Source organism: Pteronotus mesoamericanus, unplaced genomic scaffold, assembly GCF_021234165.1.
Source record: "Pteronotus mesoamericanus isolate MK-2021 breed Mesoamerican mustached bat unplaced genomic scaffold, CSHL_Meso_final scaffold_54, whole genome shotgun sequence".
NCBI lineage: Eukaryota > Metazoa > Chordata > Mammalia > Chiroptera > Mormoopidae > Pteronotus > Pteronotus mesoamericanus.
This window is the reverse complement of record NW_026555321.1, coordinates 25,977,713-26,049,801: the sequence shown is the minus strand read 5'-3', so window position 1 is coordinate 26,049,801 and position 72,089 is coordinate 25,977,713. Positions and strand designations below refer to the sequence as shown.

Below are 72,089 nucleotides of genomic sequence, written 5' to 3'. Positions count from 1 at the left end.
AAAGGAGAAACTGAAGGGGGCAATACCTTAATCTGAAGAAAATGATTCTAGACCTCCTTGACATCTCAGACTCTGTGATGAGAGCAGGGGCAAGAGAACGTGGGGAACTGCCTGTGCCCACAAGGGGCACTTTAATTCCTGTCCTGTAGCATCTGCCCTCCTCATTTTCGTGTTCACGGCCTCCTTAAGAAGTCCTTCCCTGAAGCTCCTGGACATTCCCTTTCTGGTCTCCCGAAGTGAATGTGGTGGTTCCTGCACGACATGACACTGTTGTTCTCATTCCCTCCCCGTGAGTGCCCAGTTCTTCCCTTTCCAGCAAGTTCTTATGATCCAGCTTGAAAAGCCCTTTCTCCAAGAAGCCTTCTTTGACTGACTTGTTCATAACTAATTCTGCTCAATTTCGATTGGTTTAGTGCTGCTGTGATCTTGGCAGGGGAGGGCCAAGTCAGGCTGCACATCCCAGGAGTTCTTTCTTCTTCATCACCACACCGCCTTCATCAGACTTTCTCCAGCCAGGTGCGACCTGGTCTCATGCTGTTCTCTCCATCCTCACCTCACCTGACCCTGTGTCCTCTGAGTTACTGGACTGTGCAAATAAGTTAATTAATAGCATGCACTCCACACACTGTGATTATCAGCCGCACCTTGGCCACGTTTTCATTTATAGCTCCTCTAAGGGCCTCCAGATTGTGTTAAGAAATCCTCCTGCCACGCAGCAGTAGGCGGGGACCTTTGACCCACAATAGAGGCCACCTCTGAGTGGGTGGTGCTCTCCAGATGAGGTGGACATTGCATCCCCTTATTTAAGGTGTTGAAATAATGCTTAGGGATGTCTTAAGAAATCTCTGCTATTGTGCACTTTAGGACTCTCACCATTTTATAGTTCCTAACTGATAATCCTCAAGGTTGCTGTAATCACTACAGATATTTTCCCCAACTCCTACCTATTCTTCAAGACTCAGCTCAAGGCCCTGCCTGCTAAGCAAAGTACTTTCCCCTTCAGCCCTGGGTGATGTCGCTATGGGCTGACATTGTGTTATTAAATTCCATTCTTCTGGTGCCCCATCAACTCTCTTTAAAAATTTTTGGATCAAGCAGAAAGTCAAAACAAGGATGGCAAAATAGAAATTAATAAGGAAAAGACTACATGGGAGAAAGTATTTGCAAATCACATACCTGGCAGAGGACTTCTATACAAAATATGGAAAGAACTCTTTAAACTCAATAGTGAGAAAACAATCCAGTAAGAAAATGGGCAAAAGACTTGAATAGACAGTTCACCAATGAAGATATGAGGATAGTAAATAAACAACAATGATGTTCAACAACATTAGCTATTGAAAAATGCAAATTAAATCACAATAACATACCTCAATAGACTTGTTAGAATGGCTAAAATTAAAATCTGGTAATACCAAGTACTGACAAGGATGCGCAGATACTAGATCACACATACATTTTTTGTGGGAACATAAAATGGTAGGGCCACTCTGGAAGTGAGCCTGGCAGTTTTTTAAAATATTAAACATTCATTTCTTTTTATCTACCCCAGAAATAACACTCCTGAGTATTTTTTTCCCAGAGAAATAAAATCTTATATTCACATAAAAACCTATGCATAAATGTTCATAGCTGTTTTATTTGTAATAACTAAAGACTCAAAATATTCAAATGTCTTTCAACAGATGAAAGGTTAAACAAACTGAAGTACATTCATACAATGGATTACTACTCAGCAATTAATGGAACAAACTATTGATATTTACAATAATTCAGACAGATCTTAGGGCATTATGCAAACTGAAAAAAGCCAATCTTAAAAGTTACACACTAATTGATTCCATTTATATGACATTACTTATTTTTTTATTTTTAACAATAAAAAAATTTTATTTTATTTTTTATAATGTTTTTAATTTATGAATCATGTTTATTCTATTACAGTTGTCTCTATTTTTCCCCTTTACCTCCCTCCACCCACCCATCCCACTCCCACCCCCTGCTCCCACAGTCAATTCCCACTCTGTTGTCTATGTCCATGGGTCACTCATACATGTTCTTTGTCTAGTCCCCTCCCCTTATTTCTACTATTGTCCTCTTTCCCCTTCTCCTCTGGTCACTTTCAGTCTGCTCCATGTTTCCATGCTTGTGGTTTATTTTGTTCATTAGTTTATTTTGTTGAATAGAGTTCACTTATAGGTGAGATCATATGGTATTTGTCTTTCATCAACTGGTTTATTTCACTTAGCATAATATTCTCCAGTTCCATCCACGTTGTTGCAAAAGGTAGGAGTTCCATCTCTCTCTCTCTCTCTCTCTTTCTTTTTCTTTCTTTCTTAAATGCAAATTGATTTTATTTATTTTTTTAAATGTCAAAGGTAATTATAAAATATTAAAAAATTTAAAACCATTATAAAGTCTCAGCAATTAAACCAACATGACACCAGCACAGAAATAATCAAGTAGATCAATAAAATAAAGTGAGCATTCTAGAAACACATATATATATCTAACAATGTAATATATGCTTAAGTTGATATCTCAAATCAATGGGTAAAATAAGGCTTATTCAACAAATAAGGTGCATGGACCACTACTACTTGAAATAAAACAAATATAGAGCCTTATTTCACACATTATTCAAGAAATATTCAGGTGAGTTAAAAATCAATATGTAGAATCTAAGGAGTTTTAGGAGAAAATACAAAATAATATTTTTCTTACACTGAAGTAAAATATTCAAACTCAGAGGCTATAAAGTAAAATATTGACAATATGACTATATTAAACATTTAAGACTATACAGTAATATACATATAAAAAAGTTAAAGAACAAGTAATAGAATAGGAAATTATTTGCAACACATCTAAAAAGAGAGTAATGGGTTTTTTTTAGGGAAAAAAATTCTACAAACATTTAATCAATAAATGGATAAAGAATACCAAAAAGTCATTTAAAACTTTTTAAAAATAATAGATATAGGCAAAAAATAAACACAGGTTTAGTTTCAATAAATAGTAAAAGAACAATTAAAATAACATCATTGTCACAGTCAGATTAATGATTATTAAAAATGTTGGTAATATTAAGTATTGGCAACTCTGAAAGGGCCTGGGTATTCATAGAAACTTTTTCTTCGCCTTAAAGCAGTCCCTTGAGCATATTTTGCAGTGCTGGTTTGGTGGAGGTGTATTCTTTTAGCCTTCTTTGGTCTGGGAAACTCCTTATTTTGCCTTCCATTTTAATTGAGAGCCTTGCTGGGTAGAGCAGTCTTGGTTGCAAGCCTTTGCTTTTCATTACTTGGAATATTTCTTGCCATTCCCTTCAGGTTTACAGTGTTTCTGTTGAGAAATCAGCTGCTGGCCATATTGGGGCTCCCTGATATGTTACTACGTCTTTCTCCTTTGTTGTCTTTAGGATTCTCTATTTGTCTTTGATATTTGCCATTTTAATTATGATGTGTCTTGGAGTGGGCCTCCTTGGGTTCCTCTTGAATGGGACCCTCTGTGCTTCCTGGACTTGTGTGACTTTTTCTCTCTTCCAATTAGGGAAGTTTTCCATCATTACTTTTTCAAACAAGTTCTCTATCCCTTCCTCATCCTCTTCTCCTTCTGGTATTCCTATTATATGGATATTATTATGTTTCAGGTTGTCCTGCATTTCCCTAAATGCCTCTTCATTCTTTTTGAGTCTTTTCCCATTTTCTTGCTCTTCCTGGGAGCTTTTTTCTACCTTGTCCTCCAGCTCGCTGATTTGGTCCTCAGCTTCATCGAGCCTGCTTTGGATTCCTTCTACTGTGTTCTTCAATTCAGAAAGTGTTTTCTTCATTTCCTCTTGTCTCTTCTTGATAGTTTCTATGTCCTTTTTCATGCTGATGTAGTTTGCAGTAAGTTCCTCATAGTTTCCCTGTAGTTTTTAGTAATTCTCTCTGAGCTCACTGAGCTTGTTGAGCTTCCATAAAACCGTTGTTTGGAACTCAGTATCTGATAGTTTACTTGCCTCTATTTCATTTAGTTCTCTTTCTGGGGATTCCTCCTTTCCCTTTGAGTGGGGGGTATTTCTTTGTCTTCCCATTATTTGTGAGACTCTTCTCTTCTGCTTCTGCTTCTTAACTTAAGTTGATCTACTTGATTTCCTGACTATGTGGTGTGAACTTCTATGGTAGGAGACCACTGTTTTTACTTTCTGAATCTGCCTCTGATGATGTCAGACGTCGTCCCTGTCTGGCCTTAGGCAGTCTGTTCAAGACTTCCAGGAATCTACTGTTTCTGGCAGTCTCCTTCAGGTGTTAATCTAGTCACTCTACACTCAGCAAGCCACCTTAGCCAGCTCAGGGCGGAGCGGAGTCCCTCCTCGGGGAGGGATTATTGGGTCCTCTCTCGCTGCAGCCTTATGAGGGAGGAGTCTGCACTAGGATCCCACCAGCTACTCTCTCTGTTCTCTCCCCAGAGCCTCCATCTCCCCAGTCTCTCCTTGAGTGTCTCCAGACCTCTCTGTGCCCCCTTTAGCCAGGGATCTACTGTCTGTGGCTTCCACTCTGCACTCAGCAGGTGGCTTAGACAGCACAGGGCGGGGTGGAATCCCACCTGGGGATGGAGCTATTGGGTCTTTTGACGCTGGTGCTACTCAGGGGGAGTGGTCTCTGCCTGAGCCAGATGGCTGCTGCCGCTGGGGGATGAGTCAGCACCGAGATCCGGCCAGCTACTCTCTCAGTTCGCTCTCCAAAGTTTCCTTCGCCAGTGTCTCCTCAGGTGTCTCTAGCCCACTCTGTCTCCACCTTTGCCAGAGACCAGGGTAAGTGGCTGCAAATAAAAATTTTACGTTGGCCCTATAAAAGGCTCTTTGCGTCTCCAGCCGCCTGTCTCTGGCGGAGAGCAACCCTGCCGCTTTTCACAGCTGGCTGTTTTCTGTGTACCTTTTGGGCTCTGGTGCTGTAGGCTAGAGATCCCTGCTTTTGGTTTAGACCTCACTCTTCTCAGGGGGATCCAACTGGTTGATTCAATATCCTTCTGGTGCTGCTGCCCGTGGGCGTCCTGCCCACCTTCTTAGGTCTGTACCGCACTCCTTACCAGTTAGATTGCGCTAAAGCTGATCCTTCTGTGTTTGAGGTTACAGAGCTCCTCTCTCACTATTGTTCAGTTGTTTGTTTCAGGTAATTTCTCCACAGTTTAGTTGTAATTCCAGGTTGTTCCTGGGAAGAGGTCACTGTGACTTCCAGTCACTCCTCCGCCATCTTGATACCATCTCTATATGACGTTATTTAAATGACAACATTAGAGAGATGGAGGACACTTCAGTGTTTGTCAGGGGTTAGGGAAGGGGCAGGAGAATACCAGTAAAGGGGCAAAATAATGAAGGAGTTTCTTTGTGGGTAGAGAACAGTTCTGTATCTTGATTGTAGGGGTGCTTACATGGTTGTATACATGTGATTCAATATCATAGAATTGTACATAGGACATACAAAAAAAGGGCATGCAAAATGGTGCAATCTGAGTAAGAATTGTAGTCAACTGTATTCATTGTGCCAATCAGTTTCCTGGTTTTGAGAATGCTCTATAGTTATAGAAGATGTCACCATTGGAGGAAGCTGAGTGGTCGGTACATGCGACCTCTCTATACTCGTTGCAACTTTTTGTGAGTCTATAATTTTATCAAAATAAAAAGTATTTAAAAAATACTACATATAAAATCTAAGGGATACTATTAAAACAGCTCAGAGGAAATATTTATACCTTTAAATAATTAATATTAGTAAAGAATTACAGACAAATCAATGAATCTGCCTCTGAACTCTATTTTGTTCCTTTGTTCTGGGTGTCTGCACTAGTGTTACTACCACGATATATTTGTTACTTTGACATTGTAGTATATCTTAATATTGTTAAGACAAATTCTTACCCTCCAGTCTTAGACTAAGCTATTCCTGGGCTTTTATTTGTCCATATAAATTTTAGAGCAATTTTATCATGTCCACCCTACCACCACCAAAAAATATCCACCTGGAATTTTGTTTCGTAATACCTTCAATTTGTGGATAAATTTTTGGGGACAAGAAAACTTCAGAATGTTGCATTATCTAATCCAAATGCTTCCCTTTTAATTTAATCACCTTATCCAGGGGAGGGCAAAAGTAGGTTTACAGTTGTTCATAAGAGGACAATACATGTAGGTTATGATTATTACAATAGTTTTATTAACTCTGTGTTTCACGTACTCATAACTATAAAATTGCTTTTGCCAATGCTGTATGTCCTTTAATAGAGGTCTTAAGATTTCTCTATAGGAAATCTCCCTCCTGGTCCATTCCAGCATCTGGAAAACTCAAGGCCAAGAAGGGAACCAAAGGGATGGTCTCACAGCCCTTGCCTAAGTCTCCAGCAACATTAGCTGGTTCCCATCTTTTCTGGGGAACCAAAGGCAGCATCCCTCCCCAGGTGCGGTTTCTATTGTTGATTAATCACCATATATGTTCTTCCTCACTTTTTTTCATTAGTGGAATTCTGTTAGGGACATTGCATGTTATGAGTGAAAGAGAAATTCTGTATCTTTAAAAAAAGTCCCTTTAATATAACAATGAGGGGTAAAAGAGGTAATTTTTAAAATTTTTCTCCATAGAGATCTTGAATGCTTTTGTTCCTGTGAATTCATATACTCTTTATAGATTTATTGCCCTTGCGAACAATTTCTTTTTTTATTATATTTTCTAGTAAGTTATGGCTAGTATAAGACAATGCTACTGGTTTTATAGTTGGCTCTTATATCTTGCAAACTTTCTGAACTCTTATTAGTTCTGACAGATTGTGTGTTCATTCAGATTTTTCCTAGATAGATGATTATATCACCTCAAATAATGAGTTTTAAGTCTTTACTTCCAATCTGCTTGTATTATACTTAACAGTGATAAATCAGAGAAGGCAAAGCTGTTTTTATTAAACACATATTAGGAAATGGGTCTCATTTGCCTAACATTTACTTTATATGAATTTGGATTTGGAAATTTTTCTAAGTTGGCTTCAGGAAGAACAATTTTTAGCACATTTTTATAGTCCATTAAAAGGATTAGACATTCATCTTATATTCCAGAATTTTATGTAGGCACTTATTTATTCTGTAAACCAATTAGAACAAAGCTCATTTAATTTAAAAACTTCATAACCTAATTTATTTTCCACCCCACCCCCACCCCCCCCACGTATGAAAATACACACATACCTTCTGAGAGCTTAATTCTACAATTTTAGCCACAGGTAGAATGACACAGACAAAGAGAGCAGTTCTCCCTCCTAGTGGACATGAATTTTTAAATTAACTTGTATTTAAAATAGACAAACATATAAGCAAACAAATTTTTTAAGAAACTAATAAGCCAGATTCTCTGTCATCTCTACCCTGCAGAGAATAAATAGCTACCATTTGTCTACAGAAATCACCGATAGTCAAATCATCATGCAAAATTCCCCGTCGTTGCTAACACAAAAGAGGTGTAATTTATGGGCTGTAAATGAACCAAAATCAAAACACAGAATTAATTAGGAGAGGGAAAGTGCCAGAGAATATAGCATGGGCGAAGTTGAAGTTCGATTGACACCTAGGGTTCACCTGTAAGAGCCAAGGAAAAAGTGTGCCTTGGGTCAAGCAGCAACTCTCCGTCTCCTGGCACAGTCTTCCTGGTCCTTGCAGGAGGCTCTGTTGTACATCTCAGCAGGAACACCTCACTTGTTAAAAGATCATTTTTCTAAAAAGTGAAATCTATATTTCTATAACCTCATAGAAATATAAAATGAACAGTTAGCGAAGGTTTTTAAATTAACTCATTAATTAATCAGGCAACCAGTTAGATGTTACAACTGGTTCAAATGAAGAATTGATTTACAGAGATGTATGTTCTCCACTGGATAAAACCTATTTGCATTACCATGAGTGGGAATCAACTGTGTGGCTATAAACCAGAAAATTTGCCTTACAATCAGTTCTATAAGTTAACTTCTATCTCTACAAAGTTGGAAAATAGCCTAATCCAAGGTAACTGAAGGCAAAAATAACCTAAGTGGGTGGGATAGAGAGAACATCCACTCATACTTTTTTGCCTGTTTAAAATTTTTCTTACATTTTTCAGAATAAAAATGGTATAAATCCACAAAAGTGAAGAAAGTAAAAGAGCAGTTGAGTGACAGGAAAAATGGAAAAGTGGTTGAATGAGTGTGTGAACTGCCTTAGCAGGGTAGGAAAAGGAAACTCAAGTGTCACAAAGGAGGATGCCAATGAAAAACAACCCAAAGTACCCACAGAACTTTCTGTGGAGCATGGAAGTCAGAAGTGCAGAATGTCCCAGAAAGCAGGGAAGACTGAAAGCAGAAGGATCAATTACATGTATATCTAAAAAGGAACAACTAGGATCTTGTATTTTCACCTCTATTCCATCCAGGAAAGTGATTATGCCTCCCTTACCCCATCAAAAACTATAGGTTTACTCTCTAGGAAATTGTCCCCATGGGCTTCTAGATTTAAGGACATAGGCACAGGCACAGCCCGCTTGGGTTGAGGTGCAACCTAAACAATAGGGCTACAATAGGGGGCTTAAGGAAACAAGGACAGTATCTTCTAGAAAAAATGACTTACTTGATATGCTTGATTCTATTGAAAGCAATTTTAGATTATAATTGAGAATTTGGAAAGAATTAGTTGAAGATATGTATTAAGTTGTGTGGGGGAGGAACACTTTCCTCTACCCTCAAGGTTCTTCTGGCTGATGTAATAATCTAACAGACAAGAGACAGAGCAGCAAGAGAAAATAACCAAAATTAATATATACATATGTACGGGAAACCCGCATACAGGAAAAAGTCAGAGACCCTGCAGGCGCTAGAGGTTCCGCGATAGAAAATACATGAGACATCCTGAGCTGGGATGCAGGTAATGCACCTTGGGGGCTTCAAAGGGTCACCTGCAGGATGATGAGAAGAACAGAAACTTAGTAAATAGTAGTTTAATAGCAGTTTGGCCTCTCCTATAGATAGGTCAAAAGAGGTTCTCTATGATAATCTCTTATAATCTCTTGCTCTTATGGGTAAGGCCACTGGTTCAAGTTCTTCTGGTAGTCGAAGAAGGGGCAGAAGTTCCTCCTGAGTCTGCCGCTAAAGCTGCCTTTAACTCAGAACAATCTACATACCACAGGGGCACATCTCGGGGTGATACATTCTGAACCTCTAAAGTTGAAACATATGAAACTGATAATATTCAATTGTTTTGGACCTACCAAAACCAACAATTTCAAGCATACAAAAAATGAGGCAATTGTTAACTCCAGAAAAAGCAAAAGATTTAAGGACATAGGCACAGGAATGCCTAATCTCCATTCCTGTACAGGAATGGAGATTAAATCACAGTAAATTATTCAGTTCCATTATAACCAATATTTAAATAATCAAAATAATGTAAACACTAAATATTGACCTAACCAAAAATTGGGAGGAAAAAATATATATATTATATACACACACACACACACACACACATACGCATACTCATATATATATACACACACACACACACATATATATGTGTATATATATATACATATATATATCTAGAGAGAGCAAATAAAGACGAGAAAAGGGAAGAAAGAGCTGGTAAAAGCATGATAAATCTAGTGGCCATTAAAAGAAATCACCAGAAAAAGTCTAAAATTGATATAATAAAGAAAAGTGAAATAAGTTTATTTAGAAAAGTAGAGGCAAGTGCTGGTGAAACAGCTAAAAGTGGTTTTTAAAAAAACTAAACAAAGAAACCAGTTGCTTCTGGAATAATCTAACTGGTTTTATTCAATGACTCATGGATCAGGTAACATCTCATCTAGCAACCAGAAGGGCACTCCACGGGGTTGGACAAAATGGAAGGTTTTTATTGGAAGAAGGGTGTTGCAGGGAAGTTATTAACAGAAGAAAATAAACAATTATTTTTAGACCAGAAAATCATCTTTTGCGGGGAAGAGAACAGCAAGGGCTTTATCATACGGGTCACGTCTTCTTACCTTGGGGGACGGACAGGGCCTAGGCAACAATTTACCTTACTGGTGCTTGACCAGGAAATTCCAGATTGGTTGATTAAGATTATATTTCTGAGAGAGGTTGAAACTGCGATTTAATCAGCTAGTAAATGTACACTTGGTATCATGGGTTTTTAGCACAAGTGATGCCTTCTGGGGCCTGTGTTTTTCTCTTTGATACCTTGTAGTACTTGGACTTTTGTAATATCTGAATATACTGTTTTGAGAAAAATGGGAAAATATGGGGGAAAAGTGTAATAAAGGTAAAAGACAAATAAGGAACTGAGGGAAATATTTGTAACAGTTATATGGTAAGCTTAATTTCCTTAATATATAAAAAGCTCTTTATAAATCACTGAAAAAGACTAACAACCCAATTTAAAATGAACAAAGGAGCCCTGATCAGTGTGGCTCAGTTGGTTGGGTGCTGGCTTGTAAAGTGAATGGTCGCAGGTTTGATTCCCTATCAGGGCACATGCCTGGGTGGGGGGCTCAGTGCCTGGTCAGGGCTCGTGTGAAAGGCAACCGAACCCATCAGTCAGTGTTTCTCTCTCACATCGATGTTTCTCTCACTCTCTTCCCCTCTCTCTAAAAATAAATAAATAAAGTCTTTAATAAAAAATAAAATGAACGAACAGTATGAAAAGGCAGCTCAGATAAAAAAGGTTCACAAATATTTGAAAATATGCTCAATTGTACTGTTAATAAAAGAAATCCATTTTAAAACAACAAATACATTTTTACATGCTTATCCGATTGACAAAGATTTTTAAAATTATTTGCTAATACACAGGATTGCCAAGAACATGATGAAGGAAGAACTCTAATATATTGGGACAACCTACTTGACAACCACTTTGGTATTTTCTCATGTGCACAAAAACATATGTACAAGATAGATTAGAATAGCAATGTTTGTAGTTACAAGTAAGAGTAAACAACTCAAATGACCTTCAGCTCAGGTCTGGCTAAATAAATTATGGTACTTATAAGCACTGAGATTCTAGGCAGCAGTCAGGAAAAAATGAGAAAGCTCTCTCTCTATTGATATGGAAAGTTGGCCAAGATAAGGAAAAAGAAAAATATGAATCCAAGTTTGTTATATTTTCGTGTTTGGATAAAAACGTAAGAGGAAGAAAAGATCTTCAGGTTTGACTTTATGTGCAATAAAGAAATTTTTGAAAGATACAAAAAATTTGTGCAAATGGTTTCTTGTTTGGAAGTAGCAGCAGCAGAAATTGAGCATAGGTGAACAAGATTTTTCATTGTATATTTTTTCATACTACTTGAATTTCCAGCTATGTGAATGTGTTACCTATTCAAAAATGCAATAAAGTATGAACAGACAGATAGATAAATAAGAATGAAGGAGATACCTAATATATGCTGATTTGAAAATATTTCCAAGGTACATTAAATGGAAATGTCAGACATTCCTTAGAATGGAAGGAAAGGTCGATGGGAGGAAGTTTCCATTGGGTGGGATTGCCAAAGGCAGTCCAGGGGCTCTTGGAGGAAAAGTAGGGACAGCCCCCTTAAGAAGAGGTGGCCTGGAGTGACTGCTGCCAGCTCCCTCCTCCTGGCTGTTGGTAAGGGGGTGGGAGAAGGTAGGGAGGACAGGGGGTTGCAAATGGGCCCAGAGCAATTTGGGATGAGGGTTTATGACCTTCTGCTGTCTTAGCCTGGCTTCTGAGAGAAGACTCACTATTTACATAAAAACTAAAGCAAGGCCCAGTGCTAGTGCTGCCTGGTAGCTGAAGGAATTTCCAGGCGAAGACAAACCTGCTGGCTCATACCCCGGCCGGAGTAGCACCACACACTTATGCAGGGCCCCGTGGGGGCTCTGGGTCTGGGGTCTCACCTCTGTCAGCACCGGGGACAGACTTGCCTGACATGGGGAGCCTCAGGGGGGTGTCCGGTTGGGAAACACTCAGACTCATGAGCAAGTCTGAGGTGGTCAGTCTGCGCAGTCAAGAAGAGCATAGCCAGGTGCCCCTCACCAGAAGCCCAGCAAGGGCCCAAACACAGTGACATGCTGCAGGTGGCTGCCTCGAGGCTCCCATTGGCACAAGGGCAGCCATGTGGTCGTGGCTATTACTAACACCAGTTCCTGAGGCCTGGCCCTTCCAATACAGGGGGCAGCACCTGCAGAATATGGGGCACTGAGGGGACCACACTGACAGGTACTTTCTCCGGTCCAACATCTTTGGTCACCCTCAGCTTTCTCCTTACACCTGGACCTCATGGGAATTCTGTATTTGCTTGTTTTCTAGCTCCCCCATGTTTTCTTGGGGACTGTTTCACATCCCCAGAATGTGAAAAAGTAGTTTTATGGCTACTCATATGGAAAATAATACAATAATTAATAAATAATAATACAAGAATAAACTCTGTGTTTTGTGTACTCACAACTATACACTACTTTTGCCCCATCCTGCGCAATGTGCAGCTAGGATGGTCCCCGCACTTCGGTGGGTGTCAGAATCACCTGAGAACTGATAAGGCCCAGAGAGAGGCCTAGTTTCCTTCAGAAACTGGCTTCTGTGTTTTTACCAGGTTCACCAGGTGATTCTGATAGGACCACAGTTGAGAACCACTGTCTTAAACTCTCTTCAAACATTATCCAACTTAATTCTCAACACTGCCTTAAGAGATAAATATTATTTTCCTTAATTAGAAAACAAAGGCCTAAAAGGCCAGATAAAAGGGGGTTTGGGTTCAAATCCACCATATTCTTGCTGTCTGGGTGAACTTTGGGAAGGCACCTAACTTCTCCAAACTTCATCTTCATCATCCTTATACTAATGGGACTTCACTGACACCCTCTCCCTTGAAGAGTTGTTAATAGAGTTAAATGAAACAAGCCTGGAAAAGTGCTCAAAGCTCACAACAAAAGGTCACAATTGTTATTCTAATCACGGGTCAAACCACTTATTGGAAACAAAACACTATGTAATAAAAGTTTTCGAAAGGGCACATCTCCATTGATTTTAACACATCAAACAGCATTTGATAAATGGTGGGAGAGTATATGGACCAATATCTTATTGATTAACTCACCAATGTTTTTATTGAATTTGAAGTTTTGAAAAGAAAGATTGCTTGTAGCTCTTAGCTTCACGGGTAGTCAAAGTCCTTCTGCCCTGCCTTCCACAGAGTGTGCAGACAATCGGGGCGTTCTGGTGTGGAAAGCCCTCCCTCCCTCACATGCAGGACGAGTAGCCCTCACCCTTCAAGACATTTGTTTATTCCTCATCTGCCCTGTGCTAAGCACTAGGGATATTGTGGAAAACAGGAAATGGCCCTAATCTCAGGGAGAGAGACAATAAATAAACAGATTTTGCCTAATCTGGGAAATGTCAGACATTCCTTAGGTTTGTTGGAAACAGGTTTGTCAATGTAGGAAACGTCCAACCTTGTAAGAATTTTTATGAGTTTATTTGAGCCAAACTGATGAAAATTGCCAGGAAGCAAAACCTCAATGGATGGAGGAAATGCCCCAGAGAATGGCAATTCTGTATCCTGTTTTATATATTACAATGAAAAGAAAAGACTGTTAAGTGGGTTACCTGAAATCCATTTATGATAGATTAGGGATGCTGGAGAAAAGCAAAACGGGGGAAATTTTTGGGATTGGATGAAAAGTAAAATGATAGACACATACTTCTTTTACACTGGTGGATACAGGATAGTTAAGAGTCAACAATTAACCAATAACAGCCCTGGCTGGTGTGGCTCAGTGGATTGAGTGCTGGCCTGTGAACCAAAGGATAAGCAGTTCAATTCCCAGTCAGCACACAGGCCTGGATTGTGGGACAGGTCCCCAGTAGGCGGCGTACAAAAGGCAACCACACATTGATGTTTCTATCCCTCCCTCCCTCCCTTCCCACCTCTCTAAAAGTAAATAAATAAAAAAAAATAATAATAAAAATTAACCAATAACAATGAGGGGATTTGTGGTCTCTGCTTTGGTGCACTGGTGCAGTATCTGTGCTTTGAGGGGTCCAGAAAAAAAATTACTTTGGCATTCCAAAGGTATGTTATTGTAGTTGCAAAAAGACAATTGAGAGGCTTAATTAAGATAAAGATCAAGTTTTGTCAGGAAATATTCTAGCCCAGGACATGATTGCCTGCCCTAAACTGTTTAGTAAATAAGTTTTCATTTCAGACTATCTTTTTTGCTTACTTTAGGGCTCTGAGTTAATAAGGCCACCACACAGGCTTCCCCGGAGCTTGTCAGGTTTAGCATGTGGCCCCTTTTCATCCTCAGTTTCTATGGGTGGGACTGCCAAGAGCCCTCCAAGAGTCCTTGGAGGAGAGGCAGGGACAGCCCCCTTGGGAAGAAGTGGTCTGGAGTGACCCCTGCCAGCTCCCTACAACAGGGGATCACAAATGGGCTCCTTCCTGGGCCAGAGCAATTCAATCCCTGTGAGAGACAAGGGTTTGTGACCTCTTGCTCTCTGGCCTGCCTTTTGGAAGCAAAAGTGGAGAAGAAGCACGATTTACATAAAAACTAAAGCAAGGCCCTGCGCGGCCTTATAGCTAGAGAAATGCTGAGTCCCTGTCCTCCTGAGTCTTCAGGTGAAACAAACCTGACAGAGTAACTTGTTCTCATAACCAGAACAATTAGTTGGGCCAGATGTGCAAGTCACAAGGAAAGGTAGGAGTGGATTTTTAGGTAACCTGAGTCAGTATCCACCTAATGTCATTTGCCTGCTGAAACACTCCTTTGCAGGCCTGGGCTTGAGAAGCTGCCTGGCTTCTGGGAGGCAGAGAGAAGCCCAGCTGCTGCAGTAAGATGCTCCTGAGGACCGCAGGTAAGTGCCTGGGGGTCCTTAGCTGGCTGGTTTATCTCAGACCCAAGCTTCTTGAGACAGCCCAACCTTCACTTTTTAGTGTGGTTTCCAGAGAGGTTCTTGCAACCTAGAAATATTGGTTAATGACTGATGAGTTTTCTCAGTCTTAAGAGTCACCTAAGGGATTCCACAAAGAGTTAGGCAAATGGGTGCTGAAGTGGAGGCTTCAGAACTTAGTGCAGAGTTAAGGGCCCATGGGACAGAAGCTTTGAAATTGAGGCTCTGCTATCAATTCTAAAATAGGTGGTCCTTGAATGGAGGTGTAGGGGGCAATACTAGCTGAGTTGTTGATTGGCAATTGCCATTTTTCATCCACTGTCCCTCACTTTTTGCCTCCAGAACTCTCCCTTACCCCCACCCCAACTTCTACACACACAGATCTGAGACCAAAGAACATGTTGAAGCTATGTTTTGTTGAGGACAAGTCAAACACTTGCTAGGAGCTCCGTCTACAATCCCATACCATAGCCAGTACTTTGGAATAAATGCACGCTATGTGCCAGGGACTCTGCTAAGAGCTTTATGTTTATCAGCTTTAACTCTTACAATGATCCTGAGGCTCAAAGAGTGAAACTGACATTCAACGAAAGTCAGTGTCCAGGGCCCCCACTGCTAGGTAGTAGTGAAACCTGGACTCAACAGTCGGTGTGGCCAATCCAAAACTTTTAAAAGATTTTAGTTTTCCTCTCCATTTGCTTCCTCTTCTATTTTCATTACTCTCTAATAGTAGTTCTCAAATTGGGGTCTTGGCCCACAAGAATCAGTACCATCTGGGACCTATTAGAAATGTAAAATCTTAGGCCCTACCCCAGACCCATTAAATTAGAAATTCAAGGGTAGTGCCCAACAATCTAGGTTTTAATAAGCCCCCTAGATGAACCTTACACTAGAGTTTGAGAACCACTGTTCTAGAGGTTTCTCTGAAGTTTTTAAGCTCATATTTAAACTTATGTTTCTTACAAACATCTAGCCAATTCCTAATTACAGCCTCTTTAGCACAGTTTACTTCATGTTGATTAGCTAACTTCTTATGTGGGTATAATATGGGATTTTTGTTTGGGTTGATACTAAATCTTTTTTGTATAAATAATCATGAATGAATACATAGAATAAAAACATTTTTATTAAAATACAACTTTTACAGTGAAAAGAAACAGGTATCATTTGTAGAGTTTGAGCTGTGACAATAGTCACATAACCACTATCTCAACTATAAGAATATTCCATCCTACCTCCCCCAAAAATTTTCCTTGTGCCCTTTCTTGTCTCCACCTTCTCTCCCCATACCCTCCAAATCACAGCTCTAATTTATGTCACTGTAGATTAGACTTGGGTTGTTGTTTTTTTTGCTCTGAGTTTCATATAAATGGAACCACGCAGTATGTGATCTTTTGTGTCAAGTTGCTTGCCCTCAGCATGATGTCATTATATTCATCCATGTTGTTATGTGCATCAGGAGATTGTTCCTTTTTACTGTTGGGTGGTATTCTGTTGTGTAAATATACCACAATTTGTTTCTCTATTAACTTGTTGATGGATGTTTGAGGTGTTCCCAGTTTGGGACTATTATATCTGAACATACTTTAGTTTGTTGTTGTTGTTGTTTTTTGTCAAATGGGTAAGTGGTTAGGGCTACACATAATAACATTACACACAGGAAAATAGTTGCAACTAGTTAAGCAGTTATTAAATATTTCAGTGTCTGTTATAGTAAATCTATTTTATTCAGTATTAACTATTACAACTTGTTGGATAATGCTGTAATAATTAGATTTTTCAAACAAAGGCGATAACATCTCCATTGTGACAGAATAGATAACAGAATAATAATTTTAGTAAGACACCTGTTTCTGAACACAGGAACAAAGTTTCTTTCACAGTAAGTTTATTTGTATGAGATATAACTTTTATTTCAAAGCCATCTTTCAAGTTTCTATCTACAACTGGTGATTACTGCAGTTATAAAAATCCATTTCTGTAACTGGGACAAATACATATTTATTTTTAAAGGTTTATTCCTTATAAAAGAAGGATATGATGTCATCATGGCTAAAACTTGCTCCTTGTCCTCCAGCTTTCTGATTCGGTCCTCAGCTTCATCTAGCCTGCTTTGGATTCCTTCTACTGTGTTCTTCAATTCAGAAACTGTATTCTTCATTTCCTCTTGTCTCTTCTTGATAGTTTCTATGTCCCTTTTCATGCTGATATAGTTTGCAGTAAGTTCCTCGTAGTTTCCCTGTAGTTTTTTATAAATCTCTCTGAGCTCACTGAGCTCTTTGAGCTTCCATAAAACCGTTGTTTGGAACTCAGTATCTGATAGTTTGCTTGCCTCTCTGTCATTTAGTTGTCTTTCTGGGGATTCCTCCTTTCCCTTCAAGTGGGGCATATTTCTTTGTCTTCCCATTATTTGTGAGACTCTTCTCTTTTGCTTCTGATTCTTAAGTTGATATGTCTTGATTTCCTGACTTTGTGGTGTGAACCTGAACATACTTTAGTTTTTAAAACTCTCATACTTTAATGAAGTTGGCTGGGTTTAGAATTCTAATTTGAAAGTATTTTCTCTCATCATTGTAAGATATTGTTCCATTGCTGTCTTCAATAATTTGTTAAAAAGTCTGATAACAATCTGATCTTTGTCTTATTTCTTTTTTTAATGTCTGAGTTATTTTATTTTTCACCCATCCCCCACTCTTCTTCTTTTTGGCAACCATCAGCTTGTTCTTTATCTCTGTGGATCTGTCTTTTTTGTTTCTTTAGATTCCACATATAAATAAAATCATATGGTATTTGTCTTTGTCTGACTTATTTCACTTAACATAATACCCTCTAGGTCCATCAATGTTGTCACAAATGACAAGATTTTATTTTTTTTATTGCTGAATAATATCTCATTGTATATATGTATCACCTCTTCTTTATCCATTCATCTGTTGATAGACACCTAGATTGCTTTCATATCTTGGCTATTACGAATAACTCTGCAATGCATATAGACGTGTATATATCTTCTCAAATTAGTGTTTTTGTTTCTTTCAGATAAATTCTCAGAAGTGGAATTGCTGGATTGTATGGCAGCCCTATTTTTAATTTTTTGAGGAAGCACCACACTGTTTTTCATAGTGGCTGTGCTGATTTACAGTTCTACCAACAGTAAATGAGTGTTTTCTTTTCTCTACATTCTCACGGGCACTTATTTGTTGATTTATTGATTATAGCCATTTTGACAGGTGTGAGGTGATATCTCATTGTAGTTTTAATTTGCATTTCCTTGATGATTAGTGAAGGTAATCATCTCTTCATATATCTATTGGCCACCTGTATGTGTCTTCTTTGGAGAAATATTTATTAAGGTCCCCTGTTCATTTTTAAGTTGGATTGGATTTGGGGATTTTTGTTTTGTTTTGTTTTGTTTTGTTTATTTGGTGTTCAGCTGTATGAGTTCCTTATATATCTTGGATATTAACCCCTTACCAGATGTGTCATTGGTGAATACTTTCTCTCATTCAGTGGGTTATCTTTTCATTCTATTGATAGTTTTCTTCTGTGTGAAAAAACTTTTTAGTTTAATAGAGTTCCATTTATTTATTTTTCTTTTGTTTCTTGTGTCCAGGAAAACATATTCAAAAAGATATTGCTGAATAATATTCCGTGTGTGTGTGTGTGTATGTGTGTGTGTGTGTGTGTGTGTGTGTGTATTGATGTCAAAAATTTACTGCCTATTTTTTTTCCCCTAGGAGTCTTATGGTTTCAGGTCTTTGATCCATTTTGAATTTATTTTTGTATATAATGTAAGAAAGTGGTCCGATTTCTTTTTCTTTTTTTTGTTTTTCATGTATCTGTCCAGTTTTCCTAACACCATTTACTGAAGACACTGCCTTTTCTCCACTGTATATCCTGGCCTCCCTTGTTGTAGATTAATTGACCAGATAAGTGAGGTTTTATTTCTGAGCTCTCTATTATATTCCAATGATCTGTATATCTGTTTTATGCCAATGCCATGCTTTTTTGATTATTGTAGCTTTGTAGTATAGTTTTGTATGAGCGCGCATACTACCTCCAATTTTGTTCCTTCTCCAGGTTTCTTTGACTACTCAGGGTCTTTTGTGGTTCCCTATAATTTTAAGATTAGTTCTAAGTCTGAGAAGAAAGCCATTGGTGTTTTAATAGGATTGTATTGAATCTGTATATTGCTTTAGGTAGTAAGGGTATTTTAACAATATTAATATCTCCAATCTATCAGCAAGGTATATTCTTCCATTTATTTATATCTTCTTCAATTTCTTACTTTAATGTCTTATAGTTTTCAGAGAACAACTTTCACCTCTTTAGTTAAATTTATTCTGAGGTATTTTATGGTTTTTGATGCAACTATAAATGAGATTGTTCTGTATTGTTTCTTTATAGGTACTCTACATGACTTATTTTTTCCTCTGGAAGATTTAGAATTTTATTTTTATTTTTATATTCTGGATTTCCACCAGTGTGTTCTGTGTTACATACATTGGGGTACTTTTCTTGGCTCTACATTCCAGTTTACTAATTCTCTTTTCAACTGTGTTTAACTCATCTATTACCTTTTTAATTATAATGACTATACTTTAAAATTTCTCTCTGGTTACTTTTTAATCCAGCTTTAAGAAAATCACTTTATCCTTTTTATGTTTTTAAGGGCTCGTAATTTTCTTTACTCACTTTACACACACTTATTTTATAGTTTGTTTCTGATCATTTTTTTTATCTGAAGTTTTTGGAAGTCTAATTTGCATGTTTTTGCTAATGTTTGCTTTAGGCAGATTATTTTCATGTGTGTTTTATCATTTGCGATTATGAAATCATATTTGCCATGGCTTTATTACAGGGAATTCTGGTTGGTGTTGTTCAAAGGTGTGTCCCTCCAGACAGTTTTTACATCTCCTTCTTTCCAGCAGTCTATAAGGGTTGCAAGCTAAGGACTTTATTCATTTTAATAGTTTGGCTAGCAGAAAGCATATATTCAAACCCCAAACCAGAGTTAGAGCAGGGCAGAACTTTATTTTAACTCATATAGATCCTTGGCCAAATAGATAAACATTCTTGTTGTCTCCGGGCAGCTTTGGCTATTTCACACACTCACTGGAGAAGTAGTCCCTCAAGTGTTGCATTAATGCAAGCATCTCAGTTTCAACTTCCTCCCTTGCACAGGGTGAATAACCCTCCATGCCCATTAAAACCCAAGTCCTTGGCTTATTGCAATTAGCAACCCCATTTTTGCCCCCCAGCCTCCTCCCTTCTCAGGCCAACTTTTCATTACTTTCTTGCAAGAGAGGTCTATAGGGGACTCAGTTGGGGTAGGAGGGGCAGAGTGGGAGGCCCTTGAATCTGAACCTGGAGGGGAAGACCGGCCTTTCCAACCCAGGAGCATGAATGCTCAGCCTACAGCAGCTTCTGCTAGACCTGAAAGGATGAATCCCAAGGCTCCCTTTCTGTCCACTTCTGCTTTCACTCATTTTCTATTTGTGGGGAAGTTGTCGTTTACTCCCCTCTTCCCTTTATCCTATATTGGCCTTCTGACAGCAGCTGGGTCATTTTTTACTGTGTGTCTTCTTGACTCCAGTGTACTTATGGAAAAACAAATGTGCTATTTTACATCCCCCAAACCACGTATAGACAGAACCATTTACTTAAATTTCACAGTACAAGAATATGTATGTTAGAGCCTCAAGGTGTCAATCAAGATTGGCCTCGCTTTTTGATACTCGTGGCTTATCTATCTCCAGCACACACTTCTATTCTTCAGAGTGTAGGAGCCCCTGATCAGGCCCCCTCTCTCGGAACCATGTGGCAGAGCAGTAAATCAACCCATTTTCTGACCCACGGGGACAGCGAGTTTGAAGAACAGCCCTGACCAAGAGTCCTTTCCCAAATGTCAGTTACGCCCCCTGTCTTGGTCAAGGTGAGCTTCAGCTTGCCCCATGGTGTTGAAGCAGAGTCCCACTGCTTCTCTGCCTGCCATCTGGCCTCCCTCCAGGTTCTGCTTGCTTTCAGCAGACTCATTCTTCTAGAACATATTTTTCTTGAATAACCCTGCTGTTTAGAGGTCCTTGGGGAAGCAAGTCAGTGTCAGGCTCCCAAGTCCACCTCTAACTTTTCCAAGTGGAACTTGGCACACTCTGAAGGAAAGAGCTTTGAAGCCGGAGAGGCCTGGGTTTGAATCCCAGCTAAGCCACTTACAAGTCATTATTAGGCATGTGATTTAACCTCCTTGATCTGCTCCCATCTGTAAAATGGAGATGGCTAAATGTAATTCAGAGGTCTTGTGAGACAAAGCAAGATGAAAAATATACACTGACCAGTACTGAGTACAGCAGAGCTCCACAGGTGTGAGTTCTCATCTTCTTGGCTTCATCGTCCTGACAGATTCCAGGTTTGAGGCCTAGGAGCTGGGGGCCTGTAGTGTATGTGGGAGTGGGTACTGTGTCTTTGTTTCCCTCCAGTGCTGAATGGAGTGTTCTGTGTGGGAGCCCAGCCAGCCAAAAATGGGCTGTCCCAAGGCTGTGAGTATGGTAAGGTTCACCAGAATACCCATGCTTGGCCAGGCCAGGACTTTGAGCATGGGGAGTTTCCTGTAGTCCTTCTGAACTTTGTAAGGCAAAGGAATGTCCTTTTGGGCTGTGCTGATCACCTTTGAACCTGTTATCTTCACAGCTGTAAACCTAATCCACTAGGCTATAAAAATGGCTCATTTCAGCACCTTCTCCCTGCAGCCTGCTCCTCGACATCCACCACATAGCCGCGGTAACCAGAGGCCACCACCATGACGAGGGACCAGAATGGAACCTGGGAGATGGAGAGTAATGACAACTTTGAAGGCTACATGAAAGCCCTGGGTAAGGGGCAGCTGGGGGTGGAAGAGGGAGGGCAACTTCAGAAGGGCTCTGGTCTGGCCCTCCAGACAGTGCCAATGTGGAGTCCCACAGACCTGAGAGCAAGACTCGCCCTCACTGACTAGCCGTGTGACATCAGGCAAGTGATACAAATTCTCTGAGGCTCAGATCCCAGGTCTGCAAGTAGGAAATAGTAGTACATGGGATTATGTCTATAATGTCCTTAGCATTGTACCTGGCACACAGAAAAGATACACAGAATGGAGGATACACATGCAAGTGTGCACACACTCGTCTTGTAAGCATGCATATAAGGGTAAAGCCAAACTTGAGAGGATAATGCATTAACTCCTCTGCCTATGACTTCCATCTCTTGATAATCAGTTGGACCCAAAATTATCCTCAAATGACCCTACATTACTCTTTTGTCAGTCTTGTAGTGGGGAAGCAGTGGCTAACAAATCTTTCAGCTAGAGAATATCAAGCCTACAGAAGGCTAGGAAAGGCTTTGGTCATAGAGGCTCAACAATGTAGCACTGCTGATCTAGTTCTGACTTCTGAACTAGACTCCATGCCAGGGGCTCAATCAACGTGTGTCCTGAGTTGACTCTTGTGGGATCTCTTGTGAGGCTGGCAGGGAGAAAATACTGGAAACCAGAGGAACTGGGCCCACAAGCGGGAGCTCACTTTGCGGGGCAGCTGTCGTGGTCCAGGCAGGGAGCAAGGAGCTTTGGCGTCTCTCATGGTTTATCCTGCAACAACCTCCTGATCACTATTCCAGCTTGGCACCCTCCTCCACATAAGGAGCTCCTGGCTGGAACTTACCCACACAAAACATGAGAAAAATGGCTGCAGGTGGCGTCCAAGACCCAGTAATTTGGGTATGGTGATGGGAAGTCTCATCAAGAATGGGTATCATGGGTTTTTCTGTACAGTTAACTTCTAGCTTCATTACCATTTCCACTGTGTCGGTGGATAAGGAGAGCTGTGACGTATTGGACAGTTTATAGAGACTGGAACTTTATTCATGTACTTTAAACATGTTTCTAACACTGGATAGCTTTTTTTTTCCTCCTGACTATGAAAATTTTACCTCAATATATTATGCTTAGAAGAGGAGGGAGGAGGTAAAAATCATAACCCTGTTACACCTGTTTTTAGTGCCCTGCTTGAGGAGTAGAAATTGAATTTTGATTCTATCTGTGAGTAAATAAATGGTCTTGAGCTTAGCTATAAATCTGAACAAGATCATCAGAAGAGGAAACCAAACCAGAGGAGCCAACATAGCTGAAGCTTTCTCTCTGGCCTTCACCTTTCAGGACCATTTTCCATAGCTGCCAAAGAGGGATAATAGCACCAGCCTTGCCTGTTTCTCCGGATGATGTTGGAAGTGGTTGTCGTTTGGAACGATAGGAAGCACTTTAACAAAGGTCTACCTGGGGGCTTCAAAGTTGCAGCAGCATGCAGTTATTTTAGGTATAAAATAGTCTCAGCTTAGTTTTTATCCCTGTGAAGTGGGCCCCTGAAACCCCTTTCATTAGGTTTAAGGTGAGAGGCAAGCTACTCTGTTACCACTCTCCAAAAAATCTTCTTTCTAAAAACAGTCTTCCTCTGGACTCTTCCACACCAGTTCACACCCTCACTGTGGGCGAGGGGCTGCCAACTCGGGAACGTGTAATTTGATAGCTCTGTCATAGGTATCTTTGGTATCAGATACCTACAGTTTCTTAGAACTTGTGTTCTAAATCAAAACCTCCAATTTAGCATGATACTACATTGATTTCACTCTAATGAGGAAACTGTTGGATGATTTTGTACCCGAGCCTGCAGTTTAGAGGAAGTAGGCTGACACTCTCCTGATTAAAGTTAATACCATAGGTGGTTGTACTAGTTAAACCCAAAATGTGGATATTCTTGATGCCTCAGTTTACCCAGCTGCTGATAGCCCATAGTGTCATAAGGCCCCAGGAAATTGCTCCAGCTGGAGTGCATGATGACGCCTACATGGTGGAGAGAGGACCCTAATCCCTCTTACCTGCCCAGGAAGCCACAAGCAGGCATAGAGGCAGGCACTGGCAGGGGCAAAAACAGGTCTCAAGGATCTCAGCAGGAAGCTGCTGAGGTGGGGCCATCCTGTCAACTTCGCCTGCTGAAAGCAGCCCAGCATATCTGTACAATTCCCTCCACATCCACCCTGCAAGGCAGAGGGGGCTTTTCCAGAATTGACAAGTCAATGAAGCTTGCCTTCCTAGCCCTTTTGAGTATGAGACCCTGGCATTTAGGGAGAACACATGAGGAGAGAGCAGCAAATCCCAGAATATGTAAATACCATTAAGTATAACTCCACTTTCTGCTAAAGAACAGTCACTCTCTTAGACTTTAATCCTCAGCACCAGGAAGTTGGCTTTCTCTGTGGGCCTGATTCAGTAGAGAAGGAGAGACTCCCAGTGACTCATTCCACACACCAGCCTCCACACATGACTCAGCTGCCAGCCTCAGCAGAGTGACATGTCATGACAACCTTCGGATTTGCCCCAGATTATCAAAGTCATCAACTGTTCAAAGAGTGAGTGCCAAAGGTCAATGGTACCTCCTTTCCTGCCTTCTTAGACACCTGGTGTTTCTTGAGGCCCTAGATTCTTTATCGACAGCAAGGAACTCAGCTCTCTTTCCCTGAGAAATGTGTCATGTCCTAAGGTCCTCCTTCAGGCTGCATCAGGGTTCCAGGGAGAGGGAGGAGTGGTCTTCAGTTTAAAAGAGAGCCCAACAAGGGCAAATCTAACAATGAGGTTCCAGTGCTATGACAGGAAGCTGGGAGAGAGCCCATTCGCTGCCCAGGAGTGAAGCCAGTACTACAAGGGGAAGTCATCCAACTTCTCTGCCAAAGATTTAGTGGGTGCCCATGGAAGCTGGGGACTGTGCCACCGGAGGCAGAATGAAGCCCAGTCTCTGTTCTCAAGGCATTCAGACTGGTGCAGTCACATTACCGCTCTGCACAAATGGTGTTCCTGTTTTCTATTACAGTGCCATAAATCACCCCCAAAATGTAGTGTCTTGAAACAGTGACAGTCGTTTTATTATCTCATATAGTTTTGGGGGCTGACCAGGTTCACCCAGGCGGTTCTGTCTGGGAGCTCTTGTTCAGCAGTGGTTGGACAGTGGCTGGGGCTGGCAGTTAGTGATGGCTGGCAGCTGAGACTGTCGACATCTACATGTGTTGTCCCTGTGTAGCCTGGGTTTCCACACAGCATGCTGGCTGCGTCCAAAGGGAGAGAGCGCAGGAGCTGAATGACCTTTTATGACCCAGGCTCAGAAATCACATAGCATCTCTTCCGCTGTGTTCCCACAGCAGGAATCACCCATATCCAGGGAAAAGGTACACAGACGATGCCTCTCAATAGAAGGAATGTCCAAATCACATTGAAGGAATGGCATGTACGATGGGAAGTAGTATTACAGCCATTTAATGAAATATAATCTGGTCCAGATGGGACAGTGGGTGATTCTGTCCCTTGGGCTTGAAAGGACTGTCGTAACAACAATAGAACAATGGCAGCTAGAAGTATGCGCAGGGTAGTGGTGGAGGGACTGCAATGCACATATCACTGAAGGCTTCCTGAGTACTTCTGGGCGGGGCTGTGGAGGAAGGAGAGGAGCGCTGCACTCAGAGATGGAGTCAGGCATGGCCACGCGGGCCTGCGCAAGGGTCGGGTCAGTACTGACTGGTGTATGCAGAGGGACAGAAAGAGCTGTGCTACCAGAGGTTGGAGTGAGAGAACGAGATGAAGGAAGAGTCAAGGAAGGTGATAGGGCTGGATTTTGAAGCAGCTTTGCCATCACATGTGGATGCTGTCCTGCAAGGAGAAGAACTGTATGCAGGAGAGAAGCCATGAGCACTCACCCTGACAGCCAGCTGATGAACAGATCAGCAGAGACTCTCAGAGATCCCGAGAGGTGGCAGATGGCCCCAGGAGGTGATGAGAGCAGTTCCCAGGAGGGGATGAGAGATGTCCAGAGCAGGAAATAGACTAGATTTGGTGAGCAGATGAGGAAAAGGCGGGAAGACAGCCTAGAAAATGAAACACCGTTGTGTAACTTTAATCAAGAAGATGGGGACATATAACAGAAGGTGTGTGTTCTAAAAATGCTCAGTTAATGTTAAATTTAGACATCTTTCAAGAAACCTTTATTCCATAAATTATAAATATTAGGTAAAATCCAGTTCTCAATTCACAAAACATGAGGATCACTTCTATGAAAACTGTCTTTGCATTTCAATTAACATGCATAGATTGAAGAGAGCAGTGGCCACACAAAGTTCTTCTGGGTCTCTAGAAAATTCTACCAGGAAGGCATTAATTATAGAGGCTGAAGTCAGGCAACTCTCACCTGACCTACCAGGAAGCCCTCTAAGCATTAACAATATGGTGGTAACCCAGGCAACAAGTTAGACAGGAATGTCCCTTGTGGAGGTACATGCTAGTGGGGAAGAGAGAGTAAATAGTTCAAGAGAATAATTTTCAACCAGAATGCCACGGCACACTGGTGTGCTACAAAGATTTTTAAAACACTCAATACCTGATTATTTAGTCAGAGGCACTGACCTCTTTTCCCTGAGATTGTCAAATAAAAAAATGACAATAGCCAACAAACCAGTAGCTGTCTGGTGTGAATGCCCTACCTTGAACCATAAATAAATATATATATATATATTATACATATTATATATATTAATGCCTTCCTGGTAGAATTTTCTAGAGACCTAGTAGAACTTTGTGTGGCTACTGCTCTCTTAAATCTGTGCATGTTAATTGAAATGCAAAGACAGTTTTCATAGAAGTGATCCTCATGTTTTGTGAGTATATATATGCGCCATATAATAGAGTTGCATCTTATTGGGCATGTTGCATAATAACTTTGCATCTGGTTGCAAATTGGTTGGTTAATTCTTGGTACCAGAAATTGGTTAATTCTTGGTACCAGAAATCCTTGCATATAAGTATAGGCACCTGACTTTTTAAAAAGTCACTTTGGAGCAAAAAGGGTAAGTAATTACTATGTTAATTATTTTTATAAATCAATAAAAATTATGCCTGTGGTCTTTTGGTCAGATTGGCAAAAAATATACTTTTTCATGTGCTGCAGAATTTTAGTAATTAGTTTACATGTGCCATGAGATGAAAAAGGGTGAATCACTGGTTTAAGATGATTTTAGGTAGTGATAAGTGCTTTGAAGAAAATAAGAAGGAATGATTGGGTGGAGAGCGATGGGTGCTCAGAGAAGGCTGTCTGAGGAGGTGACATCAAAGCCAAAGCTTAAATGTTGAGAAGTGTTATTCTGGGCACAGGGGACAGCAAGTGCAAAGGCTCTGGGCATATTTTGGTTTTAGATGCCCATACATCTAAGTGCAGTATTAAAACTGGCACATTGATATAAGATCTAGAGCACAGAGTTATAGTCAAGAATGAAGATGGAAGGAATGCTTTCCATCTTATGAGTGGAAAAATCTGAAGCCCAGAGAAGTGGAGGGGCTTGCCTGGGGTCACCTGTGGCTGGGAAATGGTGGAGTGCAGAGAGGAGCCTAGTCTGTCTGATTCTAACACCCAAGAACACCAAGAACAGGGTTAGGGGAGGAGGGGCTTCATTCTGAACAAAGTTTGTCAGTTTGGGGATACCCAAAGTAAGGACAGGTAGGACCCTTAGAAACATTGCAAGAGAGACATTCTGTGTCTCTGGGTAAAAATGAGTGATGGGGTGAAAAGAAGGGAGGAGAGGGAGGGAGGGAAAGAAGAGAGGAAGAGAGGAAGGGAGGAAGAATGAAAGAAAGAAGGCAATAAGAAAGCATGTCTAATGACCCAAGGTGGAGTTAGTGTCACAAAAAATTTGGATTCCTGCTGTGTTCACAAGTCAATGAGGCCATACACTTTGCCAAAATCTTTACAAAAGACACATGGTACCTGGTTGCACTTTCAAACGAGAAGGTGCCGGGGGTGGAAGAAGCCCAGGTGAAGACAAGTTTGGTCACTTCCTTACATCTATCGGCAGCACCTCCACTGTGACCCCCTCCCAGTGGTGGGTACCGGACTATGGTGAGGAGGTGAAATCGTGCAAGGGGAGCGAGGAGGCCCTCCCAAGATCGCCAGCCTGCTTCTGCTGGCCAGGGAAAGTTTGAAACCTACTTGAAGATGTCCTTGAGGAGTGACAGGAGGAAGCAGGCAGGTGGCCAGGCTGATTCCTCTCTAAGTGTGTTCTCCAGAGGAGGAAATGGCATGGAAAAATGGAGAAGATTGCTCTTCCACGCTGTTTCTCACAATGGCATAGGAGTACCGATGATTTGAAAATTAAGGAGTCTAGGTTTGAAGCCCATCAAAGCTGTACTTGGAATGGGTCTCAGATTTCATATGATGAATACATGTGCATCTCTACTCTTTCACTTACAAAGAGCACCTGCCCTTTTAGCCTACAACTTTAGTTTTTTTCACAAGCACATTACAAAACATTTTAATGTTGAGTAGCATACTCATATTTCAACTTAATGGCTTGCATTGTTCAAAATGCAGTTATGAAAAGTATGCTTTTAATAAAGTCACTTCAGTGTTGTTTTTTTCCTCTGCAGCAGCTACAAGCCATATATATTATTCAGAAATAGCTTGCCTTTGGACCTTTTCCTCTGAGATAGAAATTCATTTCACCTGGCTATAAATCAGGCTCAGAGCTACCTTTAATCCAGAAAAGCAGATAAAGTGCACTTGATAACCCTGGTGTTAAAATATCGTATCAGGAAAATAATTTTCTCTGCAAAGTACAAAGAGAAAGTGTGTTTGTAACCTGTGTGTATGCGCATGTGTGTTCTACAGCTGCAGGTAAACCTTTCCCTTTGATTAGAAATATCACGCATCCACCAACAGAACATTTGGCTCCCTTCCCTGAAGTGGAGCAGAGGTGACATGATTAACTAGCCTTTGTAAACCCTAAAGGAGAGCCAAGAGGCCACGCCATTTTTCAATCTGGAGAAGTAGTGTTTGATCCCATTTGCATAGAGCCCCTAGTAAGATTCCCCTGGCACTGGTCAGAAGGGTCTGCTAGGGATGGCGTCTTCAGGACAAATCAGTTCTCTAAACCATAGGCATTTTGAACTGAGATCTGTTTTTCTAAGCAACCAAGAACAAACAATATTATTTGTTAGGAAAGACTTAGCTGTGAATGACAGACAGAATGGGTTTTTTGACAGACTGTTGAGAGCTCCAGCCTAGGGGAGTAACTCTGAAACCACCATTTAACATCTCTGGGCCTTGCTATCTGCATGCAGGCAGCAAAAATAGACCCATTCTCTGAGGAACACTTCCGTTCTAAATTTCTCTGCAGTTCCCAATTCTTTCTGAGAAGTTTTACATGGAGGGGCCCTCTTCTTTGGTTCATCTGGTTAATACATGACCTGTGGTTTGTTGGTTGGGTGGTTTTTTGCACCGCCTCACTGTGGTTCCAGCAGCAGGATATAGCACAGCATGCCCTCGGCACAGAGGGCCAAAGCAGCAGCTAAAGTTGTTTCTACCCATTGGCCAAAAGACAGAGTGAGGAAGCTGATAAAATGCCCATGTGACAGGCCAGGGCTGTGCGAATGAGAGTGGATCGGCTGCCATTCTGACTGTTCTCCAGAGTCTGGGGCCCTTGGACAGCGTGATCAGCGGATGTATGAACATGACCCAAATATTTCACTCCAGACTGAAAGTCGATCCTGTCACTGTGTTTGACCCAAACAAACAAGGCCAAGGCTTGGAGGCCAATGTGCATCAAATGCCCACAAGCTCCTTGGCGCTGTATAAAGCATTTTGCCATGACTTTACATGAATCCTTGCATTAAATAATTCTACACGTTGAATTGTCTTTTCCCCCCACTTTACTGTGAAAAAAAGCTGAGGTTCAGGAAGGGACCTCACTGGGCTTGTATAGCTGGGAAACCAGGGCCAGGGTTTATACGCGGGTCTGACCCTCCCCTCACTCTTTCATACCTGTGGTTCTAAATCTTTGCTTGCTCAGGATCACCGGGAAGACTTACGAAAACAAGCAGAACCCAACCCCCTATAAGTCCAGGGTGGGCCCAGAACTGACATTTCTAAGAGGTCCCAGATACTGCGATGCGGCCAGCCGAGGGCCCTCACTTTGAGAACCACTGTCCTGGACCATGGTGCCCCTGTTAACCAATGTATAAGTGTTTCTTGAGCACATACATTGTGCTCAGCTCTGGGCCTGATTCTGTGGGAGCACAGAGCTAGGAAACAGCATTTTCCTTGTCTGCTCAGAGGTGAGGCTTTGGAGGAAATGAACCCCAGGAAAAAGTCAGGAGAAAATAGTACGCAGTATTTCCTAGGGAGTAAAACCATATGGTCTGGACAGCAGGTGAGGTGGGAGGCAAGAAAGAGCAGAACAGGCTGGAGAAGGCAAGGCTGGGGCTGGGCCTTATGAGGTTTGGAGAGTGGGGAGCACAGGGGCAGGAATTCAAGGAGCAAACACCCAGGGAGCACCTGGAAAATGCAAAGGACTCTAAGCCAGCCAGCTGGTGAGATCAGGGACCTAGTGATGATGATTATGATGATGTCAGCAGCTACCAATTATGGGGTTGTTACCATAAGCCACCAGCCAGTGGGCAGAGCTCTTTACAAACACTGTCACATTTCATCCTCAAAAATAAAAGCTCATGCAGTTACAAAGCTCCACTACAGCCACTGCTCTCTGCTGCTGCTTCTAGACCTGGACTCAAGTGTCCAGTGACAGGACTAAAGTTAGACACATGGATATCACCTGATGCCCTAGACTGTGCACCTGGCATAGAAGGAGACAAACACTAGTTGGAACATGACATGTAAGCCCTCTGCCTGCCGCAAGCACATGTTTATACTGACTAGAATAGGGAAGACATTCCTCATTTTAGTCCCTTATTAGGGGAGACATAGCAATTTTAAGGAAGGATTCATTTTTAAGTCAGAGATCCTTGACTACTTGGTCCTATCGAGTCTATTCCCTTCCAAACAGGCCAGCAGTTGCCTTGGAAGGAGAAAAATTAAACGAACATTCCCATAATTTCAGGGCCCAGGTGACTGAGACAAGTGCCTCAGAAGGGGTTTCATCAGCAATTTCTGTGTTATGTCCTGTGGAACACCTGGCCAGCTGGGGGTCCCACCGCAGAGCAGCTCTGTGGCCCCAAAAGATGGGGAAAGGCTACAACCTACACTCTGCTGTTGGAGCTACAAAGCATCTTTCCTAGTTTAAAGCCTTCATGAGGTTCTTTAGCACAGAAACAAGCTTCTCTTGGTTTTCATTCCTCATTTCCCAAACTTAGTTGATCACGAATTTTGCTTGTTTGTTTTGGGTTTGTTTGTTGTTTTGTTGTTGTTGTTTTGACCACCAAATGTTGCACGGGTCTGAGCCCCATGGCCAGCACAGGGGGAACACCTGAGTTCTGTGAATGCTGACCAACATGCCTAGAAGTGTTCACAGCAGAGGGAGCCTTTGTCTCACCCATGCCCTGGAGCCTACAGGCTGTGTGGCTTGGCTGTGTCCAGGTACAACTGCATAACCCGTGGAGCTGAAGCTAGTCAAGCTGCCAGAGAATGTACAGGAGTTAGAGTGCGACTGCCCTAACTCAGACTTCTTGGAGAGCCCTGGGCCCTGAAAATGATGGCTGTCTGGTGGGGACAGTGCACTAGTGTGCTGGGGCACGTAAACCGTCCCAAAGAGGGAGGTCTCTCCTAGCTGGATCCAGAAGTCCCCATGGCTCCAGGAGAAACAAAAAGAGAGTCAGAATTACTGGTATCTTGAGATCCCTGGGAAGTGCCAAACGAGGATTCTGACCTGACAAGATAGGCCACCCCAGAGCTTGCGCAGCCCAGTGCTGGCCCCGGGGACAGGCCGTCCTGGGTTCAAGTTCCACCTCCATTGCTTCCTCATTGGATAACCCAGGGCAAGTGACAAAGCTTCTCTGAGCCAATTTCCTCTTCTGTAAAATGGAGCTAATATAATATTTGTCTCATGGGTTTGTTGAAAAATTGACGTAAGAGAGGTTTCTCAAGGGAGCTTCCACCGTGGGGCGCCACTGCTGAGTGGTTCCAGATATGCCTTAATCACCACCCCAAATAGGACCAGAGCTCACACAGCTTGGCCCCCAGGTTCACCTGGTCCAAAACTCATCTCCTGTGTTCCCCCTTAAAACTCGTTCAGCCCTCGGTTTCCCTGGCTCTCACCTTGGTCACCCAGGCTCAAAGCCAGTTTTTTCTTCCCCCACTTGATTGTTCCACAGGTTCCTTCCAATTAGCACACCCCTGTGATTGCTGGTTTAGCCGTGTCATTCAGATAAGTCACTTAACCTCTAGAGGCCTCTATGTCACCACCTAGATGCTTTAATTTGTAATTTTAGATTTTTAATTTAGTAGCTGTTAGATTTTTTTTTAAACCATGGAAGTCTTTCTCCAAACAGCTCCATATGAGGCAATCCAAGATCTAAAACTCCCCAGAGATTCTGGGTCTGAATTAGGGCCCATAAATCTGTATTTTTACATTTTTCCCAGGCAATCCTGATGGACAACCAATTCAGGGACTCATTGGCGAATTCTTAGTCATGGCAGGTCCTCAACCAAAGTAGTGAACAATAGTTGAGCAAGGCACTGGCATTCACGCTCCAGCTCATGCCAACTTGAACCTAATTCATCTTTTCAAATTAGGATACAGGTATGAAATCCTTTTACCTCCTGGGATGACTGATGTTACTTGAAATTATTCTCTAATGATAAAAGCTGACTTTATATAATTTAGGGTCCAAAAGACTAGCCAGGGCCCTTTCCCATGCAGATGTGATTCTGTTGTTGTCCAAGCAGCCAGCTTGGGCTTCTTCTTGGTTCTTTGGGAGAAGGAGAGCGATAGTGACCACAGAGAGATTCAGAAGCAAGTGGATCAGAAAGGAAATGAGGAGAGAGGATGAGGGAAGTGATGCTTAGAGACCATAGAAGGGCAGCAGAAGGGGTAGAGGTACAGCCAGAGGAGATGTTAATTCTCCAAAATGACCTGAGTCCTGAACTGTTGGTAACTGCTAGTCTCTCTCTGACACAACAGTATTTACTCCCCACTAGAGGGCACACAGTGTGAGATGATGGGGCTGGAGGTCTCAGAGAAACAGCGCTCAATAAACCTGAACTGTCCTTACCCTTGAGGTTACCCTTGGGATATAATAGAATCAATCTTACTGTTTTTTGAAATCTTCTAGGTGGATTTTCCAAAAAAGAAAAAAAAATTAAAGACTTAGTTTGGTACCCAAAGCTATCTTGAGAATTTACAGGCATAAAGGGGGTCAATGATAATGGCTAGTGACCAAGAGCTTAATGATGTTCATAGCAAGGAGAGAAATTTAGAAGTTCCAGAATTATCCTAGGTTTATTCCACAAGATAGTGACTTTTTGGCTTGGGTGATGTTTTATGTATAACCAGAGGTTAACAAGGAGGTGAGCTCAGCACTTAGCTTCTTACTGTAAAATGCAAAGCTTAGGAAATGAAACAGTCCATTAAAGGGCATGCTTCCTTTTACTTACTAATTGTCTGTAAGAGAGAAGTAAGATTTCCTTTAAAGTATCCAGACAAAGAAAAGCTGTAGAGAGCATAAATGCAGCAAAATCTCCATAATTGCTGAATCTGGGTGATGAATACAGAGTTCCTTGTACTTTCCTCTCTACTTTTGTTTGTTTGACATAATAAAAATATGAACAAGTGCCCATCTTTTCCTTAAAAACAACAAAACACATCTCTAAGCAAGTGTTTATTGAGTATCTGAAGTATGCTTAATGCTGTACTGGGCGCTGATGAGTAAGGGAGAACAGCCTAGCTAAGTAAGCCCCTATTCTGCTTTAAAAATAGAAGTTTGTATGTATTCTTCCCTGTGGTAGACATTAACAAAATCCATCTTTACCCGTGATCCTGACCAGTTATTTTTAAACAGTCCTTTTTCTTTTTTAAACATGAAGTGTTACCTTCAGCAAACCCTTAAAAGAAAACCTAATATGTCAAATAAATAGAATGGAGCTGCTGTGGCGGAGGGGTGTGCACGCACGCACGCACCCACGTCCATGCACGCACATGTGTACATGAACGCATATTGGAGAGTTGCCCCTCAGGTGTGAGCCCTGCCTGCTACCTCCCCCTACCATCAGGGCTCCTGAGAAGGCATGAGAAACCCTAGGGCCCCCAACGCTTGACTGAGATGCCCATGCTGGTCATATGTAAAGCAACTCCTATTTCCCACTTAAGCAAAGAAATGTGGCCTGCTCCAGTCTGTGTCCCTGGTCTTGATTGCTTGGCTTTGTTAAGGAAATGAATGAGTCTGGCTGAGCACATCAGAACCTCTACAACTCCCTTTGCCAACAGATATTGATTTTGCCACCCGCAAGATCGCAGTACGCCTGACTCAGACGAAGATCATCAATCAAGACGGTGATAACTTCAAGACGAAAACCAACAGCACGTTCCGCAACTATGACTTGGATTTCACTGTTGGAGTGGAGTTTGACGAGTATACCAAGGGCCTGGACAACCGGAATGTTAAGGTACTAACTTTGGGGGGCGTCTTTCACTCATACACTCCGCAGGGCCTGGCTATTTGGTGTCACAAAGAAAAAACAACAGAAACAACCTGGAAAGGGGGACCAAAATGGACTTAGGAATACTGACAATTATTTTACGTAGGAAGAAGCAAACTGGTGTCTGCATTGAGCTTATAAGCGAGGGGCAGATTAAAGGATACTGGCCTCTCCAGGGTCTGACATGGGTGGGCAGGCAAAGAGGAAAAGGCAAGGTGGGGTATCACAGGGAGGACTCAACTGTGTGAGCTGAATGGTGTAGCCTCAGCAGAGGGGCAGCCCTGCTCAGCACCAGCCACACATTTCCACAAAAAACTGACGCCTTGTGTTGGTATTTTTCTTTTCAAGAGATGTTGAGACTTCATGGTTTTTATATGAAATATCTCAATTGTAGGTGCCCCCACTGGTGTTTTTAAATGTAATGCCAAGCAAACAAAGAATTCAGTATACTTTATAAATGAAGACAGGCTTTCTGCATTCCCAGTAACTTACAGAAATCTCGGGCAAGTGTGTGGCTTCTGTGTCAGCATCGCCTTAACTCACAGGATATAATGGAGGAGAGCCCCCCTGCATGAGGCCAAGCTGCCAGTCTCTTGAACAGCTTGGGTACAGGAAGGATCCTGAAAGCCAGCGGACAACACTGAGTGCACATGCGGGGCGTTACCTCACAGCCCAAGAACCGAGTTTGGAAGCAGCAGGCCCTCACCCAGAAGAGTAGTTTGTAAATAGGCAGAGTGGAAGCCGCAGGGAGAAGTGAGGTGGTGGTGGGGAAGGCAGGGGTGACAACACGTCCCCTCTCCTCCAGAGTCACCACGTGGTGTAGCCTAGTGACCAATTGTCGCACTGTCCACACTCACACTCAGTGCACTTGTCTTTGGTTTTCCAGATTCAATTACACCTGGTCAGTCCCCGCCGGTAGAAATGGGGAGAAATCCAATCTGAGCTGAATTTAGGGATTCTCCCACCCCAATTTAGCATCATATAAGAATCCCAAGGGTTACACAGTCCAGGAAAGGGTTTCTGGTTTGTCCTTTAACATGGTTGCCATTGGCCACTAGTGCCCGCGCAGTTTACACAAGGGCCCACAGCTTGAATATTCATAGCCCCCACCCCATCTGTGCCAACGCAGCCGCCGGGACCTCTGCCATGGCTCCCAAGCTGGGGGCGGTGAGGCTGGGTGTCCTGTCCCCAGGTACTCGTGCTCTCCCCTACAGCAGGACCCTCCCCCCGGCTGTCCCATTCGCCAGGAGCCCCTCTTTCCCCAGAGTCCCTCCTCTCTCTTGCTTCCAGGGGCTCTTTCAAAGTCAGAGGTCTCAACTCTTCCTCCAAAACAAGGGACATGAGCCCTGGCACCTCTCCTGGGTTTGGAAGTAAAAGTTGTCGTCATGCTTTTCTACTGACTTCCAAAACCAAGGGAGCAGGACACATTTTATTTCTCAAATTGTCCTGCGGCATTGATAATCTCAGCCATCATGTCAAGGTTGAATTATATTTAGTGCTTCTTGCTAAAGAAAAGTAGGAAATGAAAAGCAGTTTGGAAATGCTTCCATCAGAGCAGACTTGGCGTGAGAGCCTAGGCTTCCAAGCCCTGGAACGGCCCCTTGTGAGTCCCTCCCTAAGAGGTTGATGGATCGACAGGGCTTTTCTGAACTGTGTGGCTAGAAGGCCAATTCATCAGACACCGGAATTCATAGGAAAATTTGCTCAGAATTTTTGCATCACTCTTCTGTCCTAACCTAATCAGTTCATGATGATTTATTTTCCCTGGTCTTTCCGTTTTGGGTTGAAAAATAGGCCTGTTCTCTCTGACTTGTTCTTTTATCACCTTGGATGGTAGAGAACTTGCCCTTCCTGAAATAAATCATGTTCTTTTGGCCCTTTTTGACTCTTAAAGGATTCCGTCTGTTAACACTCTTAACACCCACTTTCTTCTGCCACTCCGCTTTTCACTCTCCTTTTCCTCAGATACCGTCGGCCCCAGGATCAGTTCTTAGCCCTGCAGAAGGAGAACCCCCTTTCCTACCTTATGCTTCTGCTGGGTGCAGCAAAAAGTTAAGGTTCTCTCTCTCTCTCTCTCTCTCTCTTTCTCTCTCCTCCCCCCCCCTCGCTCTCACTCTGGTGGGGGCTAAGTACCCAGGACAGAGTCTACTCAGTTTCCAGCGAAGAGCTGTTCCCAAGACAATCAGCACAGAGCAGTTGCCCTCGGGACTGCCTACTTCCTGTAACTTGACTGGAACCCACAAACTAGAAGGGGGCACCAGGGAGTGGGTGGCACGCTTGAGTGCAGACACAAACTGTGTGTCTGTGTGCACATGTGTATGTACGTGCGTGTGCGCGCATGTGGGCCTTTGTGTAGTACTTCCCACGCCCCTGTTCTCCAGGGTTCCACTTCCCAACTCCTTGGCCACCCTTACGAGCCCCTCTGAAAATCTCCCACTCAGCAGGGTGAAGGAGAGGTGTGGGGGTGGGGGGGGCAGCAGAGGTTCAACAGGGCCCTAAAGGGCCCAGCTCTTTGCCATCCCGAAGCAAAAGCAATAAAACCATGTTGATCATGGAGCTGATTTCTACCTGAGGAGCCCGGGGACCTCCTTCTTCCTTCCTGTGGGTCATACATATTTCTCACTGCCTACCATGACTTGTTTCTAAGTGGATTTAAAGTCCCTTTCAAAAACATACAAGCTACCCAAGACAAAATTGAATTTAAAAGAAGTATGTTCATTCAATAGACTATCATTCCAGTCAAAAAAAAAAAAAAAAAAAGGAATGAAGTACTAATTCATACTATGACATGGATGAACTTGGAAAACATTATGCTAAGTGAGAGATGTTAGACACAAAAGGCCACATGTTGTGTGATTTATATGAAATGTCCAGAATAGTCAAATCCATACAAACAGAAGGTGGTTGCCAGGAGCAGACGGAGGGGAGTGACTGCCAATAGATGTGGGGTGTCTTTTGGGGGCAGTGAAAATGTTCTGGATTTAGATAGTGGTGATGCTTTTACAACCTTGTGAATATACTAAAAATGACTGAGTTATATATTTTAAGAGGATGAATTTTATCATATGTGACTTGTATCTCAATTTAAAATCTGAGTAATTGGGGCAGGGAAAAAGCAGATAAAGATGATAGCAACTAAAACCAATAAAACCAATAATGTCACCCAAGAGCCCAAGAGAAGCAGCCTCCTGCAGGAAGGTCCCCCGCCACAGGGGATGCCAGAGAGGAGGCTTGGCCCTACCTCTGGCAGGGGTAACTCTTAATGGGGGCAAGTACCCTGAGCGGGGGCAGGGCGGGGGGTGTTAAATGTGTCAACAGTGTTCTTCAATACTCAATATAGAGAGCTGTTTTCCTTCAAAAAAAAATACACTTATTTGGGAGTGTTTCAAATTTACAGAAAAGTTTCAAGAATATGACAAGGACCATCCTTACACTCTTTACCAAGAATTCCCTATTATTACCATCTTGCTCCTTTTGCTTTATTTTTGTGCATCCTCTCTCTCTATTACATACATATTTTTTTCTGAACAATCTGTTGTGTTACCCCTAAATAATTCCGTGTGTATTTTCTAAGAATTAGGATATTCTCACAGTGTATTTATCAACTTCCATAAATTTAACATTGATACAGTACCTGCCTCTACTTTACCATAAAAGGCTGTTTTTAATGATGTTAACCATGGACACTATGATAGTGAAATCACAGTGTGGGCCCAACTTCCTTCTTTAACTCACTGCAGGCACATCTTCATCTTCATAGAACGCTCTCCCTCTCCTGGCTCCCCCACTCAGAAGCAATGGTTTTCCTCACTTATATCCACTTGCTCAGCCTCAAGATCTTTTAAGGCAATTGAGCCTCTTCTAAAAGCATCCTCTGATGGAGGGATAAAGAATACTAACTATGGCCTGTTTTATGTAAAAGTAAAGCTGTCATATGTAGGTATTACCATGATTCATAATCAATGTATTTTTGGGTCAGAATAACTTTTAATTTTGCCATCTAGTATGAGTTATTCAAAGAAAATATTAGGACAGGCCCTCACACACCAACATTTTTCTTCTTTGTTTTTATTACAAATTTGTTAGGCCCCAGGTCAGGAGCTATTGCTGAAGTGATGAATCAGACCCCCTTTTCTGCCTCAAAGATCTCCTAGCTTGATGAAAGTAGGGAAGTAGATGGACGATTACCATCCAGTGTCCAAATCTATGGCCATGTGTGCACTCTGGTGGTACCATAGACACTAGGGCAAGGAGGTGGGCTTGACTGAGTCGTTGTCAAGAAGTACCATCAAAAAATACACACGCTCATTTATTCCCCTATGTGGGTTTACTTCAAGATTCCATTTAACAAAATCAAACACAGATGTGTTCAACAAGGCTTATCCAGCATCTCCTATGCACTGGTGACTGCCGAGTCTGGGGCTGCAGAAATGAACAACTGGCATGGCCTCTTCTTTCATGGAGCTTATTGTCTGTTCAGGGAGATAGGCACTAATTCAATAAACATGTATTAGGTGTCCATGATGTGTGAGGCAATATGGGCAGAGGGAATTGGAAGACACAATCCTTTCTCATCTGTTTGGAAGGGGACTCTGGAATTTTCCAGCCAACATCTCCCTCCCAGAAGATCTAGGAGAACAACCTGTGTGTTAAGCTGCTTCAAGACATTCTAAGATGTGAGGCTTTAGAAAGCATGCAGAATTTCATTGTTAAATTAATTTGGGGAATATTAATACATACAGATGGTTAAAAAGAGTTTAAGAGTAAGAACTAAAATTTTCTTCCCACCCTTGCCCCCAGCCTCTTAGTTTGCTTCCCAGGGGCAGTCGCTATAAGAGTTGTTTTACCTCCTTTGGGGGAACCTGCACAAACACATGCATGCGTACACATCCCCCCATGTTTTATGTACACGGCCCTGCTCCTGGCTTTTTAAGCTTAAACTATACACGATGGAGACTGCTCTTCTCCCTAAGCATAGAACTGCCTCCTTCTTTCAGGGGCTGCGTAGCAGGGCTGAACCACGCAATAGCTAACCAGCCACCTGCTGACAGAATTTAGGAGGCTTCCCGTCTTTTGCTTCAATGTGTTGAGGGGTAATATGAGGAGGAAAAAATTGTATATAAAATATATAATATGATCAAGGTCAAGTATTATTTGAGAAACAGCTAGATGTAAACAATCTGTAGAAGAGAGATTTGTCCCAAAAAATAGACTTGATTATGTAAGGACACTACATTTAAAAACACGGTTCAGTTTATCGCCAACTGGGTATATAAGATATAGGAGAAAAGTAAACATCTAGTCCTTCACATAATATTGTTCATAGAAGGGTGACACGGTTTGCACATCCCCAAGGAACAACAGCACCCACACAACACCACGGTTTAGATGGGAGTGACACCATCATTTCAGGATGTACACGTCCAGGCCTAATTCTGGCACAGAAGAGGGTGACGTCACCTGTGGGTAGTACAGATTGTCCCATGCACATCCCAGAAGAGGTAAAAGAAGAGCAGAGGAGGAGTTGGGTGATTTCTGATCTGCAAATACCTGCACAGGGACTTGAGCCTCTTGGGGTTTAGGAGGTTTGTGCCTTCTCCAGCCAGCTGGTCAGCCAGCGCAGGTTCTCCATCTCTGCTGCCACCCCTATGATGCTAACCAGTCAGCATTGCTCCCGGAGGAAACCCAGGACCAGGACCAGGAACAGGTCTACCCTCCTACTTCTGGATGACAAGTCTGGCCCTAGAGCCATCTGTGTGACCCTTGCCAAAGAGGTAGACAATGGGCAGTACTCACAATGGGATTCCTGTAGGGAAAGTTCCCACAAGTAGAATTTCTAGTATATGTAATGTTATATTTTGAACGGTGATATAAGATTAATACTGATTGCATGCCCATGGGGGAGGGTGCCTGCTTCTCTGCAGTGTGGTATCACTCTTTTATCTTTGACTGTAAGATGAATTGTATCTAAAAAACAAACAGCCTTCATTTGCATTTCTCTTATTATGAACGAAGTTGAATATCTTTTCTTATGTTTAAAAGCCATCTGCTAGGATTGTGTTTTTTTTTCCCTTGTAAGATGCTAGTTGGCGTCCTTTGTTGAATTTCCTATTAGGTTAATGATCTTTTTCTTGTTGATTTATAGGAGCCCCTTATATAAGGTAATCAGGTCTTTGTCTGACATGTGTTACAATTATTTTTCCCAGTTTGTTACTCATCTGTTGACTTTGAGGTACTTTTCCCTTCTAGAAATTTTACATTGTTATACAGTCAAATTCATCATCTCCCCCACTCTACACCCCCCACCCCCCCAACCCCCACCTCTCTTTTGGAATGCTGTCTTTACCCTATGATAAAATGGAAAAGTAGAATTCTTTAAAAGAGGACAGAACCAACCACAGTCAGCTGGTTCAGCCAGAATGGCAGGTGTGTGGAAAATGAGGCTGGAAGGACCTTGGCCGAGGCTGAGGGCTCTGCCCAGCGGACGAGCAGGAGCCCAGCAACAGCTGCAGGAATGCAGCAGCAGGTGTAGGTTTCTTCAGTCCCAATCAAGACCATGCAGTTGATTTGCCTGGGAACTTGTCATTGCAGACGCTGATCACCTGGGAAGGCGATGTCCTCGTGTGTGTGCAGAAGGGGGAAAAGGAGAACCGTGGCTGGAGGCAGTGGGTTGAAGGGGACAAGCTATACCTGGTAAGTCCAAGCGACTGCCCAGCTCCCTTCCACTGTGCTCATGCAAACTGCCTGTTCATCTAGCCAGGCAGTTTGACAAGAAAAATGGCTCTGCACCTCTCCCGTGAGCTCTAGCCAACTGCGTACGGTCATATAGTCAGAAAGCCATTCCTATCTGGCTCAGGGGACTCCAGGAAAAAATTTATATGGCTGTTTCTGTGAATGGCTACAATTAAAATGAAAGTTCAAAATGCTGAGTTAGGGAGCTGAGACCCATGGAGAAATGCAGGGGACTTGTTAAAGACCAGCTGGGGAGAAATGTGAGGCACAGAATTAAGATGTCCCAAAAGCAGGGGGACCAGGCCTCCTCACAGTGATGTGAGCCTGGAAAAAGAGGGTTTGGGGTGCAGATGGAATCGATAGGGGGCAGCTGGGCCTGTGAACTACTTGTTGACCACATGAATTGGCCTCTTACCCTAAGGTATGTCTACCTGATCCCAAAATAGTTTAGGTTATTTGGTACTAGAACAGAGCAGGAGGTACCATTGCTAACATCCTTAAACTATATCTATATAGGTAACTTAATTTTTAATTATTCAATCTTCAAGGCTATTTATGGGTCAAACATTCAAATAATGAAAAAAAAATCTTTCATTCCTTCATGCATTCTGTCACTCATTTGTTAAATGAGTGGTTCATTCAATGAATGGCTGTTCATTCGTTCATTCATTCATTCATTCATTCATTCATCTGTGGTGTCAGGCAGGTGTCTGGCTCCAATGTCAGTAATCAGGTCACCATAATGCCCTTCAGAGCCAGCCTTGCCTTACCTGAGATTTTTATTGCAGAGGCAACATCACAACTGATAATAAATGGAAGGCATTTGCCATGTTTTCCATTGACTGTTTTCCCTACCTGCTCTGGTTTGGATGATGAATCTTTTTAATTGTAGTACAATACCCAACAGTCTCTGTGGTTAAGACAATGTATTCATCGTCAACTGCAATGATTTCATGGTGGTCCCTACACTCATGCTTTTCTCTCCTCCCTCAGGGGATCAGGTGGTAGGGACAGAGCCTGGGGCACCCTCTCTCTGGATGAAAAACAGCATCTTGCCTGCACAGGCAGGCCTGGGGGGCCCTTCTGCAGCCCACACTCTTTCATTGCCTGGGCCATCACCAACAAATGTTCTAATCTCCAGAAGCCAGAGAGTCCACTGGGTAGAGGGACATAGCTCACGAGCTGGCATCTTCCTAGGTTCTTGTCATCTGAACACTTCTTCCCACTAGATCCTTCTCTTCTTCTTGGCATTGCTGGCTTTTGCAAATTAGACGATATTGTTTTAATCATGAAAGTAGGAGAAATCTCGCCCAAGAGGGTAATTTCTTTGAATTTTTCATTTTTATAGTCAAGTTCAATTCAAATGTCAAAATAAAATTACTGCTACCTGCAGGGCATGCCAGCTGATTGGATCTGTGAGATGTGTTTTGGCCAGAATAAGTGTCTTCTTTATTATAGCTCCCCCCACCCTCCCCACCCAAATCACTGAGGCCAAGAGGGCCAGGGGTGGGGCAGACGGAGAGCCCCACTTGCTCATCACTCACCACTTTCTGATGTTGCAGGAGCTGAAATGCGGTGACCAGGTGTGCCGTCAGGTGTTCAAAAAGAAGTGATGACCACGATGGGGCCTGCTCCACACTCCTGGTGAAGAGTCCTTTACTGGCCTTGAGAAGCAGCCGTGGGGACCTTCCCACTCCTAAAAGCCCATTAAGGCATCTGGATGGGTGTTAAACAGAATAAATGTGTAACAGTCACAGCCATATTCTTCCTTCTTTGAAACCTGGCACCAAATGAAAAAAACAAAAATCATTTCCATACTTTGAAATCCTGTCTATCTCTCTCCCTTTACTTCTAGAACTGTCAGTTTTATCCACAAATAGAAGAGGTGAGCGCCTGCTGGTGGTTTTCTGTGGGGCTTTGTTGTTATTTATATTTTAGTTTAGTTTGGTTTTTTAGGTTTTTAAAAAAAAAATTATTTATTTTTTAGTGGGAGGGACAGAAAGGGAGAAAGAGAGGGAGAGAAACATTGATGTGTTAGAGAAACATCTATGGGTTGCCTCTCACATGCCCCCAACTGGGGACCTGGCTGCAAGCCAGGCATGTGACCTGACTGGGAATTGAACCAGTGACCTTCCAGTTCACAGGCTGCACTCAATTCACTGAGCTACACCAGCCAAGGCAGTTTGTTAGATTTTTATTAGGTTTTTGGAGGATTGTTTTACCTGGAAATGTTCTCTGGCCAACACAGCATCCCCTACTAATTCTTAAACATTGCCTATTTCAGATTCCTTCCTCTTGATAGCACATTCGTTTCTACAAGATTCTATTTTAAGTTGCATATGCCTTCCAGTTTGTACTTTGTCTGAGCAGCATGGGCAGAGCTACTTCTAAAGGCCTCTGCAGGTCTGCAATACCAGCTGCTCATGTTTGAGACCAGCCCTCTGCCCTTCAGCCCTGGGCAGATTGGCATCTCTGCAGAACAGTCACCAAGAACTGCCAGAAAGCCTGAGTGCAAGTCCTACATCTCCACTTCTGAGCTGGTTGATCTTAGGCACATTGTTTGGCTCTATTCTTGTTTTACTCTTCTATAAAGTGGAGAAGACAAAAATAGCATCTCTTCCACCGTGTCACTGTGAGGCTTAAGCAAGTTAATACATACAAAGTTCTTCGAATGGGACTTGGTAGCTGTGGTCATTATGTGGTTACTCTCCTCACAGTCCCAGGAGCCCGGATGAATGAATGCTAAGTAGTGAAGGCCTTCTGGTAGTTCCAATAACATTATATTCATAACTCTGAGAAGCATTGTATTTTCCTGCTGGATACACAAATGCAATAGTGCACCTGGAAAAGCAGAGTAGTTAACAGGGACGGATATACGAGAGATCACTCATGGCGTCCTGGGAAGGCACTGCAGGTCAAAGACATCTCCTTCATTGCTCTGCAGCAGGCCCTGCAATCCCACCATTAGGCAAACGTCACCCTTGAAAAGTAGGTTTGTCCCAAGAGGGTTAGCATGTTGGATTAGCACACTTTCGTATGATTGGAGTGATCATATTATTCATTGATCCTGAGCATCCTAAATACAATTGGAGGCAGAGAGCATGGCTGTAATCTGGCCATGTGGCCCAGGGCCAGCCTTGGCTCAAGTCCTTGTGGACAAGCGGCCATGACATGGGTCTCCTGGAAGGTTGTGCTCCCCAACAGCCATGCCATGTCCTGCAGCAAGAAAGCCAGGAAAGTGCCTGGCTGGGGCCTCATGCTGCCTGGAGACCTAGGGGAGGTTTAGGGGGGTGGTCTTCCACTGGGCTCTGGGGAAGGAGGGAATCTCCTGAGGAGGTGAAGGCCCATATCCTTTGACAGACTGGGAACCCCGTGAAGTGGCCTTTTTCCCCAGCTTCTCTGGAGCTTCTCCAGGTGCCCCAAGTTCCTCTGCTGATGCCACCCCCTGTCTTCCTCTTGCCTACCACAATCTCAAATGACCCTCTTCTTTGTCTCTTGAGAAAACCCTAGGAATTAAATCATATCTGAAAGTTCATCAGGGACCAGCTATAAAATATTCTGCACATGTAAGGAGTTATACTTAATAGTAATTTTTGATTCTAGGGGTTGCAAATATATTCCAGGGTCTGCCCACCCTCCCCAAGATTTTGTGAAAAGATTCGTGGTCAAATGAACCCTGGAAATGCTGAGAACTATATTCCCTTCTTAGAAATTTGCAGTGAGAATTAGTGTTTTTATAGCTCTGAAAAGATCTGCAGCAAAGCCCAACCTTAAACCCTGGGAACCCCTGTATCCCGCAGCATTTCACATCCACGGAGTGTTTTGAGAACACTGTACTCCTTCCTTCATGTACACAGCTCTTTTTCAATTACAGAGAACAAACAATATAATTTAAATCTCCTATTTCCCACATGGGATTTTCTCAGTATGTTTCTTCCACAAATGGAGAGGAACGATGAATTCGTTTACATATAGTCTCAAAGACTGATAGTGGCTGTAGTCACTCTACTGATCATTCTTTTTCAACCAAGATTCATCTGAACTTGGAAGCAGTCAAATCTGAGGTCCCTATTTCAAAGCCAAGCCAGATATTTGGGGCCAGACCCTGCTTTCCAGTCCTGAGCTTACTGTGGCTGAGATAGGGCGTCACCTGCCTCATACTCCTGTTTCCTCAGCAGATTTCAGAACCGGACTATGATAGGAGTGCTTCCCCCTGGCACTGGCAAGGCAATTGGGAACAAAGTGAAAGGGGTCATCTTTTAAAATCCACTGAGGATTATACTGAAGAAGAGTAGGCCTGGTGGGTAAGACTCTCAGAACCTCAGAGCCCCAGCCTCCAGTGAGTGTCATGAGAGAGGGTGGGGTTAGCTATAAACCAGGGAGCCTGATCTTGATGGTTAAAGAAAACCTGTCCCATGGAAATCCGGGCTCACAATCCCCATTTGCAGAGTGGCTCAGGCATGGACTTGAGCATCAGCCCTTGGTTCGAATCCTGCCCCACCACTCTCCAGCTGTGAGATTGTGCAGCAGCTACTCTCCGCCCTGAGCCTCCATTTCTCCATCTGTAAAAGGAGAATGTGAAACCTGTTCATAGGGTGTAATAAGGATTGAATAAGATCTTAGTACATTCTCTTATAGTAAAGTTTGATATTAGGTAGCGTGATTACTCCAACTTTGCAAATTTTTTTCAGGATCTCTGTTGCTGTGCGGGGCCTTTTGTTGTTCCATATAAATTTTTGAAATATTTGTTCTAGTCCTGTGAAATACATCTTTGGAATCTTGGTGGGAATTACATTGAATCTATAAATTGCTTTGGGTAGTATGGACATTTTAATGTTAATTCTTCCTATCCATGAACATGGTATGTGCTTCCACTTATTTGTATCTTCTTCAATTTCATAGTAATGAAACCAGCATGGTACTGGCATAAAAACAGAAACATAGGTCAATGGGACAGAATAGAGAGCTCAGAAATAAACCCACATATTTATAGTCAATTAAAGTTCAACAGAGGCAGCAAGGACAGACAATGGGCTAAAGATAGTCTATTCAATAAGTGGTGTTGAGAAAATTGGACAGATACATGCAAAAAAATGAGACTAGATCACCTTCCTATGCCACACATAAGAATAAATTCAAAATGGACCAAAGACTTAAATGTGGACCTGAAAACATAAAAATTGCAGAAGAAAACATAGGGAGTAAAATCTCAGACATTGCTCATAGCAATATTCTATCAGTATATCTCCCCAGGAAAGGTAAACAAAACAATAAATAAGTGGGACTATACCAACCTAAAAAGTTTTTGCACAGCAAAGGAAACCATCAACACAATAAAAAGACAACCCACAGAATGGGAGAATACAATTGCAGATACATCTGATAAGGGGTTGATATCCAAAATACACAAAGAACTTACAAAACTCAACACCAAAAAACCAACAACCCAATTTAAAAAGTGGGCAAAGGACCTGAACAGACACTTCTCCAAAGAGGACATATAGACGGCCACTAGATATATGAAAAAACACTCAAGGTCACTAATCATCAGAGAAATGGAAATTAAAACCATAGTGAGATATCTCACACCTGTCAGAATGGTTACTGTCGATAAATCAACAAACAGCAAGTGCTGGCAAGGATGTGGAGAAAGGGGAATGCTTTTGTAATGTTGGTGGGAATGTTGATTGGTGCAGCCACTGTGGAAAGCAGTATGGAGATACCTCAGAAAATTAAAAATGTATCTGCCTTTTGACCCAGTGATTCCACTTCTTGGAATGTATCCAAAGAAACCAAAAACAATAATTCAAAAGAACTTAGACACCCCTATGTTCGTTGCAGTGTTATTTACAATCGCCAAAATACAGAAGCAGCCCAAGTGTCCCATCAATAGATGAGTAGATAAAATAACTATGAGACATTTACACGGAGAATTCTACTCAGCTATAAAAAAGAAAATTTTACCCTTTGCAACAGTATAGATGGACCTGGAAAACATTATGTTAAGTGAAATAAGCCAGTCAGAGAAAGACAAATACCATGATTTCACTCATATGTGGAATCTAAAGAACAAACTGAATGAACAAGGAAAATGCGCACAGACTGATAGATGGAGAGCAGGATGCCAGCTTGGTCAGGGGAGGTGAGGGGGTGGAGAGATTGAGCAAATGGAAAAAGGACTCATGGGCATGGAGAGCAGAGTGGTGATTGCGAGGGGGAGGGGGGAGATATGAGGGCACTAAATGGTAATGGAAAAAATACAAAAAAGATTAAATTTTTAAAAAAGATCTTAGCACATTGAAACAACAGTTGATACCATACGTGTGTGTATGTATCTAATGTGTACATATAGACATACACAGTAGACACACACACACATACAGCAGGTACACGAATAATGTTTCATTATAACATTGTTGAAAAAGTTAAAAATTGATTCCCGGCCAAGGCCACAGCAGGTGTGGAGTTTGCATGTTCTCCCCATGTCTGTGTGGGATTTCTCCAAGGATCCCAATTTCCTCACGCATTCTGAAGATGGGCAGGTTCATCAACAAGTCCGCATTGCCCTCGTCGGAATGTGGGTGCGTGTGGGTGCGAGAGCGCCCTGCCGTGGAGCAGCGTCCTCTCCGGGGTGGGTTCCTGCCGGTGTAGGCTCTGGCCACCCAAGCCCTTGAACTGGAATGAGAGGGCTGGAAAATAATTCTCTTACTTGCTTTTATCCATTTTTCTTAAATGTATTTAGGGCTCACATTTATTTCAATGTTTGACATTAGATGTGCTTTGGGTCTTTACTTAGAAGATGGGTGATGTTTTTTGTAATCAAATACATGCTGTAGGAACTTAACTCTTGTCTATATCAATTAACCTAGAGTAAAATTGGTTTCTTATACATTGTTTTGCTTAAAGTAACAGTTTCCAAGAACCTTTCAATAATGTCAGGACCTGCTGTACAGACACATTCTCCACCCCAATCCCACACATTGATGCATACGTGCCTGGTGAGGTAGGGATCCCCTTCATTACACCGCTCCGCTTTCCAAAAGCTTTACCACTGAGATCCTGTCCTCCAGTCCTCCTCAGATTTGAAGAGCGCCAGGAGGACTAATTAAAAACATAGCTTCCTCCCCCGCTCCCCCTCCAAGATTCTGTCTCTGAGGTCATGGTTAGGGCCCAGAAATCTGTGTTGTCACAAGCTCCCTAGGTGAGGGGCCGGCAGGGGCTTGGCAAGCACAGTGACGAACCCTACCTTGTTCAGTTAAAGCATGATTTGTTTTATTTTATTTTTTAAAGGCATGATACATTTTCAATGTGCATTTACACACACACTCTCTCTCTCTCTTTCTCTCTCAGCCAAAAGCCTCGTCCATTTCCACAGGTGGCCAAAGGTCACGTGAAGAGCCCACACATCTTTCTAATGAGTATCAGAGCCCCTGCCTGTGCGTGCTGAGCCCTGTAAGAGAAGTGATGTCGAACTCTCTCGAGCGGCTCTGTGATGGAAAGTGTTGGGGCCCTGGGATGGCAATGGGTGATGGGGACAGGACACAGTGCTGAAGGCATGAGGCAGAAAAATCAGAAAAATGCAAAGAGGGTTGGGGAAAGTGGGAGTGTCGTGCCTGCCGCGAAGGGAGGGAGGAGGCCAGGCACCGAGCAGGCTGCTGTCTCAGAGGCTGGTAGGCTGTGAAAGCCTTGCTGGGCTTCAGCCGGAGGATCATGGGAGTCCGTGCAGGCTTCTGGGCACAGAGTCATGTGATCCAATACACAGACCAGGGAAAACGATCCAGCCATTGTTGGCAGGACAGATGGAGGTGAGGAAGGGAACTCTCTGGTTCACCTGTTCTGAGGCTGCTGTAACGTGCTCGTGGAAGAATCAGTGAGAGGCCCATGTCACAGCCGGAGAGTGGCCACGGAAAGAAAGGGAAGAACATGAGAGGCGTTTGAAGGAACCCGGCACTAGGCAACGGTTGCATGAAGCTCACAGGGGAGGTGGGACCATAAAGATGCTTGTGAGTTTGGGGAAGAGGGAGAAGAATGATCCGCAACATCGCTTAGCAGTGGAAGGGGAGAGGGCGATATCAAAGAGATTGGGGTTCGGCCTAGCACACAAGGTAACAAAACAATGACTGCCAAGGCCACATGCCCCCTCCCCATCACCCACTGCCACCCTCCAACGGCTAAATGTAACCCCCTTCAAGTTACCTCCTGTGGCTGGGGAGAGAGGGAGGCCTGGGCTGGGGCTGAAGGAGCCGCCAGGCCCCCACAGGCATTTTTGAGGCCAGGAAGCGATGATGTCACCAATGATGAGGGGAGGAGGAGAGGGAAAGGAGATGGAGAGAAAAGAGGAGGAGAAAGGATGGGAAAGGAGGGGAGAAGGAGAAAGGACAGAGTAGGAGAAGAAGAGGGCTGAGGAGGAGGGAAGGATGGGAAAGTCGGGAGAAAGAGGGGAGGAGGGGAGGGAAGGAAAGGGAGGAGAGGCTTAGGACGGGAACCGACTCACTGCGAGGGAACGCAGGGAAAAAGCGGATGTGAGGCAAGGCTGCATAGGGCAAAAGCTCCTCGGACTCAACCAAGGGACTTTCTCTAGTTTTGTATCCACCTCCCCCAAAGCACAGGAAGGTTTATTTACATGTGACTAGTAAAGTCAACACATAGCATGTATGCTTACAGGGGCACAAGAGGCTTGGCCTGGGTCCTTACAGGGTGTTCAAGGAGAGATAACAGGCCCTTTCTTGAGCACTTTTCCTGTCCCAGAGCTCTTTCTAGGACCATGACAGAGGAGCCCATTTTACAGATAAGAAAACTGAGGCTCAGACCCGATCAAACACTCACCCCACCCCATAGCACGTAAGCAGCAGAGGCAGATTGTGAACCCAGGTGAGTCTGTCTCCAGAGCCTGAGACCCTCCTCGAAGGAGGAGGCCCCTGCAGGGACGGGGTGGCGGTCCCCCTTCCTGGGTGCCCAGACCACCTACCCTAGCAGGCTCCAGATCCCTGGCACATTCAGGAGACCACAAGAGCCATTCCCTCCCGCTCATCTGCAATCAGGTTGTGTTTTTCTTAAATCAGCATTCACTGTAAGTCTCCTTCAAGACTAATTCTGCTGCAGACAGGACCTCATTGAAAGTGATTTGTTTGCAGTCTCCCGGCTGGGGGTTAGGTCCTGCCTCTGTGCAGAACCCGACAGAACTGATGGACTGAGCTGGCCTCCCGGAGCCGATCCCTCCACTTGAGCTGGCTCTTTATACTGGTGATTTGTGATTGATTCGAAGGGCAGAGGTGGGGGATATTTAATTTTGGCTCACTGATTACACTTGTTATGGAAATGGATCCAATTAGATGCTGGGGCTTGAGAAAATGAAACAGTAATGAACCAGACAAACTTTTCAAGAACTTTAAGGATTTGCTTATAGATTTTTCTGGGGCTGGCCCTCACTTCCGTTGTTCCTCATGCCTCTGGATTGCTAAGGTCCTGGAATGTGAGGCGGACCAAGGAGAAGGCCTGGAAAAGGTAGGCAAAATCCATCTTTTCTAGAATTAGAAAAAAAATGCATCCATCTAATAAGAGCTCAGTGAGCTCCTTCTGTGGTCAGAGGCTGGAGACACAGAATGTGTCGATTTGCTCTTGCCAGGGCAACAGCCGTGCGGGGCATTTCACATGAGGGAATTCAGTGCGGGGGAATTGCTTACCCAGAAGGTGGAAAAGCTTAGAAGCCTAATAGGAGATGGTGAAGCTGCCCAGAGCTTAGCAACAACTGGAAGCTGCCAATACTGCCCACAAGGCACAGAGGGGTGCAGGGAGGAAAGTGGAGTCATCAGAAGCCACGGCCATGCAGGGCTGGGCCATGGTTATCAGAGGAGATACAGCCTTTGCCCCCCCCCCCCAAATACCCCCAGCACAGAAGAGGGAGGACTGAGCAAACACCCTGGCTTCTCCTCTCTTTCCATTTCCCAACCTCCCATCAATGCTCCCACTGGTAGAAACTAGCCAAAACCTGCTGCCGTGGAGCCTGGGAAATGTAGTTCCCGGCAGTGCCAGCACAACAGAGGAGGGCGGGGTGGGGTGAGCGTCTGGTAGCAGAGGGGCACGCAGGAGAGCGCCTCCGGCCCCTGCCCTCCAGGAGCTCCCAGTCTGATGCAGGCCCCCGCAGGGACGCAAGAGACGAGCACGTCCCCTACTAGCACTACCACCTGAGCAGAGTGGTCAAGAGAGAATTTGATTGGGAGAGGCTACCACTGAAGTGAAGGGAAGGAGGAAGAGGGGAGGGGGACCATTAGGAACTGACCCCTCCTTGGGCCATATAGTAGGCCAGGTGCTTTCTACACATAAAACAGCCTCTTCATCCTCTTCAACCTCAACACAGCCTCACGTGGTAATACCATCCCCGATTCATAGGAGAAAACTGAGGCTTGGCAGGTAGAGAGAGAAAGCGTGCCCGGGGAACAGACGAGACTTGGCAGAGCCCGGGTGCAGACAGCCTCACCGAGCGCTGTCTCTTGTTGGCGTTCTCAGCGCCCGTGGCTGCCCTACCTCAGTCATCCATCCATCTTTGGGCAAACGTGACCTTTTCCAAATGCAGACAAACCTTAATCCCAGTTTTAAAGGACAATGGAGTTAATAATAGAAAGCACTTATTGAACTAGAACAAAAACAGACTATTTAATTACTTTTAACTCCTGTTAAGTATTTACAAGTTCAATGGAAATGTTTTCTTTAATTAAAGTTCATTCCTTTAAGCTTTAAAAAGCAATGAAAACCTCTCTAAAACTTCTCCAGAGCCTCGGTCCTTGGCTAACCACAACCCCGCAGGGTAGTAGTCCCGGGGCAGATGGGCGCAGCTGCCTGTGGCTGTGTGTGCTTAGGTATGTGTGACACCTCTGCTTTGCTGGAGTTTTCACCCTTGCACTTATTTAATGATTTGTGATTTGTGTTAACTGTTGTTCCCATCCTCCTGGATCACAAATCCCACAAGGACAGAGGTGGCTTTAGTTTGGGGCCCGCTCTCTCTAGCATCTGACTCCTGCTGGTGCCTCTTTCTTCCGCCTGTGTGTACCACACACAGTCGGTTAGTAAGTATGTATTGGGTGTGTATTGGTGCCAGTGCCTGTGACAGGTGTCAAACATTTCCCCCATCACCCTACCCACCCAAGGAGCATTTATCGATCATCTACTATGAACTGGTCACAGCAGCCAGTCATTGGGGAGGTAGTTATAAGCAAAGCAGGCATGTTTCTTCTCCTCACAAATGTTTCTTAGCATCACAGCCTGGCAAGGCAGGTATCATTTGCCTCATTCTATAAATGAGACTCAGAAAGAGTGAAAAGGATTCTAAAAGCACGCACCTAAGAAGTGGCAGGGCCAGGACCACAACCTCTTTTCCTTGCCGACACTGCCCCTCCTCCTTGCCAGGTAAGGTGGGAGGCAGAGGGAGAAATCACTAGAGAAATCAAAAGACCTTGTTGCTTTATGTATTTCTCAGAATAAGAGAAGAAAATAAAAGGCCCTGGTAATCCACTAGTCACAGTAAACAAGATTCTGTCTGTAAGGCTCTTCACACAGTGCCTGGCGTCTCACACAATAAACAGTGGCTAAAACAACAGTCCTTAATTACTTTTTTAAAGACCAAAGTAGGACCATTTTTTAAATCAAAATAGGACAGTTTTACCCTGGAGGACTGCCGGCAATGTCTGGAGATATTTTTGATTGTCATTATGGGGGTGGGGTGCTACTGACATCTAATGGGTGAAGGCAGGGATGCTGCCAAGCACCCTGCAACACACAGGACGGCCCCTGCAACCGGGAGTGATCTGGCCCCCAATGTCAGCAGTGCAGAAGCTGAGAAGCTGACGGGGACTTTCTTGTGTCATTAGTTTTTCTCTTATAATATTTTCAGTGGATACAGAGTGATTGACCACATGGCTGATTATCTAGACTACAGAGGAAGACGTGTGTGTGTGTGTGTGTGTGTGTGTGCATGTAACATGAGTATAGGGTTCATCTGCTTTACCCCCAGCTTCCAAGATTTCAGAATAGTTGCAGTTGCCTGTGAGCTTCCTTCACAGGCCGGCTTTGGGGTGTTACCACTGTTTGGCTCATCCCACCCCTCTCTGTCCTGTTGCCTCTCTTGGGAAACGTGGAAAAGTCAGACACAACCTCTCCTTTGCAAGAGTGAGTATTCCAAAGATTTAGTTAATATATTTAAGTCATCATCCTCTCCAAGTTCTTTTTCTTATCATCACAGACCTGGAGGTTCCTTCTTAGCCCCATCATGCCATGTGGGGAATGTTAATACACTTCCAGCAATGGGCACCCTGGGAGCCAGGAAAAAAATAGTGCTGCTCCCCCTAACCAGGGGGAGGTTCTGGAGCCTGCAAAGGCATCAGCTGGGAAGCAGCTATGTTGCTCCACGTCGGGATCCCATGTTTATTGTATGCCAACTGCACTGCGATAAAGCTTTTGTTTGTTTGTTTGTTTGTTTGTTTGTTTGTTTGTTTTAGTCAAGACTCTACAGTGGGACTGGTTAAAACTCTGACTATACAGATAAGGAAGGAGTTCAATAACATTCACAGAGAGAACTGGAGCCAGGAGGGGACTTAGTGGTCATCTGACCCCCTTCCCTTTTAGAAGCCAGAGAAGGAACTTCCTAAGATCAGTTGGTGGTGGAGGAAGCCGGAACTCGAATTCAGGTTTTCCTGACTTCCACTCCAGAACCCTTCCCAGTTATGATGGGGCCTAAGGAAACTAACCACCTAACTGAAAGCCGTGCCCCCTCCCATGGTCTTATTTTCAAATGGGGAGAAATCACCAAGTGCAGCACTGAGTTAAGGATTACTAAGAGTCACCCTTACATTTATGATGCATCTTCCCATTTACATGGCATTTTCATACTTGTTAGCATCTGTAATCTGTGTAAGAAGCAGGAGAAAAGGCAAATATTATTAAAATTCCCTTGGCAGATGAGAAAACCGAAGCATAAAAGGATCACTTGATTTTCCCCACTCACCCGGAGAGCGAAGGCAGAGCAGACATTTAGCCGCTGTCCTCCTAACCAGTGGACAAGGCAAGCATTCCGCAGCTTTCCCCACAACTCTGGGGCTCATGTTTATTGCAGACGCAGGAATTATAAAAGTCAGAAAAAACGCAGGGTACCTAGAAATCTCTGGTGGGGCCCACCTGAGTTTGGGAGACTCCCTTTGAGAAAAGGAGAGAAGGAGAAAAGGAGCCCAGGAAAAGAACAAGGCACCCAGGTGGGCCCTGATGCCACCTCCGACTTTATGGGCCTGGAGGGGGCGCATCACAGTGGCTGGGGAGCCCGTGCCTCTCGCTGGCACCTGGGAAGGGGGCCTCCTTGATTCTGGTTCTACCATCAGAATAAGAAGAAAGAGAAAGAGACCACATCCCCCATCTCCCTGCACCCCTACAGGAGTGAAGGGTAAGCGCCCCCAGCCAACAAGTGGACTGCGCCCTTTGGCCACCTTGAAAACCAGCTTGTCTGACGTCCTGTTCCCAACCTCTTCGTTAGCACCAGACATCAACAGGGAAACTTCTTGGAAGGAATCCCATCTTCAAATGGACAACCAATGTGTTTGCCTTAATGGAGTTGATGTCCAGGCTGGCAACACCTGGGCCAACCTAACCAGATTTGCTCAGATGGCTTCGCTGCCACGTTGCTTTGGGGGAGCTGCCCCAGCCGTTCTGCGCAGGAATGTCCTTCCTCTCTCCCAGTCCCTGGCCTCTCACACCCACACAGGGAGGACCTTGTCATTAGCTGATGATGGGGAGTCTTGGGACAAAGGTCACATAGAGGCAGGAAAGGAAAACATGAAAAAGCAGGCCTGGGGACAGGAAGCAGGGACGGTGGCCGGGAAAGGCCGGTGCCAGAGGGCAGTTGGTTGGTGGCTATGGGCTGGGGGTTGGGAGAGAGTCAAGCACGGAAGTTCTAGGATGTGCACATTGCAGGGTTGTTCCCTAGTGGATTGTTACTTATCAGCCTGATCGTACACAACAAACAACTCAATTGCCCACGGGCCTTCCTCTTGCTCTCCGGGCCTCCGCAGGATTCTAGTCCACAAACAAGCTCTGAGTGAGCAGGAAGAGCAAGGAAAGACCTGCTGCCGAGCCTCTGCCTGTGTGACCCTGAATCAGTTTCTCAACCTCTCTGAGCCCTTTTCTAGCTAGTAGACAGACTAATCCTTGCCCACCTCTCAAGGTTGCCTTGGGTCTTCAGGAAGCTCGAGGACGTCACAGTCCCGCAAAGCCGTCATGCTTCCTGTGTGCAGTGTGCGGTGCACGCTCATTAGGACCTGCAGAGAGGTTGCTCCCACGCCCAGCCCACAGTCTCCCCTTACCACTTTCCGGTTGAGTCTCACGTTTGTTCTGGGACCCACCCAGCTCCAGAGGGAAACCATGTTGTTGGTCAGGGTGCCCCCAGTTGCCTGGTCAGGCTGAAGGGAAAGACTTACATTGCACAGTTGGGGTAAAGACTCTCATGCTTGTGCCCCGCCTCACAAGGAAGTGGGTACTTGTCACTTTTCCTGTCAGTTGTCTTGAGACTCTAAAGAAAAGCATCTTAGGAGGGTGCCCACAGCAAGGATGGCGGAGCTGAGACACAAGGAGAGCCTGCGTTCTTGATGACATCATTGAACCATTTATAGTCCCTCACCTGGAGCCTGCCTTACCTCTGGACTTGCAGAATTGTGAGAGGAAAAAAAAATTGCTACTTTTCAAGCCCATTGGAATTGGAGTTTCTCTAACGTGCAACCCAAAGCAATCCTTCCTGCCCATGGTGGGGGCCCCTTTCTCACACCAGCCATTGAAACCATCACAGGTGCTGCCGCATGTCCATTCATGCGCCAGGAAGAAAGGCAGCCATACGGTGATGGGACAGAGAGAGCTCAAAATCTCCCGGTCCCTCAGGTCCGGCTGTCATGCGGGCCCTCCCTCCTCCCAGCCTGCCTTAGGTTCTGAAATGCTTGCCCCAAATCTGTTTCTTTCGGATCCCGAGTCTTCCCTAGACCAGGACTGATCCATGGAGACCCCCAGACCCTTCCCAACCTTGCCTCCACCCAGATCCCAGGCCGATCAGAGGGACCCTCCGTCATGGCAAGAGGCCCTGCCTAGGTCCTGTGGTCAGTGGCAGCCACCAAAGGGCTTCAAGTAGTATGAGAGATATGTTTTCAAGTTCCATTTTTAGAAAGACCCTACTGGAGGCCATGTGCAGGGTGGATCATACAGCGGGCCCAGCAGCCTGTGTCTCAGGCTCCAGGCCCCAGCATCTGCACAAGGCTGAGGGGTTGATGGATCTTCTCTGGAGGCCCAGCTTTGACACTGAGCCACCCCTTTGAATGGAATAATAAATACACAGTTTTTATTAGCTTTTATTAGCTACCAATTTTGAGTACTTACAAGCGGTAGGTCCCTCCTATGCATTTCTTTATTTAGTGCTGCTTACAATGACTCAATGGAACAGATACCAAAAAGGGAAATCCCTTTTAGAGACAGGGTCCCTGCTGCTGAGAACATTTAAGTAACCTGCCCAGGTTCCCTGAGTTGTGGAGCAGCAGAGCCTGCCCTAAGCCCAGATCTGAAAGCCCCCCTTGCTGTTAAGCAAGTGTTGGTTCCTGACCTATAATACTGTTAGGTAAATTAGGTAGTAGACCAAGGCAGGGAGGAGGGAGACATGTCTCACCCATTGACTCAGCAGTCCTGAGCCGCTTCCAATAAGACTGCCAGGCATTCCCAACACTCCAAGCAGGGATAGTGCAGGAGGAGGGGAGTCCTTGAGACTCTACACTGGGAAAGGGAGCCTCTGTAGCAATTTCACTAAGACAAAGAGCCTTTACTAGCTGAGAAAGAAAGCCTGTAGCTGTACATTATTCCCAAGGTTTAGAAGGGGAAGAAGGAGGGGGAACCTAGAAGCTGAGTAAAGTATATAACCCCTGAACCCCAATAGTCAGCACACTCAGATTAGCTGGGTGCCCACTTGTAACCTCTGCTAAGCGTGTAGGAGAAACTTACTAGCAAGTTTACTAACAACTTTCTTTCCTCCATACGTGGGATATTCAGACTAGCAGCGCACCTGCTTGCCGCTTTTGTAAATAAACTTGCTATCTCATTTCCACTATACATGCTTGTCTCTTGCTTGAATTCATCCCTTGTGAGCAAGGGCAAGAACTGAGGGACAAGCTCGGGGGTTGGCGAGGAGACCTAACTCAGGTCCCTCCCCGGCAACAATGTGACCATTAGCAACACCACCGTTCATAATACAGAAGAGCACAAGTGATGGCCAGCGGGGCTTCCTCAGGAACACTGTGACAGATATGCTTGCATTTATTAAATATTCATTGGGTGCGGAGCCCTCCCTGGGCTCTGGGACCTGAGCTGCCACCCAAGGCATAAGAGGCCTGTCCAAGAGCAGTTCCCAGTGCCCTTCAAAGTCTTGGCTCCCCTTGGCCCTTTCTTCCTGAGCTCAAGGATGTGAAAAAGATGCATGTGTGAACTGCAGGCCTCGTTGAATTGAGGGTTGTGCTGTCTTTCTGGGTGGGCAGCGGGTGGGCATGATGCCAGGAGGGAGGGAAGAATGCCAGAGAAAACCGAGGTTCTCGTGCCTGCTGGAGCTGGGCCCCACGTTGGGTGAGCAAGTTAGGCTGTGAGACCAGATACATGAAAACCAAGAAGAGGAAGGAGAGTTTTCCGGTTCTGTCCCCTTGTTGGCTTTCTGGATGTCAGCAGGAAATGTTGATAAAATTCCAGCCAGACCTCTACCAATAATGTTGTTGAGTCTCTGGAAGCTGAAATTTTGCTCATATTCACTTGTCTTTGATATTTTTGCCCATATACCACCCTGCTTTAAAAAGAGGCCTTTAGCTGATTGCACAATGACATCCTGGCTTGAGCAGTCTTCCCGACCCGCCCTGCCTTCCCCTGCAGTATTTCCTCACATGCAGAGACCAGGCAGGCCGCCCCCAAGCCTGAGAAATCACTGAGAAGGGTGTCTAGCTGAGTCCCCAGCTCCCAACCATGTTTTTCCCCTCCCTCATTTCGATGTTGTTAATTAAGAAAGCAGACTCGGGCTTAGTGTGAGGGAAACTATTATGCTTGCCTTTCAAAAGCCAAGGCACCATAGTAAGAACCAGTTGGCATGGCGGCTGAGTCCAGAGTGTGCTTTCAAAACGGGCAATTTAATTTAAAACAATCACTGCATTTCAAGCTGAATGTCACATTCCCATAATTGCAAAGCCAGCTAATTGGGCAATTAATTGTTTGGCATCTTTTATTTCAGTTCTCTTATTTTACTTAATGTGTGTGCATGCCCGCACAATGCACATACACACAAAATCATTCACAATATGAGCCAAGTACTAATCCTATGGTTACCAGTGACCAAAATGATGAAGAGCTTGGTTTCAATGCTTGACCATTTGGAGGCTGTTCATTCATCAGTGTCATCACTTCCTAATGGTGTTCAACCCAATACACAACCCCTTGAAGCTCCCTCACTCCCCTCCTTGCACACTGAGGATGTTTTGAGGGTCAAGACATTGCCAAGCCCCCTCAGATGTGCACCCACCAGACAGAGGTATATTTCCCTGGTCCAGGGACTCTGACTTGGGGAAGTTGTGACATGGACCTTTGTACATATTTACATTCTGAAATCCCTGGCTTAAGTACAAGGTTCGTTTGTATATCCATCTTTTCTAAATGTTAACCTCAATGAGAACTATAGATGTCATACAGAAATACAGATGTGATCCGAGGTAGAAATTGCCTGGACTGTGTGCAGGTCTGTTATTTGTTCTGTTTAATCCTGGATTCCATGGTCACGTGCTTGGTGCCTGAACTGGAACTCAGCTCTTTGAGTTCACTGTTTTGAAATACAGTATTAGTCGCCATACTTTTTTTTTTTTTTTAATTTTAAACATTGTTTCCAAAACTCTGATCCCATGGGCAATCTTATTTTTCTGGGTTCCTGTGCTAAGCTGACTTTAGAGGGAATGATTCCATCATACCCTGCAACAGACTGCCCCTCCGAAAACAACATAGAGAGCTGGTTCACGTATCTTAATTATTCTTTAAAATCCAAATTGCCATTCTGAATGAAATAGAAGTAACCAAATGTGCCCAGCTTGTGTTTCAGCCCAGGGCAGCAGGCCGACTCTACTGTTGAATGGAGCTGGAACCCAGAGATTAAAACCTGGAAACCAAGAGCCTGACACCCTGCAGGGGAAATGAAAACCCTCCTTCCATCTCAGATGACAGATGCCATTCTGACCTTTCATTGCTGATTGCGAGCCTTTTGAGTGCAAAGCATTTCCTTTTGTACTGATTTCCTGACAACTGTTTAATCATGTTCTATTCATAGAAATAACAGTAGAATTCTCTTGTTTCCCATGTATCATATAAGATAATGCCCCAGGAAATCAAAGTTCTGGAAACAAATAATTGAGTTGTCAGACTCCCGCCAGCAGTGAAATCCTAGTGTGCCGGAGGCTAGCTGTGTGGGTACAGACCAGGGGCCAGGAGGGCTTTTATCTTTCCCAAACATTTCTAAATAAATTTGCCCTCAACCCAAGGTACAAGCAATTAACCACACAATGTAAAGACTTTGAAGAGGCAAACTGACATTTTTTGGTATCTTTTACATACGTTATTTTTATCTGATCCCCACAATAACCTTATCATGTAGGCTCCATTAACTCCTTTTTATGGACAGGGAAACGGAAGCTAGAAAGGAGAAATAACTGCCTAAGGTGGTCTGGCCAATAAGTTGCTGGGCTCTTATTCTTCCATGGCCCCATTTTGCTTTCCAAAATAATTCATTTGTCACAAGACCAGTGTCCCAACAGCTGCCTGCCTGCCTGGCCACCATTAGCTTTAGGTCAACAGGCTGTTGCTGAGATTTTCTAAGGGCTTGGGCTGCAGGCTGTCCCAAGGCCAAGCAAGGGGTGTGACCACTCATTACAAAGCTAACAGAACCTCACTTCATTCCACCTGGTCTACCTCATCCCAGAGCACTTCAGGTACTTTGCAAGTCCCCTGAGCTCAAGGAAGTAAGGTAGGAGGTAGCATAGGAAGAACTCTGAGACTGTGCTGCTGCTGCTGGCCAGCGTCTAGCATCCTGGTTGCCAGGAAATTCCTTTTAACACTTAGGTGGGATGCATAGTAAACCAAGGCAGGGAGGAGGAGGGAGATATGCCTTGCCCACTAACTCCGCAGTCCTGAGCCTGGTCCAATAATATTGCCGGGTGTTCCAGCATCACGAGAAACACCATGATAACATGGAAGGAGGGCAGTCCTTGAAATTCTATGCATTATTTCCTCTATCTGAGAAAGATAGCCTTGAAGCTGTGTACTCATCCCAAGGCCTGGAAGGAGAGAGTGTCTACATTACCCAAAGAAGAGCCCATATGACAACTTTGGTTAACTGCCTGTTCCTGGTCACTATCTGTTTTATGAGGGAGCCCCCTAACGCTTACATAAAGAGCCCGTAAATGACTTTGGGTAGCTGCTCCAACTTTAATTAACTGCCTCCTGTCATGTATCTGTTTTACAACAAGATGAACAAATGGGATCTGGAGCAAGATAAGGATTTGAGCTAACAGACCCCCACACCGACCTAAGTTTGGGTAGTCACGTCCGCCTGGGGAAAGCTGGCACCACTGTGACTGGTTAATCAATACGTAACTTCTTCACCCCCATCCTGCCAACTATGTGAGTTCTCAGAACAAAGGACCTGGTGCTCTTGCTTCCCCGGCTCTGGCTGCCCTGGCCCTTGCTGCCTGCTGCCCTTACCTTGCTTTGCCCCGAACCTATGTCCTTCTCCCTTCGGCAAGGCTCACTCTCTTCTGTGAGAATGTATCACCCGTAAGCCCTGCCTGCACACTAACAGACTTGCTGATGTGTAATCCTTTGCTGCATCAGTGAGGAGAACCGGGTTTCTCCATTAACAGAAGGCAGAAGGTGATGCAGGGTTTTTTGTTTTTTGTTTTTTAAATAAAATCTATACCCATGTGATGTTTTTTAAAAAGTCGACTCAATATCAAAAAGTGTGAAGGAGGGTGGAAAATTAGAAATCCCATCATAAGACATGGGAGCCATTGATAACATTTTGAGAAAATACCTTTATGGGAACTTTTATGAAAAAAAGTACATAATTACAGGTAAGCAGATCAACATCAAAGGGGTTTTCCTTTAAATATTGCTCCATAAACTAATTATTTTTACCCAGAAATAGATAAAATGCAGAACCCAATCTTAATTCTCAACACGGCGTGGTATCCCACGGTATGAATTTCCATCACCTTGGCTTCAACCAAGTTCTGACTAGACAAATCTTTTTGTTTACTATTGTAAACAACAGCAGAACAAATATCCCTGAACATATATCATTTTTTATTTGGGGGGCACTTCTTTGATTTTTCCTTAAGTAGTAATTCCCAGAAGTAAAGAATTAATCAAAATCCAAGGCCTTTTTTTCCTTTTCTTTTTTTTCATTGCTATAAACATCGGGTGAACAGCCAGCTAAATAAAAACATTCTCAAAATGGCCAGAGGGAATTTTCTTTTATTCCTGGGGTATTCTTCTAGGCAGGGTTCTTCATCTATCTAGCCTCTGCCTTCTACATATTGCTTGCTTTCATGCTTGTGATATATTCATTTTTATTTTGCTCGTTATAATATAGGTAGCTCTTTAAAACGCACTCCTCGTGGACTCTGTCCTGCTGTACTCCTAACCTGTTTGTTTTCTCCAAGCTCTAGAGGCTGGAGTAAAGCAGGTCTTTCCAGTTGCTTCACATCCTAAGGGCGCAGTGGGAAGGAGAAGGGTTCATGTATAAGTCATACGAAGCCCGGAGGGCTTTGGCTCTCTCTGCTGGAATATCATTAAAGCCACAGGCAGCTCCCATGTAAGGTGTTAAAACAGTATCCACACTCAGAAAGGAGCCCAAGGAAGGGTGAGTCCTATTTATTGCCAATGAGACTTTTCTAGGGTATTTAGGGACTTCTGCCTGAGGCATTTTTGTTCAGATTTTTAAAAAATTGTTTAAAGAATATCTGCTCATTTTCTCTGTCTAGTGTTACCAGATTTAGCCAAGATAATAACAATAATAAAATATCAGGTTTCCTGGCTAAATTTCAATTTCAGATGAACAACAAATAATTTTTTTAGCATCGGTATCCCCAAATATTATACAGGCATACACGAAAGTATTCATTGTTCCTGGTTCCTAAAGAATCACAGAAACAGGCTTCTTCCTTACAGTGTTGATAAGTCTGGAACATCCAGAACTGCTGTAGCCGCAATGCCCCCCACCCTGAAGATAAACCGCACAGGACACGCATAGAACAGAAGGAATCGAAGGGCAGTCCCAGGCCCCTGATGCCCCCACCTGTGGAATAATTCATACAGACTAACACACTTCCCTATTTCTTAAGCCCGTTTCAGTTAGGATCTTCTGTTGCTTGATTCCAAAAGCATCCTAATTGATGCCGACTACAAAGGCACTACCGACTGTACAGTGTAAATACTGTACAAAATTTATTCACTCACCAGCTTTGAAATGAGGAAAGTCGCGATGATATACTTATTAGGGGGGTCTGCGTTATTTCAAATTTGGTGCATAATTAATACATTTGTACAATACCATTTTAAATTCTCTTAGCTGAAATTTGCAACAACAAAAAAGAAGTACGAATGTTCACAAACTCAGGTGTACATCAGAATTACCTACCTATGGGCTTACTGAAACAGCTCACTGGGTTTCACCACAGAGTTTCTGATTCAGAAGGTACGAGGTGAAGTCTGAGCATTTGTATTCTAACTAGTTCCCAGACACTGCTGGTCAGGATGACACACTCAGAGAACCCCTAGTGTAGTAAAATCAGTCTTGTTGCATCCCAGTCCATCTGGTACATGTGGTCCTTTCCTGCGCGTGGGGTCCTATAAACAATTGTAAGAATAATCCCCATTCGCGAAGCACCCACCAGGTACAGAGCATAGCTTTTGCATTCTTTTCTGTTACTTCTCCCAGGGATTCCTCCAGGCAGGTTTATCAACCTCACAGAGATGAGAAAGTAAGACATGCAAAAGCTGTCACTTTTCTAAAGAAGAAGAACTGGATCTGAATCCAGGCCTATGCAACTATGTGGCATTTTTATAAAATACGTGCCTATCCGAGATAAAATACCAGTCTGGCTGGAACTGGGGACTGAGGCAGCAGGTCAATTTGGAAGTTCCTGTGTATCGCAGCATAAAGGAAAGGGGCTTATCTGCCTGAGGTCAATCACCCTCAGTCCAGGGAGGTGAATGTCTCTTTCTTGGCTTCCAAGCTGCTCAGCATCCTGCTTAGAGAACTCTCAGGAGGCTAAGGTCACAAGATAGGCTATAGTGCTGTACCATTTCCTCCCTACACAGTGGGTGCTGCTGGCCAGTGGGGGCTGAGGGTCATGCAGAGGCCTGTGCAGCCAGCCACACCCCTGAGGATTCTAAGCTTGCCTTGCCCCTGACTGCCACACAAGTTGGGGCTAGCACTTCATTTTCCACAGCAGAGACCATGCACTGCTTCCTGGGGTCTGGCCCCAGACGGGAGGAAATCTGGGAAGGCAGACCCTGTCTGTATCTGGTGAGTTCCAGTGTGTGGATCGCTCCCTGAACAGCAGTCTATTCCCGTATGAAATGTCTTACTCATCATGAGGAGGACAGATGAGGAAGGAGCCAAGTACACCCTGGGCTTCCCACTCAGCAAAGACGTGCCAAAGTGTGTATTCCTCCCACCTCACCAGAAGTAGGCAGCTGAAAAGTTAGATGGGTTTTTTTACTGCTTTTGTAGCTCAGCCTGGTAGAAATCACAAGAAAGCTAGAAATTCAAGATGGGATGCTGCCGAGTGCCATTGTTCATTGGAAGCTGGTGATGAGTCTGCTGCCCTGGAGAAGAGAAGCAGGTCAGCATCGCAGGGTTTTTTTTTTTTAAAGTTTTACGTATTTATTTTTAGAGGGGAAGGGAGGGGGAAAGAGAGGGAGGGAAACATCAATGTGTGGTTGCCTCTCGTGCGCCCCATAATGGGGACCTGGCCCACAACCCAGGCCTGTGCCCTGACTAAGAATCAAACTGGAAACCCTCTGGTTCACTCAATCCACTGAGCCACACCAGCCAGGGCAGCATCTCAGATTTAGAACACACAGGCACCCCATCCTGACAAGTGATCTTCCTCTGAGAAAGAACAGTGTCCCCACCCACCACACAACACTGTGCTGGGTGGGGGTTGTGTGGGTGGGAAGCAGGAACCGCTCTGAATTCACCATCGCTCTCCTCTTGACTCTACACTGACTTCCCAAAGGTCCCGCCCTTTCCACTCACAGGCGGGCCACAAGCCCAAGCCCAGGGCCCCAGTGGATCTATCTCCTTGGACTTTCATATGCAACTGCTTCTTGAGTTCTGCCATTTCTTCATTCCTGTACTAGAATCCTGGAGTGAAGGAGCTGAAGTTGGGGCCCATAGCAACCAACTGGCCCAGAGAAGGAAGTTACTTGTCCGAGGTCACACAGGATGTTAGTGGCCAAGATGTGCAGAAGAAAGACACAGCTGAAGGCTATGTGCTGGGAAAAAGCCAACCAGGAGACACATGTTACCTGGCTTAGGTTTGTGCTTCCCTTTCTTACAGAAGAGAAGCAGAGGGAAGGCAGAAGACATCTGTTAATGAGGGACAAAGGAAAGGGAAATCTTCAAAGAGCTCCATTTCTCTTCTGGGTGTGAGACAATTTTACCTATAACTCCAACTTACCTCTCACTCTTCTTGGGAGTAGATATATATCCCTATTTTACTGATGACAAACTGAGGCCCAGAAAGGTTAAATGACTTGTCCAATGGCACACAGCTCATCTCTAGAACAAGGATATGAAGCCACGTCTTCTGCAAAATGCCCTTAATGTTCATTCCTTCTCTCATCCGCTCAGCCCAGGTTCCCACGAGGTCAAGTCAGGGTTACAGCAGCAGCTGCACAGCAGGTACACCACCTTGGGGATCTCCTCAAGTCAAGTCCTCTCCACATCACTAGATTGTTTTTCCCAGAACACCCCTCTTTATTTAAAGTTGCCAGAATGTCATGTAAGTGAAATTATGTAATTACATGTCTACCTTCTTTTATTTACCATGTTTTTGAGATTCACCCAATTTTGGGAGGTACATTCATCCCTTTTTTTAAATTGTTAAATATCATTATTTTTATGCAATATGGACATAGCATAATTTTCATCCATTCACCAGATGATGGGCAGTTTGTTTGTTTCCAGTTTGGAGCTATTATAAATATAGCTGTTGTGTACATTCACATACAAATCTCTGTGCAAACATATGCTTTTATTTATCTTGGATAAATACTTAAAAGTGGAATTTCTAGGAATTATAGTGTGTGTGTTTAACTTTACAAGAAATGACCACGCTTTTCCAGAGCAGCATTACCATTTTACATTCATACCAGCAGTATATGAAAGTTTTAGTTGTTCCATACCCTCACCAACAGTTGGTATTTTCTTTTTAATTTTAGTCATCTAGTGGGTGTGCGGTGTTATCTCATTGTATTTTTTGACTGATGATGCTGAGCATCTTTTCATGTGAATATTTGCCATCTGTGTATGTTCTAAAGAAATATTTAGTGTCTATTCAAGTCCTTTACCCATTTTTTTTTTATTTAGGTTGCTTGTCTTCTCATTACTGGGTTGCAAGAAACTTTTTTTGTATTCTAGATATTAAATACATGTTTTATAAACATTTTTTATCAGTCTGAGGCTTGCTGTTTCATTTTAACAGTGTCTTTTAAAGACAATGTCCTTTGATGAAGTCCATTTTAATCAATTTTTTCTTTTATGATTCATGCATTTTGTGTTCTACCGAAGAAATCACTGCCTAATCAAAATTGCTAGTTTTATTCTATATTTACTTCTAGGAGTTTTTTAGTTGGTTCTTATATTTAAACTATGATCCATTTCATGCTAATTTTTGTGAATAGTGTCACATACGAGGCAAGGTTCATGTTTTTGGATGAAGACATTTACTTGTCAACCCTTCCGTTCTTGAGGCTCCTGATGCATTTTTTAAAAAAGGAGCTATGCCAAACAGAATTTTAAAGTATTTTCACATATATTAAGTATTTAATAAATTAATGCTCTCAACCCAAAGTTATGAAGGTACAATGATTATAGGTAAAATTCGTTTGCTCAAATTATTTCCAGGTCCCTGAAGACAGACCGGATGCCTGCCCCGCCCCGCCCTCATGCCTACTTCCATCAGCCAACTTCTAGCTCCCTGGGGCCTGAGCTACCACCCCCATGTTCCCTGTATGCCCCAGAGGGACGGGATGGTCTGCAGGGTCTGACAAGGTGGCCCTTAGTACCTAACACAACAGCTACTCTTTGTGGTGGGCCTGTCGCTTTACTCATAAGTGTTACCTTACCCCTACTAGATGGCATATACAAATGGAACATTTGATTCTTGCAACAAATAAAATGTTATCTTCATTGCATAGTTGCAGAAACTGAAGGTTTCTGAAACTTAACCAAGGTCACTGAATGATGAAACAGCAGAGAAGCTGGGACTTGATCCCACATATAGAGACCAGAGTGCTACACCCCAGCCCTGAGCATCTTCCCACAGATCCAGGCGTCACACGTGTGATCCCCCTAATGTGGGTTCCTGAACCCTGCTCATGTGGTCATTGCAGGTGAATGGAATTGCCTTTTGTCATTTTTATGGGATTAAAGTGGAAGGCATATTGCCTCAATAAATGGAGTTTATAAAACAAGACTGTAAGGGTGATTTTTCCTCAGACTTTTTATTTTGAAAAATTTTAAACATACAGAATACTGAAAGAGAAGCAGTGTTATATTATATACCTAGATTGAACAGCTGTTAACATTTTGCCACATTTGATTTACTCTATAAACTTTTTTTCAGACTCTTTGAGAGTAAGTTGCAGACATCAAAACACTTCACTCCTAAATACAATACTTGAGCATGTTATCTCCTAAGAACACGAATGTTCTGCTATAGAATGATAACGCCATTATCACACCTAAGAAAATTAATAATTCCCGGGTGTATAATATCTACTCCACATTTACATCTCCTCAATTATCTCCAAAATGACTTTTATAACGTCTTAAAATCAAGATCCCATCAAGGGTCAATACATTGTATTTGGTTGTTATGTCTCTCTGGCCTCTTTTAATCTACAAAACCCTCATCACTTTTCTTTGATGTTGTTACGACACTGACTTTGTAAAGAGTCCAGGCCAATTTTCTTGTAAAATATTCCACATTGTGGATATGTCTGAATGTTTCCTAGTGATAGCCTTTCATTTATTCTTCTCTCTCCATAGAGAAAACCATTTTTTGTGTTAAGTTTTCTGGCTCCTTTAACAAGCCTCATTTGCTTTCAAACCATTACTGTGTGAATAAGAAATAAGCTGAACCTACACTTCTTAAATTTTTATTTATTTTATTTTTCAATTACAGTTGACATACAATATTATGTTAGTTTCAGGTGTACAGCATAGTGATTAGACATTTATATACTTCATGAAGTGATCACCCCAATAAGTCTAGTTTCCATCTGACGCCATACATAGTTATTACAGTATTATTGACTATATTCCCTATGCTGTACTTTATACCCTCATGCCTATTTTTATAACTGGCAATTATAACTGGTAATTTGTACTTCTTAATATCTTTCACCTCCACTTTAAAAAAAGCTCTGGTTGGCCACACTAGCTGAAAAGTGAGATGCTTACTTTTATAGTATTATAATAACATCAATAACCATAACCTAAAGATTTACCTTCCCTGGCTGCCTACCGGGGGTTAGGGGAAGACGCAAAGAGCTACCAGAGAAGGCCAGCTGTCCATGACACAGGGCTCCGGGAGTTGGTAGGTAGGAGTAGGGAGAGATCCCTGCCTTCTAACCTCCCAGCCAACCAGTGGCTGGCTGAGCCCTGGGGATCAGAGGAATGTGTAGGATTACATGAATTTCTTGGTAAACAAAGATTTTAAAATGTGGAGAGGCAGCATGGTGCCTTAGCAGAGAGCAGAACAGGCATTCAGACATTCTAAAGCCAACCACTCCTAACAGCAGTGTGCACCCTGGACATTTCCTCCCAGTGTTTAATGGGGGATATGCCCTGGTGATCCCTATGGTTACCAAATATGACCTTATGGAAGAGCTCAAGAAAGGATGGGACATATGACAAGATACCCAGCCAACTTGAAGCCCATCCCATTGGCCAAAACTGGAATAAATTGAGAAATAAAGTAAATATTGGGTTATAATCCATAGAAATAATATAAATGTCCATGATTTCATACTGATAAAAATTTTTAATTGTTGAAATAAATGGAGAAGAACAGCTCTTCTTTACAGAATCCTAATAAATAAAATGTAAAAGAAATATAAAAAAATCACCAGTAGGCAAACACCATAGTAATAATTATTACAGGCAAAATCTATCAATGGGTGCTCAAATTAGTGTGAGAAAGTTTGAAGAGAAACCAGATTATTGGCATGGTCTCAAAGTATCTCCTTCCTGATAAATTATATACAGAAAATAGCAATTTTACAGTGGAAAAACCCAACAGACCCCACCTTCAACAAATGATCAGGGTTAACTATCACCAATAATAAGACATATTGACATCATGTACCCCCTGATATATATGCTGAGAAGGTCACATTATTCTATGGTATTCCTGCCAAAAATCCGTAACTTAATCTAATAGCGAGAAACATCCAACAAAACCCAATTGACAGACATTCTACAGTGTAACTGACCGGTATTCTTTCAGAGTGGCAAGGGCACCAAAGACAAGACAAGACTGAGGAAGTGTCACAGATTGGAGGAGGCGAAAGCAATTACATGCAATGTGAACTCCACATTGGCGGAAGGACTGGTAAAATTCAAATTAGGCCTGTAGTTTAATTAATAGTAATGAATAGCATTAATAGTAACATTCATAATATCAATGTTAATTTCATGGTTTTGATCACTATGGCCATGTAAGATGTTAACATTAACATCGAGGGAAGCTGAAAAATTGGCACTCTTTGCAACTTTTCTGTAAGTCAAAATTCTTTTCAAAAGAAAATGGTTCTAAAAATACAGTTGTATATATTTAAATGAAGTAAAAGATCCCCTAGCCACTGTGTTCTGAGGGACCCAAGTAGCAGTGCCCTGCCTTCAACAGTTTCCTCTTCAGCCTGTCAAGGATGTCTGAAATCCCACTATTCATGAGGCATTACTTTCAACTAAGATTTTGTGTTCCTACAGGTCCAAATGTCATGCGACAGATATTTATTGAGACCTTTCTATGTTTAGGCACCTGCTAGGTATTAGCAATAAGTAGCGAAGATCAGCAAGACTTCTGTGCCCCTGGAGCTTATACTCAGCCATTTACATCTTTGTATGAATTTGTTGGTTTGTTCCATTTTCTATAGCAGCCACAAATCAGGATACAAGGAGGATGAATTCGAATAAGTAAAAGATGGGAGGGTAGGCTTCCAGCATAGAGCAGATGCCATTTAGAGAAGGTAGACCTGCACGGAAGCTCCTAGAAAATCTGAGCAGGGCACCGAGACAACAGAATGGGGCACTGGGAGGCAATACAGGCCCCCTCTGAGTATGAGAGCCAACGAAGAATTGAGGGCATGTGAGGTTTGAATTAACCTGAAATAATAATAGCCAACAACTGTATAATACTATGTGGCAGGTACAGGCATTTATTGCACTTCCCTTTATTATGCTTCACAGGTGGTGTATTTTGTTTTGTTTTTTACAAATTGAAGGCAAGAACCTCTATCAGAAAAATGATTACAGCTCAGTGCTGGCTCTTTTACAGGAGTCTGGAGCCGAATCTGCAATATCTCCAAGGATGCCTGTACTATTCTCAAGAATTTATGTGTGATGACTCAGTCAACCCTCACAACAACCATGTGAGGTAAAGTGCTGTTCCTATCCTCTTTTACAAGTGAAGGGACTGAGGCACTGAGAGTTTAAGAAACTTGCTCAAGGCCTCACAGCTGGTATGTGCTGGAACGGGACCACAGACCACGGCAGTTTGGCTCCTGAGTCTGTGCACCTACCGCCCACACCCTAAAACACCTCCCAGAGCTAAGTGAGAACACTTTGGCACAGGGAAGAAAAAGATTACCACAGAGGCAGTACCAATGCCAACTCTGGGTCTGAAGAGGCATAAAAAAAAAAAAAAAAATCCTGAATCTTGTTTTGATGAGTGCCTACTGTGTGTTTAGCACAAGACCCAATATTAGACATGTAAAATCCATACTTCTGAGGTACTATTTCTTTCCCATTATACAGATGAGGAAACTGAGGCTAGAGAGATGATTTTGCCCAAGGTAACATAATTCTAATAATCAGTGAAGCCAGGATTCAGCTGACTTGTGGAAAGTTTTAGACTTGGCTGCCATCAGTCTCACCCTTGGCCTAGCACTAAATAAGGTCTTTGCCTCTCTCCCTACCTCCTTCACCCTCACTAAAGTTAATTATTTAATATGTAATATATATCCTGAGTCTGGCATTTTGCAGCACTGAGTTTTAAACAGTGCACATTTAAATACATTTAATCCAATGAATATTTCAAGGAAATTAATCTCCACAGGGTAGGAGAATGCTCAGGTTTCCCAGCACATCATAATACATCTGAATCAGCTAAGGAAATGATTTGCACGCTCTGCAGTAGGCTGAGAAAGAACCATTCACTTAAAGACTGAGAGCTGACTCCTGGTGCTAACTAGGAAAACCGCTGCAGCTGAGAAGAATTAAGGCACCGCCTAGTGGTTGAAGGTATCTATGCAAGCAGAGAGAAAGGCTAACAACTAGGGGCAGGCAACACACCTGGTTGTTTGGATTTTTTGGAGGGAGTGCCCTGTAAGTAAATGTGTGTTGTGTGATATATATGTATATGTATTTCTACAAGACCCAGTGAATTTACTCCCATACCTTTCCCTTTCCTTAGGAATCCTTTCCTAATTTAGAAGCTACAAGCTTTCAGATGGCTTCATAATGCAAGAGCCCAGTCCAATCACATGAAAACAGACAGGCCTATAATAAGGAACACTCATTAAAACAACTGATCTCTGGCAAGGTCAAGGCCATAAAAAGAAAACGAAAGACTAAGGAACAATTGGAGCCAGTCAGAGAACAGGGAGAAATGACAACTAAATACCATGGAGGTTCCTGAATGAGGTCCTGGAACAAAAAAGAACATTAATTGAGAAACTGGTAAAGATTGAATGGGATCTTGAATTTGGTTAATGGTATTGTACCAATGTCCATTTCCTGGTTCTGATCATTGTACTATGTTTATACAAGGTATTAACATTTGAAAGCGTATAAGTGAAAGATGTATGAAAAGTCTACTATTTTGCAATTTTTCTGTAAGTCTAAAAATAGTTCAAAATAAAAAGTTAAGTAAAAAACTACTTGCTTACACTTCTAGGGCAGTAGTTCACAATTAATGCAAGTTGTTTAATAAATAATAAAATATATTATTTGAACAAAGTACTATTTCTTTAATTAAATCTTTTCTTTTAAAGTAATTGTAAATTCACATGTAACTGTAAGAAAGAATACGGAGATCTCATGAAAACCCTTTGGCAGTTTCCCCCAGTGGTAATGTTACCCAACAAATGGACCCGTGGCAGGGGGGCCCAGATGCTATTACCGAAACGACACCCCCCGCTTTCCCGGGGTCCCTCGGTTGTAGGTCTTTTGCCTGCCGCCCTTGGAATTATAGTTCTGATTGACAGAGTTTGGAGAAAAGGAAAGGAACTATTTATTCAAAAGTTATACAGGTTTGATGAATGGCTAAATGTCACCCTTAAACCTCAAAATCCCTTCAAAACAACCACCAGCCCACACACCGTTCTTCCTTCCTCCCTTTGCCCAGTCAGGCCAGTCAAGGGTACCGTCCTTC

The 72,089-nt window shown here is 43.3% G+C and overlaps 1 protein-coding gene across 1 annotated transcript; it reads left to right on the top strand.

The window, feature by feature from the left end:
* Positions 1–21,657: 21,657 nt before the first annotated feature.
* RBP2 (retinol binding protein 2) lies at positions 21,658–42,728 on the top strand. Its single transcript, XM_054594873.1, has 4 exons — positions 21,658–21,768; positions 34,172–34,350; positions 40,975–41,076; positions 42,678–42,728. The coding sequence occupies exons 1-4, from the start codon at positions 21,696–21,698 to the stop codon at positions 42,726–42,728; spliced, it is 405 nt and encodes a 134-aa protein (XP_054450848.1). The 5' UTR covers positions 21,658–21,695.
* Positions 42,729–72,089: the final 29,361 nt, after the last annotated feature.

What these genes read in the sequence shown, in the direction of transcription:
- RBP2 (XM_054594873.1), top strand. Translation starts at nt 21,696, where the DNA reads ATGACGAGGGACCAGAATGGAACCTGGGAGATGGAGAGTAATGACAAC. An exon ending in AGGCTACATGAAAGCCCTGG is followed by an intron (nt 21,769 to 34,171) that starts GTAAGGGGCAGC and finishes CTTTGCCAACAG; the next exon opens with ATATTGATTTTGCCACCCGC. An exon ending in TGGACAACCGGAATGTTAAG is followed by an intron (nt 34,351 to 40,974) that starts GTACTAACTTTG and finishes TTGTCATTGCAG; the next exon opens with ACGCTGATCACCTGGGAAGG.